General features: G+C 45.5%; 1 long non-coding RNA gene across 1 annotated transcript; it reads left to right on the top strand.

The window, feature by feature from the left end:
• Window positions 1-40567: 40567 nt before the first annotated feature.
• LOC142295008 (uncharacterized) lies at window positions 40568-52404 on the top strand. Its single transcript, XR_012751342.1, has 5 exons — window positions 40568-41053; window positions 41175-41260; window positions 49625-49852; window positions 51870-51966; window positions 52073-52404. It is a non-coding gene; the product is annotated as an uncharacterized LOC142295008 (long non-coding RNA).
• The last annotated feature ends 19685 nt before the right edge of the window (window positions 52405-72089 follow it).

The following is a 72089-nucleotide window of genomic DNA, read 5'->3' as shown; positions in this document are numbered from 1 at the left end:
AGGAAGTAACAGTTTTTTCAGGATAATCTTGTATGCGGCTTGATTCATACGTCCTTCGTAAAGTTTAATCTGCCCAATTTCTAGAGTAAGGTAATCTCTGATGAGTCTAATTTTCAACTTTGCCCAACACCTGGTCGTCTAATGGTTAGATGGAGACCTGGAGAGGCGTACAAGCCACAGTGTCTTGCACCCACTGTGAAATTTTGTAGAGGATCGGTGATGATCTGGGGATGCTTCAGCAAGGCAGGAATTGGCCAGATTAAACTTTGCAAAGGACGTATGAATCAAGCCGCATACAAGGTTATCCTGGAAAAACATTGCTTCCTTCTGCTCAGGCAATGTTCCCCAACTCTGAGGACTGGTTTTTTTTTTCCAGCAGGAGAATGCACCATGCCACACAGCAAGGTAAATCAATGTGTGGCTGAAGGACCACCACATCAAAAGCCTGTCATGGCCAGCCCAATCTCCAAACCTGAACCTCATTGAAAACCTCTGGAATGTAATCAAGAGGAAGATGGATAGTCACAAGCCATCAAACAAATAAGAACTGCTTACATTTTTGCACCAGAAGTGGCATAAGGTCACCCAAAAGCAGTGTGAAAGACTGGTGGAAAGCATGCCAAGACGCATGAAAGCTGTGATTAAAAATCATGGTTATTCCACAAAATATTGATTTCTGAACTCTTCTTGAGCTAAATCATTCGTATTATTGTTTCTAAATGATTATGAACTTGTTTTCTTTGCATCATTTGAGATCTGAAAGAAATGCATTTTTTTGTTATTTTCTCATTTTCAGAAAATAAATACCATTTTTTTTTGCTTGGAAATTCGGAGACGTCAGTAATTTATAGAATAAATAAAAATCAGAAAAACTGACAATTTTGCAGTGGTCTCTAAATTTTTCCCGGATCTGTATATATATACATATTTATTTATTATTATTTATATTTAATTATATATGCAGCCTTAATTGTGAAATCTGGTGATAGAGCTTTTTTAACACCACCAAGTGAATGTTCGGCCCTGCCATGTTCTAAGGAAACAACCTCTACTCAAAATAATATGTGTTGCAAAGTGTGCACAGTACCAACATTCCAAGCTGTACTATTCAAAAATTAGATTTTTGGCTAAAAAAAATTGCAATTTTTCGAGCTACCCCGCCATTTCACGGCAAATCTCTTTGGGGCAGTCCTACACTAAAATATTTTTATTTAAAGTGTGCCATGCGGCCTCACATATACAAAAATAGAACTGCACAGCATGTACCTGGTGCTTTTCAGTCCCGTCTCCCGCCCACAACCATGAATCAGTCATGGAGACTAAGGAAGCCTGTCCGATGTGCACTTATCCTCAGGAGTCCTGTTCACATTGCACCCTCCCTATTTTACTATTTAGGAGAATTACATTTATCCAACTCTTGTCTGCAGAGACTCAATGGTGCATCAAACAATTGGTTCTTGGGAATTATGCCCATAAATTGACCATATGTAGTCCTGAATCAGATGTTGGACACTGATGATAATACTGTTTTTTTTAGAACATCATAATAGAGTGGAATGAACATAGGTGACAAAGGTGTAAAAATGGCTGCTAAAGCCAAACCGGAATAGTAATAACTGTGCAATGAAAAACAAACAGAATTAAAAAATAAATATATGCTGCTGTAACTTTTCACTTAGTATATTTAGTGTGGGTGTAAAAACTTTCTAAGGCTTCCATCACACATCAATGTTTCTGGTATCTGTGGCATTCGCATACACTTCATAACCTATGGGGCTGCCCACATATCTGTGTTTTTACATAAACCGTGAGTCTGGGCAGCATACATGGAGGCATATATATAAATGTATATATATATGCCTCCATATATATATTTTATGTATATAAAAGTATAAATCCAGCAGCACGGATGACAAGGGTCGAAACAAGTCAATGGGTCTGTGAAAAATAAGTACGGATTTAACACTGCAAAGTATAGGAGAAGTTCTGTAATTTCATTCTTTATCTATCCCGAAAAAACACTGATGACACTGATGGTAAATCGGATACACTGGTGTTATACTGATGACACACTGATCCATAATACTGATGGCACTGATACCATGTTTTCACATATGTATTTTATACAGTCGTGTGAAGGGGACTAAAACAGATGTGTCTGAGTTTTCTGTTTTCTTTGAGGGCTTTATAGAGTGGTAGATGCTGATTTTGGGTATACATCATTTTTACACTGAAAGAGATGCAAATTCTGTCACTTGCAGAGAAAGCAGAAGGGTCCTACCCCAACCCCACATACTCTCACATAGTAATTGACTAGAAAACTCAATAAAGCAATTACTCACTCTACACGGGCAGAAGACCTGACAGATCAGCTGAAATTAAACAGATTGTATTTATTGGTCAGAATTGCTTGTAGATTCACTGTTAAAGGGAATATGTCAGCAGGTTTTTGCTATGTAAGCTGAAGCCAGCATGCTGCAAGGGTTAACACAGAGAATTCAGGGTCGTCTGTCTTGTCAAGATCCAATCTGTTATTTATTGCTATGTTTGTTTAAGTAGCAGGATCCTCATCATTACAGGACTAGAAAGTCACATGTACGGCAGTTCGGCACACCCCCTCCTCTGATTGACACCTTACTGTCAATGTACAATCTCTATAAAGAGCCAGGTGTGGCAGGACAGCTCTCAGCTCTGCTACATGACTAAATCTAAAAATGCACATTGTGTCAGAACAGCTGCACCCAGTAATCTAAATGATACATTGTTGGATTCAAGATCTCTTTGCCTACATCATGCTGCTCTCACGAGGTAGCAAAAACCTGCTGACAGATTCCCTTTAATATTGTGGGCTGATGGAGAGTAAAACATTGCTGCCAATGTGTCTTCATAACAATTGACTCAGTGCCACACACTGGCGGCTTCCCGGACAGATCCAACCAAGGTGCAGACACAGTTGTCCATGGATAAAAGAATGATCATGTTGCCACAACCGTCTCCTAAAATCACATTGTTCTTCATAACCACCATAGTGAGACATAGTAAAATGGTATTAGCCAATCTGTCTGCATGTGATCTGCTTAGAGGCAACAATGTTTCTTACTCTTTTCCAAATTGAAAAAACACGTAAAAAATGAGCACCATCTTAACTATGGGCATGTTTTTTCACGAAAATCAATAGAAGGCTTTTTAAGAGTATTATCAGTGCATTTTTGTGGACTGGGTGAACATGTCCTATCGGTAGCACTAAGAAAGTTTTCTTTATAGAGAGTAACTATTTTGGATACTTTTTCTAAGAGCGGTCTGTGTACAGAAGGAATGTACAGACCGGCCGCTGGTCTCCTGACCTGAACTAGGCCACACGCAGCCAATCCTTATACATTGACTATGAAAATCCAGTACGTGAAACCCCTAATTAAAAAAAATAGTTTTGATGTTAATTTTTTTTCTATATTTTCAATATGATGAACAAAATGTGTTAAATGACAATGTCCTCTGTATTTTCGTAGTAGAGAATAGGATTTTATATCATACAAAACAATATTGTGATGCTATTCACTTCTTATGGATAGTAAAAACGGAAGGATAGTCAGACAAGCCGGGGTCAGGAAACAAGAGGACACGACAGGACACAGGGAGAAAGCAGAAACACAGTCAAGTCACAGGCCGAGGGACAGAATTCCAGGAGAGTACGTATTAGATTCAGGGAGCAGACAGAGATGTGGTCAGGTAATGGTCTGAGGTCAGAAGCCAGGAGGTAACAACAAGAACAGGCAGTGGGCAGAGAGGAGTTAAACAACAGTCCAGGGTCAATAAACTTAGATCAGAACATAAGCACAAGCCAAGAGCACAACTGCAGGACCAGAGTATGACTGGCAAGATTCTGGGAGAGCATGCTCAGTAATGAAGCAGAGCAATTACCAGGGAGGTGGAATGCCTGAGTAAAAACACCTCCCAGAACCTGCATGGAATCCTGTGCTGTCAAACAACCTATCAGCTAGTGCTCAAAGAAACACAGCAGAGCATCTCCAAATGCAAGATGCTCTGCAAAAAGGAAACATATCAATGCCAACTCTGTAGTTCAGGAAAGCACGGCAGAGCATTACCTGTGTGCAAAATGCTCTGCACTGAGGAACCGTGACAAATTGTTAGTATTCCATTTATCACTACACAAAGAAAAAATGCAGTTTATAAGATGTAAATAGTCAAAGGAAACAGATAAGAGATGATTTTCTACTAAAACCCCTGCCCTCTCCTAAAAAAATCAGGTCCAGGCTGAGGCTGCTTAGCCAGGTTCTGTTTAAGTTATTTAGAGGCTCTTGGGCAACCGTGCGGGGCGAGGTTCATGTGCGGATGTGAATTTTTTCGAGTCAGTCATGGCTACAAATTGTGGATGTGATTGCAGTTTACTGGTATTTCCATAAACCCAAAGCCTCACAGATGAAGAATAGGAATATTGGCTCCTTGTAGTCATTGGTGATGTTTTATAATTATTATTATTATTATTGTCTACTTTTGGAACATTTCTGTAATATATTGATACAATATATCGATAAACTACAAGATCTATCATTGGGAAAGTGAAAATTTGTGTTACAATGTGTTTGGCAAGTCTAATAAGCAGGGTTTGATTTCTACGGATGCCTTTGACTGGAAATAGTTGCACTAGTTATTCAATTTCCACAAATTTGAATCCCCATTTCATTTCAGACTGTAGCTTTAAGCAGAAGTAATAGTTATTTACTGTACATAACTTTTTATTTGTATGTATGAAGTGACTCTTTTTTTTCCAATAGTTATGTGACTTGTTACACATCTCACATTGACTCAGTTATCACTTTGTAACATGGGTCAGTAACAATTTTCAGGAAGTTTTAAGTCCTTTACAGATGTAACAGAACAAATTAGCTTGTTTTAAGGGGTTATTGGATTAAAAATACATTATCGTCCACCCACAGGATAACTGGGATCCATCTCAGGGGTCCTCATTAGTGATAGGCGAGCACTAAAATGCTTGAGTGCTCGTTACTCAAGTCGAACAGGTCAGACACGCTGAAAAGGCTCAACTTGAGTAATGACTATAATGAAAGAGGAAAGATTGGGCAGTTTGGCTATTCACCCACATACAATCAGCCATATACAGAGTGTTTCTGGGCATGGAGAGCCAAGTTGCTCTCTCTGGGGTGCCTGCACATCATGCAGTGAAGCGAGCCTGGGTGTTATGTTCAATGTTTCACGGACAAGACATCCGAGCACCCTCAATACTTGGCCAAACACCGCGAGGACCCGAGCACCACGATGCTTGATCTAGTACCGAGCAGTGCCGAGTATGCTTACCCATCATTAGTCCTCACGGATTACTCCTATTTCTGGGAGTTGGTAATGCCAACTCCATCATTTTTATAAATAGTGATGAGTGAGCACTAAAATGCTAAGGTGCTCAGTCCTCGAGTCGAGCAGGTCAGACGCTCAGAAAGGGTCCTATTGGAGTAATGCGTATAATGGAAGTCACTGATTGGGAAGTCTGGCTCTCCACCCACATACAGCCAGCCATATACAGAGGATTTCCGGGGGACAAAGGGCTGTTTTTTTTGGGATACAGTACATTGAAACATTGTGTTACCCGCAATGAAAGCCATTCAGAGACTGCAAATGTCTCTCCCTGGGGGGCCTGCACACATCATGCAGTGAAACAAGTCTGTGCTTTGTGTTCATTATTTCACTGATAAAAATCTGAGGACCCGCAATACTTGGCCAAGCACCATGAGTACCCAAGCACACTCACCCATCATTAGAAACTTTGAATGGAGTGTCAGTGCTCATGTATAAAAATCACCTCAATAATACTTCAATGCAGGGGCTCTGAATCTTCATTCCAATGATTAGTGTGGATCCCAGAAATGGGACACCCAATGATCATACATAAATAACCTATTCTATAAATCAGTCACATTTGATTTTTGTGGTCTTATAAAACCATACCTGATGTAGGGGCTATAAATGGCCAGATGACCCAAATGTCCTGTTACGAGCAAAAGCCAATTTCGATTTTGCCAGTGACCCAGATATCATCAAAGCTTTTAAAAATTGCAGACTAAAACAATACAGTGAAAGCATCTGGATTCCAGAAGGAAATCAGGAGAGATATCACAATGGGTTGGATAGATGCGTGTACTAGAAGATCTTTTACTGGACGCTCACGACATGGCTTAGATGACAGTATATTATTGGCTCCGGACACAAGATTTCTGCCTACATTTTTGGTGAGGGGCAGTATATTTTAATAATACTTGAACTAGATTTTAAAGAATTACAAGGGATCTTTCTGATATACTAGTCTTGTGCCTTTTTGTGTTTGCCCCGTTATGTGTTTAATATGTGAAAATGTTTATTGTGAACTTTGTTATGTACACACACATATATACAGTGAATATTCCAGATTGTATACTTTGCTTACTTACTACTGAAATTAGCTGTTTTGTTTATTAAATCAAAACTAGATGGACACTAATCTCTTAACCAATGGCCTCCGTATTAACATTATTGTTTTTTTATTGTTTTTATTAACATTCTAAAGGCTCACTCACTAAAAGGGACATTGTCTAAAATTGCAAAGTGAATGTTATATTCAGCAACGTGGTAATATTGTGATTTAATGGACCTTGTGATTTACATGTCAAAGACATAGGAGTAACAGTTACCTATGTAATTAGGTGGTTTTTAGAATACACAATTTCATTTTACATTGGGGTAAAAATTCTATGCAATTTTGTGGCATGGTGTTTCTTCCAGTTGTAACTTTGTGCTTTCGACACAGATCCAAAGGAAAAATAAAAATATTAACACAAGTATGGATGATGATGATTATTTTATTAATATCAAATAATTATTTGAAGGACAGCAAATAGAATTATAAAAAAAAGTGGAGTTAGGCTAGTTTCACACTTGCGTTCAGCGCATTCCGTCACTATGGAGAATAGCGCAGTCCATTAACGGGCTGCGCTATTCTCCAAAGAGTTGTATGGACGACGCACTGTAACGCAAGTGTCTGCGTTGCATCCGCTGGACGACGCAGCGTCGTTATTTTGACGCTGCGTCGGGCGGATGGAACGCTGCATGTAGCGTTTTTCTGCGCTTGGCGGAGTGTCAAAAAAACGCAACCTGCCGGAATCCGTTAGGCGTCCGTTGTTTTTATAATGGACGCCTATGGTGGCGGATTCCGTTAGAATGCGTCATTTGACGGATTCCGTTAACGCAGCTGTCTTTACACAACTGCGCATGCTCAGATGTGTAAAGACAAGGAAAAAAAACTACAACGGATTGCGTTATTTTGTACGATCTGTAGCATTGCGTTGTGCCAATATATGCAACGCATCCGTTGCATGCATCACACAACGCAATGCTACGGATCCCGTCCAACGCAAGTGTGAAACTAGCCTTATAGGGATAATTTCTTACTTAGAAATATAAAAAAAGGTTCAGAGACAATAAAGGGGGCTTTACACGCTACGACATCGCTAATGCGAAGTCGTTGGGGTCACGGAATTGGTGACGCACATCCGGCCGCATTAGCGATGCCGTTGCGTGTGACACCTATGAGCGATTTTGCATCATCGCAAAAACGTGCAAAATCGCTCATCGGTGACATGGGGGTCCATTCTCAAATATCATTACTGCAGCAGTAACGAAGTTGTTCCTCGTTCCTGCGGCAGCACACATCACTCCGTGTGACACCGCAGGAACGAGGAAGCTCTCCTTACCTGCCTCCCGGCCGCTATGCGGAAGGAAGGAGGTGGGCGGGATGTTCGTCCCGCTCATCTCCGCCCCTCCGCTTCTATTGGGCGGCGGTTCAGTGATGCAGCTGTGACGTCGCTGTGATGCTGAACGAACCGCCCCCTTAGAAAGGAGGCGGTTCGCCAGTAACAGCGACGTCGCCGGGCAGGTAAGTACGTGTGACGGGTCTGGGCGATGTTGTGCGGCACGGGCAGCGATTTGCCCATGTCGCACAACAGATGGGGGCAGGTACCCATGCTAGCGATATCGGTACCAATATCGCAGCGTGTAAAGCGGCCTTTAGGCATACAATCAAGTCAATGAAAAAATGTGTTCCCTTTAACTTCTTCATGACCGATGACATACATTTACATCATCGGTCGTGTCTCCACCTTTGACGTGAGCTCACACAGAATTAGCTGCCTATGAAGGTAAGCTGCGAGTCGGCATTCATAGGAGATTGTAATTTCTGCTATATAGAGCAGGGCAGATACTGATGCACTGCTCTGAATAGCAGAAGCGATCAGACAATTGCAGCTTCAAAGTATATAATACAAAGTAAGAAAAAGTTTTAAAAATATAAAAAAATTAAAAATCAAATCACGCCCCTTTTGCCTCATAAGAAAATTAAAGAAAAACAATACACATTCTGTATCGTCGCTTTCAGAAATGTCTGATCTAGCAAAATATAAAAAAGATTAATCTAATTGGTAAATGGCATAATGAGAAAAATGCCAGAATAATGTTTTTTTTAGTCACCGCACCATTGCAATAAAATAAAATAAAAGGCGATTAAAACATTGTATCTACCTAAAAATGAAATCAGTAAAAACATCAGCCCCAGATCCTGAGAAAAGAGAATGTTACAAGTTTTGGAAAATGGAAACACAAGCTAATTATTATTATTATTATTTTTTTTTTTTTACAAATTTCAGAACTTTTTTCACCACTTAAAAATAACAGTATTTGTACTGACCTCGAAAATATATTACTTTTGACTTTCCAGAAAGTAATAAAAATGCCTTAAAACATTCTCTCTATCATTATTCTGGCCTTTGGCAAATATAAATAATTTTGGTTCCCGAATGACCTAAAATGGGAAAGATTTACCTGATTTCATGTCAGATAGTGAGAAAAACATGAAGATGTGTCTTTATAGATAGTGTATGTAAATGTCTGGTTTCAACTGTATATATATATATGCAGAATAATACAAGTACTACAAATTATACTATTATACACAGCTTCACAGTATTCTGCACACCAAGAAGGAAAAATTATGGAAGTCACAGGATCAATAGACACATTAATGATACGTGGATTATAACAAAATGGAAACAAAATTTAGAAGACATCTTCATTTTGGTTTTATAAGCATATTTATTGAGCAAATGAACAAATTACAAAATAGAAATATGTAGAATGTGTTTTACAAAATAATTGAATTTAAGACCTATAGGGTCTCATACATTATAGTTCAGAAATTCAGTTTCATTGTTAAGTGTAAAGTATCAGTAATAAAAGAAGAATAAGAACATAAATAAAAAGGGGAAGAGAAGAAGAAAGAGAGACGGTGATGGGGGGAAGGAAGAGATGAGCGCTAGAGCCCATGATACTGGAAAATAGTCTCACTTATTGAGTAAATTAATTCAGAAGAATTAATGAGAAATTATTAGATTCACTAAATATAATCCCGACATGCCAAGTTTGAAAGAAGCCATCAATCTTATTATGTGTTTAGAGCCTCTCCATTCTACACAAGGTGTCCACTTCTGATGCCGATTCCATTACAGACAGTGCTCTGTTAGTGCACCATCGTCTCGAGATGATGGCACGAGTAGCTGCCAGACAGTGTTTCAGTATTCCCTGTTTGATAGATTTATAAGAAGCTGAATTAATAGAAAGGAGTCCAACCTGAGTGGTGTTAGGAAAGTCCTTCCTTGAAATGTATTTGTATATCTCACAAATTTTATTTTATAGCCGTTGAATCGAAGAGTATTCCCACCAAATGTGGAGCTTAGTACCCTCAGTCAATTCACATCTCCAACAAAGATTGGAGACCAATATATATGTCTTTTGTAGATCAGCTGGACATTGATACCATTTAGTAATACATTTTGTAGTTTTTTTTCCTGTGCCTTACATGCCAAAAATAGTCTTTGTGTAGAAAAAGGCTCTGTTCCACTGTTCTTTAGAGAAGACCTGTCAAATCTCCCTCTCTCACTCTAACAACCCAAATTAAGGTCTCATCAGAATATGAGGAAATCATTGAGTAAATTTGGGAGATGGGGTTAGTTGATGAATCCTCCTGAATTAAGATTAATACAAAAGGTAGTTTGGTCAGATCCAAGTACTGAAACCAGCTGGAAGGTTGAGATGAATGACTGCAACTGTAGATAGAACCAGTGTAAGAAAATGTCTGGGTTAAGATTTTTCAGTTCATTTAGGGTCGACAAAGTGATTAATAATGATAGGACACGTCGAAGTCTAGAAAATTCTGGATTATCAAAAATAGGAGTCAAAGGACCAGGTTTGTTAAAGATTTTAAGCTTTAATAAAATTTGGTGCCAGGTCAAAGAATATCATGTGATTAAAAGGGTAGAGATGTCCAAGGCAAGCAAAATTCCCTGAGGACGAAGGGCAGAGAATTCAGTTATAATTTAGACTAGAAGGTGGCCCGATTCTACGCATCGGGTATTCTAGAATTTACGTATTGTGTAGTTAATGTATGATTTTTGTTATATATATAGATGTTGTTGTGTGTAGTTACCAAGTGTTTGTGTAGGGCGCTGTACATGTTCTGGCTGTTGTCTGGGCGTGGCGGGGGGTGAGAGCGGTGTTGTTTGTGTGTTGCGTTGTGTGTGTTGCATTGTTTGTGGAGCGCTGTGTGTCTGTAGCATTGTGTGTGTGTTGCGCGGTTTGTGTGGGGTGTGTGTGTGTTTTGGGGGGAGGTATGTTTTGTGAAATGTGTGTGTTGTGCGGTATGTGCGTATATTTGTGTGTGCCGCAGTGTTTGTGTGTTGGGTGTTGTGTGTGTGCGGTGTTGTCTGTGTGTGTAGGTGTATGTGTAGGCCGGTGTTTGTGGTTCCCAGTGTGTGTGTGTGGTGTGTTGTGCAGTGTGTGTGGCGGTGTGTGTGTGTGCGTTTTGGGGGTAGGTGTGCACCCCCCATCGTGCTCCATCCCCCATGCTGCGCACCCCCCATCGTGCTCCATCCCCCATGCTGCGCACCCCCCATCGTGCTCCATCCCCCATGCTGCGCACCCCCCATCATGCTCCATCCCCCATACTGCGCACCCCCCATCGTGCTCCATCCCCCATGCTGCGCACCCCCCATCGTGCTCCATCCCCCATGCTGCGCACTCCCCATTGTGCTCCATCCCCCATGCTGCGCATTCCCCATCGTGCTCCATCCCCCATGCTGCGCACTCCCAAAGTGCTCCATCCCCCATGCTGCACACTCCCCATCGTGCTCCATCCCCCATGCTGCGCACTCCCCATCGTGCTCCATCCCCCATGCTGCGCACTCCCCATCGTGCTCCATCCCCCATGCTGCGCACCCCCCATCATGCTCCATCCCCCATGCTGCGCACCCCCCATCGTGCTCCATCCCCCATGCTGCGCACTCCCCATCGTGCTCCATCCCCCATGCTGCGCACCCCCTATCGTGCTCCATCCCCCATGCTGCGCACTCCCCATCGTGCTCCATCCCCCATGCTGTGCACCCCCCATCGTGCTCCACAGTCACACATCAGACAGTATACACGCACACATCTGATCGCATACACTCACACCCCACTTCTGCCTGTGCCCTCCGGTGGACGGTCCCAGCAGCTCTGCTGCGCGCAGTGCTCCTCTGCCTTCTGCCGACACGCACACACCCGATCGCGTACACGCACACACCCGATCGCGTACACGCACACACCCGATCGCATACACCCGATTGCATACACGCACACACCCGATTGCATACACGCACACACCCGATTGCATACACGCACACACCCGATCGCATACACGCACACACACATTGACGATATCGCACATACACATTGACGATATCGCACATACACGCTCACACTCACAACATCCGGAGATACCACATGCTTCCGGCCATGTGATCCTCCGGCAGGTCCTGGAAGGTCACTGCACGCACAGTATCGCCGCCGAGAAGCAAGCGATATCACTTGATGTTGTGAGTGTGTGGATGCGATCTGATGTGTGTGTGAGGTGTGTGTGAGATTGAGTGTGATCTGATGTGTGTGTGTGTGTCTGTTCTTATGTGTGTGCGTGTGTGTGTGTTCCGCCGCTGCAGGACCTTGATGCGCTCACCTGGGAGCTGGTGTACGCTGGTAACCATGCTACACAATATTACCCGATGTGTACTATGGCTACCAGTGTACCCCGCCCCCCGCATGCACGGGAGCCCACACCAGCGTACGCCGGCAACCCCAGCAATGCGAGGGTATGTGTCGGCTGGGTTGCCGGCGTACGCTGGTGTGGGCTCCCGGGGGTACAGCACTCACCTGGGAGTCGGGGCTCCGTGTCGGTACGGGGAATGCGTGCGGGGGGCGGGGCCAGAGCGAGCGTGCCATGCGTGAGGGGGGCGGGGCGTGGCCGAGTTGCCAATGCGTGCAGGGGTCCGGGGCGAGAGCCCAATCTGTGTGGGGGTGGAGCCTGGGCGGGCGGCCAATCCGTGCAGGAGGGGCGGAGCCGAGGCGAGGCGAGCGGCCAGTGAGACGCTTGTTGCGGTAACGACAGAATTTTGGAGCAAGACAGACAGACAGACAGACAGACAGAATAAGGCAATTATATATATATAGATTATATATATATAGATAGTGAGAGTTCTAGAGACACTTACCAGTTCTGCTCGGCACCATGAAACCAATTAAACAGATGTACCAACATGGCTGCTTGGTGATGAGACCAAAACTCCTCTAGATTTAAATCTATTTAAAAATCTACATGCTGAACAAGGTCTACCAGATTTTCAAATAATGCTCTTAAATGCTGTATTTAGTTATTTTAAAAATGTACGAGGTAGAGCTATAGGGACTGCTTGAAAGTAATAAGTTTTGGAAGGATGTCCATTTTCAAGACATTAATTCTACCAAAGACAGACGTACTTTGTAGTGATGAGTGAGTGTGCTGGGCACCACTCTACTTGTTCGAATATTGGGATGCTTGAGAAGGGGGGGTATCAGAAATCAAAATTACCCTTAAAATCAATTTTTATTAGATTAATCTTAAAATCCCAACCAGGTGAATAACTTAGTGAACATTTCTAAAATATTTCCATACTCAAAGTGCACAGTAAATGGGAAAGATGATACTAACCCTGTTCAAGTCACTCCCTCCTGTGCCCTACCTGTCAGCGGAAGTCAGCACCCTATATTATGCAATGGTGTCCCTGCTCACTGTAGACTTACCCTGCCTATTACTGCCGAAAAAAAGTGCAGTGCCTAATAAAGTGCCATAGTGATGCAATAAAGTGCACAGTGCTGATGTCAATAGACAAATAGTTTGGCAGATACAGGGTGCGTAACATTAGCGGGTACTTATCACTTTCTAAATGCTTACTTCAATACTCAATCAAGTATCCTGGTACTCAGGCGCCATGCTAAAGTCCCCGCCCCACATGTTTTGTGGTTGATTTCCAGCCACTAAACATGCGTCTATTGCCTGTCAATCACGGTAATGTCCTAGCCATCTTGGCTACTGGTATTACTGTGACTGGCTGGCCACATAACATCATCGGTGCTCTGTACCCATAAACGGTGTAGGGAGAGTTTCTGCTGGAGAAGGGACAGTGTGTACTAGCGATACAGTACATGCTATTGCAACATTAAACCAATAATCCTTTTCAGGGCTAATTCAAATAGATTCTATTCTCTAATAATACAGCTCTTAGCTGCAACTAGTGTCGAGTTAGCAAGGAATAGTGCATTGGAGACTTGTAGGCAGTGATTATAGCCAAACAGACCTTGCTGCTACATAAATTTGTATTCTTTTCTATAATAATACCACTCCTAGCTGCATTAAGTTGCTGCAACCTAAAACCAAACATCCTTTTTGAGGCCATCTATTCCCTATTAATATCACTGTTAGCTGCATTAAGTGTAGGGATAGCTGCTGGAGGAGAGTTAGTTTTGAAGTAGAGGCATATAGGAGGAATATATTGCTTTACAGTCCTTCTATAAGTATACTGCTGCAACTTTAATGCGTTGTTCAGGGCAAGGGTGATGTTATGAAACACAAGGCAAGGCAGACCAGCACACAGAGAAATATAGTGGTGGCTGGGGACCACAGGAGGACCACCGCCAAGACTTTGCAAAAAGCCTCAGTGTCCACACATCTACACGTCAACATTTCCAGGGCAAGAAGGCAGGATATGCAAGCAAGTAGTACACTTTGTTGTTTTTCCATCTCCACCTGGTCGACATGCAAAGCTTCCTCTATAATTGTGAGCAACGAGCATTTAAGTAGACACAGAATCAGAATGGTTATGCTGATTATGGTTTCATCTTCGCTCCTCATCTTGGTTGACTTGTTAAAGCTTTGTAGAGCCTCACAGATAACAAACTTTCATGTCCACTCATTGGTTCTTATGTGGGGACCCTGAACAGAATATCGATGGGCATTTTGTAGCTGATATTTAACTACTGTCCTCTGCTGCTCACAAAGCCTTGCTAACTGTGTGATAGGGTCACGTTGCACATAAGTCTGTGAGCTAACACTTGCAAGTGCTGTTGCAGCACTGCCAGACAGGCGACAGCTGACTTGCGGAAATGGATGCACACGTGAATCTTTACAAGTAGCTTAGGCTTATGTGTCCGAGGCATGGTATACACATACCATACCATACATGCTTTGCAAGCTACAGAGCTGCCACCAGGTTACAGCCATTATCACACACAACCATATCTGGTTGTAGAGTAAGCGGCAAAAGTCATAGTTATGTCTGGTTCGTTATAATTTTGAACAATTCTGTGACAGTGTGCTATTTGTTACCTAAAGAAATTGGTTTCACCAGAGCCTGTTGCAGCTTCATTGAGGCCTTGCTGCAAGCTTTACAGCTAGCCACTGTTTTAGACAACATGCTCCAAGATGTCAATTGAGAGATGGAGGATGAATAGGAAGAGGGGGTTCAGCAACTGGTGTATGAGGTGGGGAAACCCTGATGGAACTAGGACTCGCAATCCCCAGTGTCAGTAGCACATGTGCCGTCCCAGAGTCTGACTCTGTCCTGGCCTTCATAAGGTTCACCTGGTGTGCCATCAGGCAAATGTAGCAACCCTGGTCACAAATACTTGTTGACGTGTTGGGTGTTAAATGGACCTTCCCAGTAACTATTGGTCAGGGCATGGGTGATGTTATGGGACACATGCTGCTGTAAGATGGGAATGGCACACCAGGAAAAATTGTGGCAGCTAGGGAATGAGTACTGAGGGATGCAAGCACGATATTTGTAAATATGTGACTACAGTGCCTGCATCCTGGACAGAGGATTGACAAGGACATACAACAAGGGAAGGGGCAGTGGTGTCATCCGAAGACACTGATTGAGGACCGAGGCGTGCAGCCCATCTAGTCAGGACCTTTGATGACTTGTGCCTGAGCATGCTGGTGGTAGTCAAGCTGATAGTGGGCAGACCCCTGCTGATCTTGGTAACACACAGATTGCAAATGACCTTTCTTTTATCATCTCCACTTTCTTTAAAAAAAAAAAAAACAAAACACCAGACTGTGGAACACCTAACCATTGGCCTTGGAACTTGCCGCATTTGGGTTCTCTGGGGGACAGTTGCCCACCTTCTTCCTCTAGTCACCACACTGTCACTGATGGCCCTCTAAAAATTGATTGGGGGCCGCCTGTTGGCCCTTCAAAAACTATGAGCGAGTACCACATGATGACTCTTTGGATATGGTGGAAGAGGACAAGAAAAAGAAGAAACCATGAACCATATACCTTTTTTTTGATGGGAAGGGGTGAATGGGAATACACCAGGAAAAAAAAGGAACATTTCAATTGGCTTTATGTTCTGCTTCAGTCATCCATTGGGGTTGAGAACTTTAGGCCAATCCAAGCCTATTTGTCAAATAGTAGCATGTCACTTCTGAATAGGCCAATCTAAGCCTTGTTCATTTGAGAACAGTCAGCCTGTCAGCATTTTCAGTTGACAGGTGAATGCACCTAGCAGCACTAAAAATCCATGCAATCAACTTAAGCAAGGAGGGAGCTGTAAATGCGGCCTGGGATACTGTGATTTGGCTCAAGTCTGTGGCGAATAGTAGCATGTCCACTTCTGAATAGCTGGTAGGGACAGCACTGGAGGGAACGAACACCACTGGTGGCATGGACAGCACTGGGGAGCACACAGCACTGGGGGGTACACAGCATCGGGATCATGTACAGCACTGGTATGCTGTTGCTCCTATGCTTCTGTGGGATGCGAGTGCATTGTGCGCTAAACCCACTCACAAAGTACATCTGTGCCAGGGTGAAGACCTAATGGTAAGCACACGCAGTGTTCAGTAGTGAATGCTGTGGGCTCGTCTTCGCTGCACAAGTGGGGGTTTAAAGGGCCGGTAAGACGCGGCTGCCAGCCCGAACACTGTGGTCTCCAAGATTCTGCCCACAGGCCGAGGTAAAGATCATTCCCACCCATGTAATAAAGTGACACTGGTCAAATTTTAAAAATTTCGCTTGATCATAAGGGTCAATATCGTCATTGAGGAGTTAAGTGTATATATATATATATATATATATATATATATATATAGTCCCTGACAGAAGTATTGTCGCTTATCCAAGTTATGTACATAAAGTCTTATAACCTGACTTTAAGTTCATCCATTGGTTTCATAAATTACATTTTTGAAAGCTGAAACCCTCCCAAATTTGGTTTAGGTTATGAAAATAAAGGTGCTGCAAAGCTGAAATATTGATCATCTAATGAACACAGAAAGGTCAGATTTTCGCAAGACAAACATTTTGTTGCCCACAGAACGTAATGTGAAATTCAAACAAATAATTAACTTCTAATACAAAGATATGTTGCATAACATTGGTGAAGTTGTGGTGCTATGAGAGCCATATTTAATATTTTGTGTGACTTCCATGAGCTTGAAGGACTGCATCCATGCTATTGAACAATGATTCATACAATTTATGGATGAAGTCATCAGGAATAGCAAAGAATGCAGTCTTACATGCCTCCTATCTAGTTCATCTAGATTATTTGGTTTTGTCTTTCATGCTACCCCAAACGTGCTCAATGATGTTCATGTCTGGTGACTGAGCTGGCCAGTTGTTGAGCACCTTGATCTTCTTTGCCAGGAGGAACTTTGTTGTAGAGATGGATTTATGAGATGGAGCACCATCCTGCTGCAAAATTTGACCCCTTTTATGATTGGGAATGTCAGAGGTAGCTAATACTTCTAGATATTTTAGGCTATTGATATTGCCTTCCACCTTGCAAATCTTTTCCACACCCCCATACTGAATATAAACCCAGACCATGATCTTTCCACTACCAAACTTAACTGTTTTCTGGATCCATACGGGCTTCAGTAGGTCTCCTGCAGTGTTTGCGGCGGCTGTGGTGTAATTCAACTGAAGATTCATCAGAGAAATCCACCTTCTGCCACTTTTCCAGCGTCCATCTATTTAGCAGGCTGTGGGACTTGGCAAATGCCACACGTTTTTTTAATTGCCTTTTGCTTAGTGCTGGCTTCTGGGCACTGAATCGACCATGGAGGCCATTTCGAGACAGAATCCTACAAACTGTTCTAGTTGATACAGGGACTTGAGGTGACCAGGCCTTTTGGAGCTCTACTGCAGTGGAAGAGGGGCTGGCTTTGGATTTTCTAACTAACAAACGTTCTTCCTGAGCAGTTGTCTTGCAGGGTCTGCAACACCTGGGCTTGTCAAAAACATCTCCAGTCTCTTCAAATCTTTTTTTAATTCTTTGTACTTGACGCTGAGACATATTAAAGGTTCCAGCCACCTCTAAAATGATTCTGGTCTTCAGCCTCTTGATAATCAAGGCTGTGGTCGCAGGGTGGATTTTTGGTATGTTGTCAGAGGTCAAGTTGCAGTTCAAGTGAAGGTCTGGGGTGCTGGGTTTCTTTTTATACACACCCACTAATTAACCAATCATTTAGTGAGCACAGGTGAGGATGTAAACTAGGATTGGGTGCATTATATGACAAGGCGACAAAACCTTTGTCTTGAAAAATCTGACCTTTCTGTGTTCATTAAATGATCAATATTTCAGCTTTGCAGCAACTTTATTTTCATAGCCTAAACCAAATTTGGGACGGTTTCAGCTTTCAAAAGAGTAATTTATGAAACCAATGGATGAATTTAAAGTCAGGTTATAAGCTTTTATTTACATAACATGGATAAGCGACAAAACTTTTGTCAGGGACTGTATATGTATACACATATACATATATATATATATATATATATATATATATACTATATATATATACTGTATATATATATAAATATATATATATATATATATATATATATAGCTCTGGCAAAAATTAAGAGACCACTTCCAAATGTTTTTCTGATTTTTCTCTTTATAGGTATATTTTTGGGTAAATTGTAAAGTGTTCTTTTAGTCTATAAACTACTGACAACATGTCTTCGAATTTGCAAGCAAAAAAATTTGTATTTATTTTCTGAAAATAAGAAATAGTCAAAATAGCAAAATAAGCATTGTTTTCAGACGTCAAATAATGCAAAGAAAACAAGTTAATTATCATTTAGAAACAACAATACTAATGTTTTAACTCAGGAAGAGTTCAGAAATCAATATTTTGTGGAATAACCATGATTTTTAATCACAGCTTTTATGCGTCTTGGCATGCTTTCCACCAGTCTTTCACACTGCTTTTGGGTGACCTTATGCCACTCCTGGCACAAAAATGTAAGCAGTTCTTCTTTGTTTGATGACTTGCGACTATCCATCAATTACATTCCAGAGGTTTTCAATGAGGTTCAGGTCTGGAGATTTCAGCTGGCCATGATAGGGTTTTGATGTGATGGTCCTTCATCCACACATTGATTGACCTAGCTGTGTGGCATGGTGCATTGTTCTGCTAGAAAAACCAGTCCTCAGAGTTGGGGAACATTGCCTGAGCAGAAGAAAGCAATTATTTTTCCAGGATAACCTGCCGAATTCTAGCCCTGCTGAAGCATCCCTAGATCATCACCGATCCTCCACCAAATTTTACAGTGGGTGCAAAACACTGTGGCTTGTACGCCTCTCCAAGTCTCCATCTAACCAAACATCTTTGCAAAGGACATATAACTCAAGCCACATACAAAGTTATCCTTGGAGAGTGAATAAGGACACAGCATCCGAAACATGTTCCAGCTTCATTTCTTACACTGGAATTTTTACATGGATTTAAATCTTGGCTAAACATATTTTTTTATATGGATTAAATAAAAGAAATTGTTTTTTATCACGACCCGAATGTGATTGCTGGATATCCTTCTAATATTTTCTGGGTGTAATTCTCAGTATCTTTATTATTCTGTATATATGCATTGTACAGTACCTCTTCTCCTGTCCTGTATGCTGAGCATAATTCTCAATATCCCTATTATTCTGTATATACAGTATATCCTGCACAGTACCACCCACATCTGTCCTATATACCAGGTGTAATTCTCAGTATATGTATTATTCTGTATATATACTCAGCACAAAAGCACTTCTCCTGTCCTATTGTCGGAGAGGTGGAATTTGATTTTGGAAGGGTCATTATTGGTTTATTCTTTTCTGGATTCCAATGGGCAAAAATAAATAAATCTTGGAAAAACTGTTTAATTAGGTTATTACAAGTTTGGAAGTCATCACCTATCTCCTGGGAACAGAACTTCACTAGTGGGCTGTTGTGCAGGAGTTGGCACTGGTCCCCAGCACCACTACGTAAATGAGCAGTGCTTGGCACCGCACGCTTGACGCCATATACTGTATACAGTCTGAGGTAAGGAGATGGAAGCAGCTCATAGTGAAAAATGTTTATGTCCTCTACTCCTAGGCAGAGGAAATAAATCTATTTTCATATTACTGTCATCACTTTTTCCTCTTTGCCACATTGTACACTTAAAGGGGTTGGTCACTACTTTACACGTCCCTTTCATTCCGCTAACTACTTTGCTCTGTCACATCCTACTGTAACCTGAGCTGTTCTTCTGGCCATATGATCTCTGGCTGACAATCTCTGGTTTGCAGTGATGTCACATCAGATTCTCCTCCACCTACAGGCTCTGGAAACTGATGGATAGGTGGGGTTTGTTCTGCTTGTTGGCGGGGCTTCTCATGTGTGTGGTAGGGGCTTGATGTGTGTGGTTGGGACTTGTCAAATGTGTGGGCAGGACTTGCCATGCATGGGATGGCGGAACTGCTTTCAGCAGTATGGGGAGATAAGGTATGCACACCAGTGACTATGTAAGGGGAATACATGAAATAGCAGAAACTGCTGTGTGAATACTGACATGAAAAATCCAATAGCTATATGCAAGAGTGAATATGTGAAAAATGGAATCTGCATTACTGCCATGAACATATGAATCAAGAGAAATTTAGCTACTGAATTGATCAATGCAATAGAGCCCCAACACTACGCCAAAGTATTTCTCTACGTTGGGGTCCCTAGCTTGTGTGTGTCCTCTCATGCAGTTAAAAAACATACCGTGTATGGGAAGCTGAGACCCAGGCAATTTATGCGTATGATATGGATTGGCAATAGGTGTGGTTGGGGAGGGTTCACAAACGAAAAACTACTAACAAATAAGGAATAACGTTTGGAACACCATTCTAAGTCCGAACTGGGTGCAAAAACCTCTGCTTTCAGCAGAGTTCACTGTATGATGAGTCACATGGCACTATAGATCGGACCACAAGGCTTCCACTAGCCGAGGCTCTTCAGACCCAAGCCTGACAGCTAAATAGAAATAAATATGTCATGATCCAGTCCAGAGAGCCGCAGCCAGTCCAAGCCTTGTGATCTGATCTATTTGGCCATACGATTCATCCATTTCTGTGAATGTCATACACAGATGACAGCTGCTTAAAGTCAATGATATACACCAAAGACTGAAGGAATCTACTTGCTATCTTTACTCCACAGTTCCTACAGATGTTTCATCGTATGGACACCTTATCTTTATTATTTAATCTGTGATACAGCCATCATTTTTCTTCTAGTTGCTTTTTAAATTTTCATTTATTGATAGCAATGTAATTGTGGTGCCCTGGACTAGCCAGGTCGTCACAGGTAGCACGCAAACACCCCCACCCCCACTAGACAGTAACATTAGCCAAACTTAAAATCCTTGTTGCCTCCCTACAGGGTCTGATGTCCACAGACAAGCGGTTGGCCCCACCCACCGAGGAGTTCACAGGCAGGAGGCAGGCAAAGTGTCAGTTCAGTTTAGGAGAACAGTGGAGCAGGTTGAAGTGAGAGGAGTAAAGTGGAGAGTGTCTGGGTTTGTGGCCCAGGCACTGACAACAAGGTTGGCAGACGGTGGTGGCCATCTGCAGGAGTGGTGAATCAACGCGGAACCGTAGGACTGGGGTCGGGCGTCGGTACCGACCGAGGAGCGAAGTGAAGCCAGCACACACAGGCAGGGCCATCGGACCCCGGCTAGGCTTGGAGTCGCCGTCAACAGTCAAATCCGAGTGTGACAGGAACCCCAGGGGTTTCCTAACAGCCAAAGACCCGTTAGAAGGCAACCGCCCACACCGTGAGGGTATACATCTACCGCCTAAGGCTAGAGACCCAAGGGCCAGCGCTTGCGGGCAAACGGGCTCCTCCGGTACCCATACACCGGGGAGTGGACTACCGTTGGGGATCCATCATAATCAAACAAGTACACAAAGGTGCAGGGAAAGACAGCCGCCATCACCTGTCCGGGGAGAGACACTGCAGCCGGCTGCAGGACCCATCCATCCAGCCGTTTGGTTTACCGAGGACTTTGTGCATCTCTTACTGAGTAAGTACACCCGTGCCATGAGGCACCGCGCCGCCCTGTCCCTGCAACCCTGCACCTCACCAACCCTGCCTCCCCGTCACACCACCGGGCCCCGGGACCACCGACCCCTACCCACGGAGGGGGAAAACAACATCCCAGCTGCTCCCTACCATTGCTCCTGGGATTCCCGTCACCAGCAGTGGTGGTGCCTATCTTCACCACAACCCGTGGGTGGCGTCACGGATTCCCCAAAACCAACCACCCTTTTCACTCACAGGCGAGGAGTGCCGCTCGAGTCCCCGGATCCAGCCCACCGCTCGAGCCACCGAGCAGCAGCCGCAGCAGCGCCGGACCCGAGTGTTAGCGAGCGCAGTGGCGGCGTACCTCTCTGCCCGCGACATAATCAGTTTGCTGCTTTTAAAAAGTTCTCTTTGGTGTATGGCAGAGGTCCCCAACCTTTCCAAGCGGGAGAGCCACATACAGCTCTGAGAGAGGGTTGCGAGCTGCATATACCTCCCCTCCCTCACAGTAGTGACATCCAGAGCCCCCATTACAGTATAATGACAGCCAGAGCATTTCCACTAAAATTACGCCGAAGCAGCATACAATGATCAAGAGGTATCTTACAGAAGTCACCATAGTTTACAAGACCTGGTGCTAATCCACCAAGCTGCCAGACAGCCATGAGCCACACATCACAGGTCCACAAGCCACATCTGGCTCTCAAGCTTCAGGTTGGGGACCCCTCATTTATGGCGCTGCATACTAAATTCCCCTCACCCCTGGGCAATGTTCCTTTTTTTGTTTCTTCCTCCCCTTTTATTGCAATTTATTGGGATAAAAAAAATCGTAATTCTGGCATTTTGATTTTTTTTCTCATTACACCAATTATTGATCACATTAATTTATTCTTTCTACGTTCTATAGAATTTCTAAATGCGGCGATACCAAACGTATGTATTTTTTTAATTGCTTTACTTTTAATGGGGCAAAAGGGGGGCAGTGATTTGAACTTTAGGTTTTTTTATATATTTAGGAACTTTTTTACTGTATTTTCTAATCTTAGGGGACTTGAAGCTGTGAACCTCAAATCGCCTGTGCTATAAAATGCAGTGCATCAGCACCAGCACAGCTCTGCATAGAAAAATTAACAATCTACTCAGAATGTTGGCTCGCAGCCAGTGTTCACAGGAGGACCGTGATGACAGACATGGGGGTTATCAGCTGACCCCAACTGTCATGACAACCCATCGGTGCCCCACGATCACGTGAACGTCGATTGGGAGGAACAGTGACGCGCTTCCTGTCAGCGCGCGTGTTAAATGCCACTATCAGTGATTGACAGCAAAATTTATGTGATTAACAGCCGTAGGTGGATCTAGGATCTAGTCACAGCTGTTAGAGGCACTTGATGGCTGATTATATCAGCCACCAAATGCAGGGAAAGATGTTGGCTCAGCATGTGAGCCTACATCAAAAGCAGGGAGGCAACCCATGACATAAATATATGTCATTGGTCATGAAGGGGTTAAACAATTGCCTTTATTATACTAACAGAGCAGCAATTCTTTACATTCAGATCTACAACATCCATCCATCCATCCATCCATCTATTAATCCATCCCATTATTCATGTCAGTGAGGGGGTAGCATTAATCTTTATTGTCAGTGCTGGTATAATGGAGCTTTGTGCATTACTTCTATTCCCTGCAGTGTCCTGTACAGGAGATGGTGCTGGGCCTCTGTGAGAGGAGGAGTAGGAAGGGCTCAGGCGGAGTTACAGGTCTGTGCTCGCTGCTTGTAGTCCAGCACAGGGAATGATGGGAAATGTAGGAAGAAGAAAGCAGAGGAATCTGAAAATGAAGTGATCGATATTAGGAATGATCGAATATCACAAATATTTGGCAATATTCGACTTTGCGAATACCTGACGAATAGTTTACTGCTATGCGAATATTCGATGCGCAATCTAAGTCTGTGGGAAGCCCGAATAGTTGCTATTCGGCAACTATTCGGGTTTCCCATACACTTACATTCTGCATCAAATATTCGCAAATCGTCGAATAGTGGCGACCTATTCGGCGAATATGGACGTTGCCGAATAATTGCGGTATTCGACCATCCCTAATCACTATGACAATAGAACTGGTGCCAGTTACAGTTGAGCGCAGTTCGCGGTTCTCCAGTTCGCGGTTCGAGTGATTTTGGGGGCTGTTCTAGATCAAACTAGAACTCGAGCTTTTTGCTAAAGCTTGATAGTTCTAGTTACGTTCAAGAATGGTTCTAGCAGCAAAAAGCAAAGCTAATTACTAGCTGGCTTTCCGCTGTAATAGTGTAAGTCACTCTGTGACTCACACTATTATGAAATTTCAGTGTATAGTGTGCGGGAACAGCGCATTCAGATCACTGCTGCTGGGATAATGGCGATCGCCATTTTTTTTTTTTTTTGTTTTCCTTCCCTAAGCGCACGCGTGTAGTGGGGCGGGCCAGCATGTCAGCCAATCCCAGACACACACACAGCTAAGTGGACTTTTAGCCAGAGAAGCAACGGCATGTGTGATAGGATGTCCATGTCACATGTCCCTGCATTATAAAAACGTTTATCTGCCCGTCAGGACGCCATTATCTGCCTTCTGCGTCTGGGTGTCAGTCACCGCTGGCGTAGCTCCTGTCTCCGATACTGCTGTGTACGCTCTATACACAGCGCTATTCAGAATAGGGATAGAAGTTTCTATTAGCCCTTGTAAGGGCTAATAACAGCAGGCTCAGAGCCATAGGTGACAGTCAGGTCCGTGGAAACAGATTTTAACAGCTACAGAAGATAACAGCGTCTGTGTAGCTAAGCTCAGGGACTTCCTCGCTGCATTTCCCCATTAGGAGGGATAGAAAGTGAGGCTTCCTTTCCTGTACAGTGACCCACAACCCTGCCACTGTACGCTCCTGTCCTTTGCACACTCAAGCTCATTGTTACTAAGCCATTATACTAGCAAACACTGAGTAAACTTAGTGGCATCCTAAAAGTGGCTGTTGGACTTACATTAGTGTCCCACTAGTGCAAATCTATTTGTAGCACCTCTGCATTGCACACTCAAACTCATTGTTACTAAACCATTATACTAGCAAACACTGAGTAAACTTAGTGGCGTCCTAAAAGTGGCTGTTGGACTTCCATTAGTGTCACACTGGTGCAAAGCTATTTGCAGCACCGCTGCATTGCACACTCAAACTCATTGTTACTAAGCCATTATACTAGCAAACACTCAGTAAACTTAGTGGCATCCTAAAAGTGGCTGGTGGACTTCCATTATTGTCCCACTGGTGCAAAGCTATTTGCAGCACCACTGCATTGCACACTCAAACTCATTGTTACTAAGCCATTATACTAGCAAACACTGAGTAAACTTAGTGGCATCCTAAAAGTGGCTGTTGGACTTCCATTATTATCCCACTGGTGCAAAGCTATTTCCAGCACCTCTGCATTGCACACTCAAACTCATTGTTACTAAGCCATTCTAATAGCAAACTATGCTGCCAGTTTAAGGGCCGTAGTTGCATTGTCAGGGATAGTTATTGTTGTTTATTCTCCTGTTAATAAAGATAGACCACCGCTGCAATCTACACCACCTCTCAATTTTTACTACCACATTTACAGCGACTGTGGCAGCACCGCCGAGCCCTGGTGCAATACGTCATGACGTATAGCCTGGGCCAACGAGATGCAGAGGTGGGGCAGATCACCCTGATGGAGTGGTCTCAGATCAAGGACCTATGCACCCTTCTGCACAGTTTCGACATGGCGACGAATATGTTTAGCGCTGACAATGCCATTATCAGTATGACAATTCCAGTCATTTACATGCTGGAGCACACGCTAAACACTATTCGGAGTCAGGGGGTGGAACAACAGGAAGGGGAGAAACTACAGGAGGATTCATATGTGCAAGACACAACAACATCACCAAGGTCCAGACGTTCATCATCACCAACGCGGCAGGCATGGGACCATGGGGGACAGGGATCAACAAGGGCACATGGTAGCAGGCGAAATGTTGAGGAAGGTGCAGGAGAACATGAAGAAATGGAGGACGAACTGTCCATGGACATGGAAGACTCAGCGGATGAGGGAGACCTTGGTCAAATTTCAGTTGAAAGAGGTTGGGGGGAGATGTCAGAGGAAGAAAGAACGGTTAGCACCTCTATGCCACAAACACAGCGTGGACTTGGTCCGCATGGCTGCGCAAGACACATGAGCGCCTTCTTGCTGCACTACCTCCAACATGACCCTCGTATTGTCAAAATTAGAAGTGATGATGACTACTGGCTTGCCACACTATTAGATCCCCGGTACAAGTCCAATTTTTGTGACATAATTCCAGCCATAGAAAGGGACGCACGTATGCAGGAGTATCAGCAAAACTGTTACTCGATCTTAGCTCGGCTTTTCCACCAAACAACCCTGGTGCAGGGAGTGAATCTCCCAGTTGTAACTTGACAAACATGGGACGGTCTCGTCATCTTCAAGAGTCTACCCGTACCAGTAGCATCGTATCTGGTTCTGGTAACAGCAATTTTATTGAATCTTTTCATAATTTTTTTAGACCATCCTTTGCAAGTCCACCAGAGACAACAAGTCTGACACATAGTCAACGGCTGGAGAGGATGATACAGGAGTATCTCCAAATGAACATCGATGCCATGACTTTGCAACTAGAGCCTTGCTCATTTTGGGCTTCAAATCTTGAAAAATGGCCTGAGCTCTCCACTTCCGCCTTGGAGATCTTGTCGTGTCCAGCTGCCAGCGTTGTCTCTGAACGTGTCTTCAATGCTGCTGGGTGTGTGCTGACAGATAAGCGCACGCGTCTGTCCAGTGACAATGTGGACAGACTAACGTATATCAAAATGAACAAGTCATGGATCCACAAGGAATTTACAACCCCTGTGTCATCCTGGGGAGAGTAAATGCTTGTGGATTTGGAATGTGCTTGATGCAAATCTAGCTGTGAAGTGTACAACTGGGGCACAAGTGCTGCCACTGAATGGGTGGGTGTGTGTGGGGCCCAATTTTTGGAAAAAAGGGAGACTCCGCTTGGAGTAACCCTTGCTTACAGTGTTTTTAAAAATGATCCAACATGAACAGAGCTGAGATCAGGAAAGACTTAGCTACCTACCCCGGTGTCATCCTGGGGACGGTTAAGGATGGCGTATTTTTGAATGTGCTTGATGCAAATCTAGCTGAGAAGTGTACAACTGGGGCACAAGTGCTGCCACTGAAGGGGTGGGTGTGTGTGTGGCCCAATTTTTGGAAAAAAGGGAGACACCGCTTGGAGTAACCCTTGCTTGCTGTGTTTTTTAAAAGGAGCCAAGATGAACAAGTCATGGTTCAGCAAAGACTTTGCTACCTACCCAGGGGTCATCCTGGGAAGGTTAAGTATGGCGCATTTTTGAATGTTCTTGATGCAAATCTAGCTGTGAAGTGTACAACTGGGGCACAAGTGCTGCCACTGAATGGGTGGGTGTGTGTGGGGCCCAAGTTTTGGAAAAAAGGGAGACTCCGCTTGGAATAACCCTTGCTTACAGTGTTTTTAAAAATGATCCAACATGAACAGAGCTGGGATCAGGAAAGACTTAGCTACCTACCCCGGTGTCATCCTGGGGACGGTTAAGGATGGCGTATTTTTGAATGTGCTTGATGCAAATCTAGCTGTGAAGTGTACAACTGGGGCACAAGTGCTGCCACTGAATGGGTGGGTGTGTGTGGGGCCCAATTTTTGGAAAAAAGGGGGACTCCGCTTGGAGTAACCCTTGCTTACAGTGTTTTTAAAAATGATCCAACATGAACAGAGCTGGGATCAGGAAAGACTTAGCTACCTACCCCGGTGTCATCCTGGGGATGGTTAAGTATGGCGCATTTTTGAATGCAGGAGAGGCTAATTGGAGTGAACCGTAAGGACCGGGGACGGCGGTGGCCCGTCGGTACCGGATCGGGGAGCAATGAGAAGCCAGCACCATTCGGCAGGGCTTACGGACCCCGACCAGGCTAGGAGTCGCTGTAAAACTGGTCAAATCCACTAGCGAAGGGAACCTCCGGGGTTTCCCAGCAGTCAAGTCCCGATTGAAGGCAACAGCTCACACCGTAAAGGGAAACACAGTCACCGCCAAGGCTACAATTCCCAGGGCCAGAGCCTGCGGGCAAAAGGGGCTCCCTCAGCATCCATCCAAGCTGGGGAGCGGGTTACCGGTGGGAAGCCATTGGAACCATAAACACAACACAGGTGCCGGGAAAGGCAGTCACCATCAACCTACCGGGAGAGCTACCGCAGCCGTCTGTGGGACCCGTCCATCCAGCCGTTTGTTTTACCGGAGACATTGCATTCATCATTGGCTGAGTGAGTACCACTGTGCCGTGCGGCACAGCGCTGCCCTCGAGACCCTGCACCTCACCAGGCCCCGTAACCCGCCTGCCATCCATCTCTACCCCTCACCGGGCCCCGGGACAACCAACCCCCCTACCAACGGAGGGGAGAACCAACATCCAAGCTGCTCCCTGTCATCACTCCCGGGATCCCCGTCCAGAGCAGCGGTGGTGTCACAACCTCACCACAACCGTGGGTGGCGTCACGGACAATATCCCTAAACCACCCTTACCACCCCCTTTCACTCACGGGCAAGGAGCGCCGCTCGAGTCCCCGGCGGAATCCGGCCCACCGCTCGAGCCACCACCGAGGAGCAGTAGCCAGACCCGAGCAGTGGGTGAGCGCAGCGTCCCCTCCTCCGCCCGCGACAACTTGGCGTCACGAACAGGATCTTACTGCTCTGCCGTCTGGTAGAGGTGCGCCTTGTGACCGCCGGAGGTGTCCGGCCGAAAATTTCGAGAAAGCGCCATTTGGGGCGCGAAAAGTCCCCGCTCGAGCGTCTTCCCGAGTAGTGGAGGCGCGAAAGCTGAAACCCCGCCCCTGTAGAGGAGGAGCCGGAAAAAGACTAAGGGGGACGGAAACAAGATGTCTGCGCCCGACGGAGCCGCTGGAGGAGTGGCGTTCGCAGCCGCAGTGGCACCCGTGGATGGGAATGGGCCCGCCCAGTTCCCGGCCGCACTGGCGGGAGGCGCCGTGGCCCCAGCTCTCGCTCAGGTGATGCCGTTCTTCTTTCGCTATGTGCCCGGAGCTACCTGGCTGCCGCAGTACGATGGGAAACCTGATGCGTTGCAGGTCTTCCGGAACAAGCTTAGCCCGCTACTAGAACTGTACCCCCTAACTGATAAGCAGCGTGCAGCGGTAGTGCTGGGGCAGCTAACCGGCGCGGCTGAGCAGAAGGCGGAGACCTGGGCCGAGGGGGACCGGTCATCTGTGGCCACCATCTTTGAGAAGCTACAGACTGCCTTCGAGACCCGTACCGAAGCCGAGCTGCGGATGCAGTTTTATCAATGCCGGCAACGGCCCGCGGATAGCATTCGGGACTACGCCTTGCGTCCGCAAACCGCCCTCCGCACACTGAAGCGGGTGGACACCATCAACGATGCGGACAGCAACAAAATGCTAGTGGAGCAGTTTGTACAGGGGATGAGGTCCTCGGAGGACCGCAAACAACTCCGGCTGTGGGCCCTAGAACACCCTGATGTGGACTTTGCCGTGTTAAAGGAACGGGCCATTAAAGCTCTGCAGCCCCCAGCATCGGAAGTCCCTGAGACAGCCCCATGGCCAGCTGAGACGGCTCCCGTCGTGGTGGCCCCTGCCCTCTCCACACCTCCGGTACCTGAAGTCCCAAGCGGAATGATGGAAGAACTGGCCGCCCAAGTCCGCCGCATGGATGAGGACCTCGCCAAGATCCTCGCCGCACTCCAGCCTCCGACCAGGTCCCAGCCCCCGGGGAAGATGCAGCTCGCCGACAGCCCTGAGGACGTCCCCTGGATACAGCGGAGAAGGGCCAATGACTCACTGTATGGACCTCTGATTTGTTACAGGTGCAGCAACCCCGGCCACTACTCACGACGGTGTCCATTAAACGAGCAACCCCTGGGGCCACGGGCCAATCCTCAGTAGTAGAACCTAGTGGCCCCCCAGACTGGCGGGACCGGAACATCGGAGCCCGGCCCATCATCCCCGTGGCAGTGGACGGGATCCCGCTGATGGCTCTCTTGGACACTGGATCGCAGGTAACCACAATACCATACACACTGTATCAGCGATATTGGGGAAAGGACGAACTAGCCCCCCCAGATGCCAGTATGACACTAATTGCCGCTGATGGACTCCCGTTGACCCAAGTAGGGTACAAACAAGTGGCCATGACTGTGGGACAAGCTGAGCTGCAAGACCAGGGTTTGATTGTGATAATGAATGAACCCAGTGATCATAACCCAAAGTTAGTGCTAGGGACTAATGTGATGAAGCACTGTATGAGTGACGTGCTGACCCTACTGCAGCAGCTGGCTGCCACAGCGGCGGGGAGCCGACAGAGAGCTGTGCAGCGTGAGATCCGGGCCCTGATGTATCGCCAGCATGTGAACTCGACAGGAGGAGAGATTGGCGGAGTGAGAGTGATGGATGCGGCCCCTTTGGTTGTGCCTCCCAGGAGCGAGATGATGATTTGGTGTAGGGCAGCGGTAGGGCCCCAAGGGCGAGACTACCCCGCCATGATAGAGCCCATGCCCTCTGAACACTGGCCCACCGTGATAGCCGCTCGAGGGGTGGTAGACGTCAAGAAAGGGAGAGTGCCCGTATGAGTGTTGAACTGTGGGGAGGAAGAGGTTAGGCTTCCCCGGTACGCTACCCTTGCCAAATTGCTCACTCTAGACCCCCACACGATCCATGAGGCCGTTCCCCTGATCCCCCCACCTACTGCAAGTTCTCCCCCATCCCTGGGGAAGTTAGACGAGTGGTGTCAAGAGCTACACGTCGGCACTGAAGATACCCCCACACACCACAAGGAAGGGGTATATCGGGTGGTGCAGGAATACGAGCGGGTTTTTAGCAAACACCCTCTAGATTTTGGGCAGATTAAAGGGGTCCAACACCACATCCCTACCGGTGCACACCCCCCTATTAAAGAAAGATACAAGCCTATTCCCCCCGCACACTACCAATGCGCCAAAGACATGTTGAGGAACATGAAGGAGGCAGGGGTTATTAGGGATAGCTGTAGTCCCTGGGCCGCCACGTTGGTGCTGGTTAAGAATAAGGATGGCACCATGCGGATGTGTGTGGATTACCGGAAGATCAACCAGATAACGCATAAGGGTGCTTACCCCCTGCCCCGCATTGAAGAGTCCCTGGCCGCGCTGAGCACCGCTAACTACTTCTCCACCCTTGACCTCACCAGTGGGTACTGGCAGGTAGCCGTGGCGCTGGAAGACCGGGAGAAAACTGCCTTCGGCACTCCTATGGGACTCTGCGAGTTCAACAGCATGCCGTTCGGGCTGTGCAATGCCCCCGGAACCTTCCAACGGCTGATGGAATGCTGTCTGGGACACCTACATTTCGAGACCGTCTTGCTGTACTTAGATGATGTGATTGTATACTCACAGACGTATGAAGCCCACCTGGAGCACCTAGCCGAGGTGTTCACGTCCCTTGCTAAGTATGGGATGAAGTTGAAACCCTCAAAGTGTCATCTGCTGAAGCCCAGAGTGCAGTACCTTGGACATGTGGTGGGTGCGGAAGGTGTCGCCCCTGACCCCGAGAAGATCACCGCAATCCAAGACTGGCCGAGACCGACCACGGTGAGGGAAGTGAGGCAGTTCCTGGGCCTGGTGGGATATTACCGTCGCTTCATTAAGGGGTACACGAAGATGGGTGCCCCCATGCAAAACCTCCTCGTGGGACAGACCAAGGGTGGTAGACCCCTAGGAGCCCCTTTGGTGTGGGAAGAAAAGCATGAGGATTCCTTCCGCCAGCTGAGAGCGGCCCTGACCAGAGAGGAAATCCTAGCGTACACTGACTACAGCCACCCATTCATCCTCTACACCGATGCCAGCAATGTGGGCTTGGGGGCTGTTCTATCCCAGATCCAAGACGAACGGGAGAAGGTGATTGCTTTTGCTAGCCGGAAACTCCGACCGACTGAGAGGAACCCTGAGAACTACAGCTCTTTCAAGCTTGAGCTCTTGGCACTGGTGTGGGCTATCACCGAGCGGTTCCGCCATTACCTGGCAGCAGCCAAGTTCACCGCCTACACGGACAATAACCCGCTGACCCATCTAGATACGGCCAAGCTGGGCGCGTTGGAGCAGCGGTGGGAGGCCAGGTTAGCCAACTACGATTTCACCATCAAGTACCGGGCCGGCCATACCAACGTTAATGCCGATGCACTCTCCCGGATGCCCCACCTGTCGGAAGAGGGGCCAGAGGATGACGACCTCGAAGAGATCGAGTTGCCTGCATTTCACTGGCCGCTAACTGAGAAGGTGCATGTCCATCAACAACGGGTGAACCTGGACCCACTGCCCAGTCAGGATTGGCAGGAAGCTCAAAACCAGGCACCTGCTGTCCGCCTAGTCAAGACCCTGGTGGAACAGGGTTCTGCTGGGATAGACCCTGCCGCCCCTGCCGAAGCCCAACGCCTGTGGCGAGAACGGACCCGGCTGTACCTACACCAGGGGAAGTTGTATCGTGAGCTGATTAATCCGAAGACCCACGAGAAGATCCGCCAGCTGGTGATTCCCCAGGCTAACGTGCCCACCGTCCTACAAGCATACCATGATGGTGCTGGGCACTTCGGGTGGAAGAAACTGAAGATGTTGTTGAGAGAGCGGTTCTATTGGAGTGGAATGCGGGAATCTGTGGAGGCCTGGTGCCGAGAATGTGGCCCCTGCGCGTTGAGAAGGAAGGACGAGGCCAGCCAGAAGGCACCCCTACACCCGATCATTACGCATCAACCGCTGGAGCTGGTTGCCCTTGACCATGTAAAGCTCACCCCCAGCCGAAGTGGGTACACCTACGCTCTGACCATTGTAGACCACTATTCAAGGTTCATGGTGGTTGTCCCAGTTAAAGACCTAACCGGTCGTACTGCCACTAGAGCGTTCCAGGCTTATTTCTGCCGACCGCATGGGTACCCTGAGAAGGTCCTTACTGACAAAGGTCCGGCCTTTGAAGCGGAGGTATTCCAAGAATTCTGCCAGTTGTACGGCTGCAAGAAAATCCGGACCACGCCTTACCATGCCCAAACCAACGGCATGTGTGAAAAGATGAATTACCTGGTCCTGGGCCTCCTCAAGACATTGCCGCTAGAAGAGCGGAACCTGTGGCCGGAGAAGCTACCTGACCTGGTCGATATGTATAACAACATCCCTTCCAGCTCAACGAAGTGTACTCCAGCATACTTGATGAGGGCTCGCCCCGGCCGGCTACCAGTGGATTTAGAAATGGGGTTTGAAGCCCCGGAAGCGCTCCCTTCGACAGCTGAATGGGACACTCGGCGGAGGGTACAGTACCGACAGGTCCAGGAATATGTTGAAAAGAACTTGTGCCGGAGTCGGGGACAACAGGAGCAGTGCTTCAACAAGAAAGCGTCTGCCGGTCCCTTCCAGCCTGGAGATGTAGTGCTGAAGCGAAAAAGAAGGACCCACAAGCTGGATGATCAATGGGAACAAACCCCATATGTAATACAGCCCACAGGATGGGAGAATAGGAAGGCTTACCAGATCAGCCGTGACCAAGGAGGGACCTTGGCCACGGTTTCCCGAGACCATCTAAAGAGGTGCCCACCAGCATTGAGGGTAGCGGATGAAGCTCTAGTTCCCAGACCAGCGGAGAAAGAAAAAGTGGTAATCCACACCATGATGGGCGATTTTCCAGCAGACTGGCCTACACAGAACAGCGCGGTGATTCTTCCAGTGATACTGTTCCCACAACCAGTGGATGAGGAAGTGATGGAAGTGGCCAACCACGAGCCAGTGCCCAAGGATGTACCTGTACCCAGCTCCCCTACGCCTTCGCCTGCCCCACACGATAGCAGGGAAGAGGAACTGATTGTTCCCTCTGCCCCACTGTCTGTCACCACTGACACTGGACCCCGGAGGTCCACTCGTCCCAACCTAGGTAGACCCCCACTTAGGTAAAGGGAAACTACACTTTAAAAGGGGGGCCTTTATGTATTGAGTGTACAGTTTGAAAGTTTTTAAATGATAAGCAAATCAACCGAAGAAGTAACCTGATTGAGATTTTGATTAAACTGGCCGTTGCCGGCAACTGTTGTCCCCGTAGGGACTGTCTGCAATCCTTGCATAAGGAACTGCTTACGGACAAGCCCGAGAACTTGCAGGGCAACCACAAACTCAGTGGAATGTAAATAAAAATGTTGTTGGCTTGATACCGTTACTGCCTCCGGAGAGGCTGATTTGGGAGGATGGGCCTGGAGGAAAGTGATGGCCCAGGCCCGCCACTACCGTAACCGGTGGCGATCCTCTGGGGGTTCAGGGGTCCTCATGGACGCGGGTCCCCTGAAAGAGACAGAACCCGCTCGGGCAGCCTGGTGATGGACTGGGGCAAGGGGTGCTGCCCACTTCTTAGGGGCAGCATCAGGGCCAGGTTGTTTAGGTGGGAGAAGAGCGGAAGCCATTACCGTTTGCAACGTTTAAGAACCGTACCTCCCGTTATGGGAAGATCCATGCAAATGCTTATGTTCCAATGTTTTATATGTTTTATATGTTTTACCCTTTTCTACAGAAACAAAAATAAAACCGGTGATGGACGGGCAGCCCGCGGACGGTCTGCATTTTACTAAGGGGGAATGTGGCACCCTGGACAAGCCAGGACGTCACATGTACTACAACAACACACCCCACACCCCGGCTAAGCACACCAAAGTCAAACACAAATCCTTGTTGCCTCCCTCCAGGGGCTGATGTCCACACCAGTGGGTGGGCCAGGCGGTTGGCCCCGCCCACTGAGGAGTTCACAGTCCTGGAGGCGGAATAAGGAGTCAGTTCAGTTTTGAGTGTTGAAGAAGGAAGTGGTAGTAGAGGAGACTGAAGGCGTCCGGGTGTGTGGCCCGGACGGAACAGCAAGGTTGGCAGACGGTGGTGACCGTCTGCAGGAGAGGCTAATTGGAGTGAACCGTAAGGACCGGGGACGGGCGGTGGCCCGACGTTACCGGATCGGGGAGCAAAGAGAAGCCAGCACCATTCGGCAGGGCTTACGGACCCCGACCAGGCTAGGAGTCGCCGTAAAACTGGTCAAATCTGTTAGCGAAGGGAACTTCCGGGGTTTCCCAGCAGTCAAGTCCCGATTGAAGGCAACAGCTCACACCGTAAAGGGAAACAGTCACCGCCAAGGCTACAGTTCCCAGGGCCAGAGCCTGCGGGCAAAAGGGGCTCCCTGAGCATCCATCCAAGCTGGGGAGCGGAGTGGGAAGCCATTGGAACCGTAAACACAACACAGGTGCAGGGAAAGGCAGTCACCATCAACCTACCAGGAGAGCTACCGCAGCCGTCTGTGGGACCCGTCCATCCAGCCGTTTGTTTTACCGGAGACATTGCATTCATCATTGGCTGAGTGAGTACCACCGTGCCGTGCGGCACAGCGCTGCCCCCGCGAGCCTGCACCTCACCAGACCCCGTAACCCGCCTGCCATCCATCCCTACCCCTCACCGGGCCCCGGGACAACCAACCTCCCTACCCACGGAGGGGAGAACCAACATCCAAGCTGCTCCCTGTCATCGCTCCCGGGATTCCCGTCCAGAGCAGCGGTGGTGTCACAACCTCACCACAACCGTGGGTGGCGTCACGGACAATATCCCTAAACCACCCTTACCACCCCCTTTAACTCACGGGCGAGGAGCGCCGCTCAAGTCCCCGGGATCTGGTCCACCGCTCGAGCCACCACCGAGCAGCACCAGTAGCCGGACCAGAGCAGTGGGTGAGCGCAGCGTCCCCTCCTCCACCCGCGACATACAACTGGGGCACAAGTGCTGCCACTGAAGGGGTGGGTGTGTGTGTGGCCCAATTTTTGGAAAAAAGGGGGACTCCGCTTGGAGTAACCCTTGCGTGCTGTGTTTTTTAAAAGGAGCCAAGATGAACAGAGCTGAGATCAGGAAAGATTTAGCTACCTACCCCGGTGTCATCCTGGGGACGGTTAAGGATGGCGTATTTTTGAATGTGCTTGATGCAAATCTAGCTGTGAAGTGTACAACTGGGGCACAAGTGCTGCCACTGAATGGGTGGGTGTGTGTGGGGCCCAATTTTTGGAAAAAAGGGGGACTCCGCTTGGAGTAACCCTTGCTTACAGTGTTTTTAAAAATGATCCAACATGAACAAAGCTGAGATCAGGAAAGACTTAGCTACCTCCCCCAGTGTCATCCTGGGGACGGTTAAGGATGGCGTATTTTTGAATGTGCTTGATGCAAATCTAGCTGTGAAGTGTACAACTGGGGCACAAGTGCTGCCACTGAAGGAGTGGGTGTGTGTGTGGCCCAATTTTTGGAAAAAAGGGAGACACCGCTTGGAGTAACCCTTGCTTGCTGTGTTTTTTAAAAGGAGCCAAGATGAACAAGTCATGGTTCGGCAAAGACTTTGCTACCTACCCCGGTGTCATCCTGGGGACAGTTAAGGATGGCGTATTTTTGAATGTGCTTGATGCAAATCTAGCTGTGAAGTGGACAACTGGGGCACAAGTGCTGCCACTGAAGGGGTGGGTGTGTGTGTGGCACAATTTTTGGAAAAAAGGGAGACACCGCTTGGAGTAACCCTTGCTTGCTGTGTTTTTTAAAAGGAGCCAAGATGAACAAGTCATGGTTCAGCAAAGACTTTGCTACCTACCCCGGGGTCATCCTGAGAAGGTTAAGTATGGCGCATTTTTGAATGTGCTTGATGCAAATCTAGCTGTGAAGTGTACAACTGGGGCACAAGTGCTGCCACTGAATGGGTGGGTGTGTGTGGGGCCCAAGTTTTGGAAAAAAAAAGGAGACTCCGCTTGGAATAACCCTTGCTTACAGTGTTTTTAAAAATGATCCAACATGAACAGAGCTGGGATCAGGAAAGACTTAGCTACCTACCCCGGTGTCATCCTGGGGATGGTTAAGGATGGCGTATTTTTGAATGTGCTTCATGCAAATCTAGCTGTGAAGTGTACAACTGGGGCACAAGTGCTGCCACTGAAGGGGTGGGTGTCTGTGTGGCCCAATTTTTGGAAAAAAGGGAGACTCCGCTTGGAGTAACCTTGCGGTGTTTTGCATGATTTTAGAAGGCCATGCCATGCCATATCTGTGTATCCTCCTCTTTTTCCTTGTCCAGCTCTTTTGTTTTCGTATGAGTATATGTCCTTGTCACTTTCCCATGTGTTTGTGTTGTCTTGTGAGTTGTTTGTCACCTTTTGGACACCTTTGAGGGTGTTTTCTAGGTGTTTTTATGTGTTTGTGATTGCCTCCCATTGTTTCCTATGTGGTTTGAGTGGTTAGAACCGAACTCGAGCCGAACCGCGACCGGTTCGCTCATCTCTACTGCCAGTGCACAGAAGGCAAAGCACAAAAGGCATAAAACAAGATGTAACTTAGCAGAAAAGATATATGGGATCTTTAGGGGCATTATAATTAGGCATTGATAACAAAATAAGTAATTGAATCAAATTATTGGGCCACCTCTTCAACCCTTAGAGCATATGTCATACATGCCACCTTGGATATTCTCATTTATAGGGTCTAACCTCTCCTTCCCCCAATGCTTTCCCATATATTTCAGTGGAGATGTTGCCACAAAAAGACACACTTTTCATCCCAATAAATTGAGAATATGGTTGGAAATTTGATTAAAAGGGTCAAGTAATAATTGTATGTAGCTGTAGAGTAGACCCCAGAATCAATCTTAATAGTGAGCCTAGAGCTGTGATGTCACATTGCACAAGGAATATTCTATAACTCTGATGTCACAATCTACTCCATGATATCACAATGGGAATAATGTCTATATAATGCCTGAGAGCAGAGCCAAGGTTGTCATTTGTATGACTTTTGATGATTTGTGTCCTTTGGATACACAAAGCTCTAGGAATACAAATAATACAAAGAAGAATATAATTCTTTAGGAATACAAAGAAAGCGACGTCATGAAGTTTCATAGGCGTCCCCATTATGGCCAGCGGCTGTTGGTCAAGGCTCTCTGCTCCTGCATGTCAATTGGTTCCAACCTTCTGACCCGATTCAGGAGATCCTTTCAGAAATGGAAACCACTGATGAAGAATGCCTTCTTGGCCACGAAATCAGCCATCATTACGCAGGGCAGGAGCTTTTTCAGGTCGACGTTTACAAAAAGACGTAAAGACCCCATCATCAGCCAAGACACAGGTAAGAGGAAACCAATCTACATAGTAAATGACAATGATAGAATAGGAGAAAGAATGTGGACTAAAGTGCATTCAATTAAAACATGATTTTTATTAGATATATTTTTAATTGGACAAAACAAACATATAAGTAAGCATTGTAGACAATAAATACACTGGGCAATAAATACAATAGGCACAACATTGTTAAAAAAAAACATATATATCTATTATATAAAGCTGAGTGTGTGTATGAATGTGTGTGTGTGTGTGTGTGTGTGTGTGTGCGTGCGTGCGTGCGTGCGTGCGTGCGTGTGTGTGTGTGTGTGTCCGCTAAAGGAATTCACACCGAATATACAATCACAAAATTTTACACAGACACTTCATTTGACTCAGGGAACGTCATAGACTATGTTTTGAGGGGAAATTGTAACCCCACGCTTTACAGTTATTTGTAAAAAACATGCCTCCATTAAAGCCAATGGAGCTGGGAGCCACAGTGCAGCCAGAACTTCATAAGAATGCATATCCACGCTCTTAAATGGAATGTTAGCGTGTCACAATGCAGCCAGGGAAACAGACAGACAGGCAAAGAGACAGACAGACAGACAGGGAAAGAGAAAGACAGACAAACACAGACAGACAAAGAGACAGGCAGACAAAGAGACAGACAGACACAAAGAAACAGATATAGACAAAGAGACAGAGAGACAGGTAGGGAAAGAGACATGAAGACAAAGAGATAAAGAGAAACAGAGAGAGACAGACAGAGAAGGAGACAGACAGAGACTGGCAGACAAACAGCGAGACAGTTACTGTCCTGAGCAACACCAGGTGCCACAGCTAGTATATATCTAAGCGTTGTAGACAATAAATACAGTGGGCAATAAACACAATAGGCACAGCAAAGTTAAAAAGACCATATAAACCAGTAATCCAAAAATTTTGTGCTGTAGAGAAGTCTCAAAAAATAGAAAAAGGTATTGCTGTATCTCATATGGATAATCCCAGTTGGAAAAAACAGAAAAAAATAAAATAAATGCATCTATCTAGCTATCCATCTATATATATATATATATATATATATATATATATATATATATATATATATATATATATATATATATATATATATATACTGTGTTTGTATATATGTATATATATATATATATAAAGATATACATACACACACAGTATATATATATATATATATATGTATATATATATTATGTAATGTATGTGTATATATATATATATATGTATATATATATATTATGGACATGTGTGTCCCTATTGATCAATATAGATTGAAGGGGTTTATAGAAAAAAGAACAGTGGGGTACTGTGTCTGCATTCAGAGCTCCCAGTACTGAAGGAAAGTGAGCAAACAGGATGCAAAACGTGCATTGGGGTATCCAGTTTGGGATCTTCTGTGGTCTCCATTCATCTCTCTAGGTAATAGCTTACTTTTTGAGTCTGGATAGCACTGGCTATTTATTTACATTGGTCATTCTTCTTGACACCCCGGATTCTTTACCTCTTTTCTTCAGTAATGAGAGCTCTGAATGCAGAGACAGTAGCCTACTGGTCTTTTTTCTGTAGGTCCATAATATATATTTTTATTTTTCTGTTTTTTTCCAACTGGGGTTTTCCATGTGAGATACAGCAATACCTTTTTCTATTTTTGTGACTTCTCCAAAGCACAAAACTTCTTTGGATTACGGGTTTATATGGTCTTTTTTAATACTTTTGCGCCTATTGTATTTATTGCCCACTGTGTTTATTGTCTACAACGCTTACTTATATATTTTTGTTTTGTTCAATTAACGCTTTTAAAAATATATATGTAATAAAAATCATGTTTTAATTGAATGCACTTTAGTCCACATTCTTTCTATTCTATCATTGATTTTTGGTGGACATGTGATCATGTAGACCACACTGAAATATGTTTTATTTTTCTCCTCTGGTTTTGACACTAACATATTATAATTTTGATGGATTTTCTTGTTCTTACAGTGGATGACACTGACTCCCCTTCCAACGTTGCAGAAAGTGGAGCTGTTCTTGCTGATCCAGAATGTGCCCAAGGAGCACAGAAGGGACTGCCACTAGAAAGTCCCCAGACCAGTAAAAAAAGAAAAGCACCAACCTCCATGGACAGTCGGCCTGGGAAGTTCGCACGGGTCAGAAGAGTTGCTGCAGGAAACATTTCTGACCGATTTGCAAAAGGAACCCCAGAGCCTGGACCCTCAAAAGTGGAGGTGCCTGATTCACAGAGTCAGGAGAATATGAACAACCTGTCTCCAGAGCACTTTACCATCCTGAAGAGCAAAGGGCAGAAAGGCTTGGTGAACGACGATATCATCAGCAAGGCCCAAGAACTGCTACAGAGTCAGTTTGAGGGATTCGATGGTCTGCAACCTCCTTGCGCCCTTCTAGTGCCTGGATACAGTGTACAAAGAAAAGCTGTACAAATTCACTTTGATGTGGAGAGGATGCACTGGATGACTACCTGCTTCACAAATGGCAACATTTTGGTGGCTGACAGCATCAATAACAGAAATCTGTCTCCATCCATGCGTGAGCAGGTTAATAATATCTACAGTAATGTTGTCCATGAGCCCCTGAAACATCTGATATATCTCAATGTGGATCAGCAGAAAAACCCTTATGACTGCGGGTTATTCGCTATAGCAAATGCCTATGAGTTTCTGGCAGATGGCGGTGAACCCAAAGCTAAATACCAGCGTACGAAGATGAGAAATCATCTAATAACCTGCCTGCAGAATGGCAGGATCACAGAATTTCCCAAAAAGGTCAGAAAGTGACTCCATGTCTATCAAAAAAGACATGTAGAGTCATTGACGGTCTAAAAGATCGTCCTGACCTTCAACTGGACATGACACAACCACCAAGACAGACCAAGATCCTACATATCACCAGAGCTGCTGTTTCTATCAGACCTGTGACTGTTACCATTGACCCCAGGTTCTGGTCCAGGGCCCACAGACCAGTTTGCTCCGGTAAGTAATCATGGATTTTCCTTAATCATCTAAACATATCAAACATGTAAGAATGATGGGGAAGGGGTGCTGCTAATGTTGGGAGATGTCTGATCTTCACTAATTTTACTTTTTATTACAGATAGAGCACGAAACAAGTAAATCTGACCATTAAATGCAGGCACAAAGATGGTTCACATCGGATGCTCTTACCAAACTGCAAATAATGTAAGTATATTGTGGCACCCCAGGGTTGCCACAGTAACAACACAAAGGGTTAACTCCCCACACACAACACCAAGACCTCCTGGCCAGAAGGGGGAGACCAAGCTGCTTCCCTGTACATTCTGCTGGGGGGGGAGGAAATGGTCAGGAGTAGTTTCAGTTTGGAAGTTCAGTGCAGAGCACTGAGAAGACAGGATCTCTGTAGGTTGGAAGCTGGCTTGAGCTCACCTCAGGATCCACTGACCAATTCCAGGCCTAGCTGAGGGTCTGAGGAAAGGAGACAGATTACACAGAGGAACATTCCTGGGAGGCAGAGCATTGCAGAGCTCATCCCCAGTGGAGCACACAGAACGGATGCTGGATCCGAGACTGCAGGTTACATGCTGCACAGTTACCACCAGATAAGTGAAGATTCCAGATCTTTCACCTGTTCCACAGACACAAGCAACAAGCGCAGAGTTCAGGAACATACTAGGAAGGACTCGAGTTGCCTGTCAGGTCGGTACCTAGGAGCAGAGCAGAGCAGAGCCAGCTGCATAGTTCACTCAGCAGCGGGGCCACAGACACACAGTGCAGGCAAGGAAGCCAAAACGGCCCGGCTGGGTGGGAGAAGCCCTGAACCCCTCACAGACTCCGTGGACAGTACTCTGCTGAATGCCATCTACAGTAAAGGACAAAGAAACTGCAAAACCGTGAGTCTGCCTGTTTATTGTGCTCGTGTCCTGCTCCCCCCCCCATAGACTAACACACTGCCCCGGGGAAAAGGCTCTACCCGTGGGGAGCCGTCCCATCTCAAGCTGCCTTCCATCACCCCGGAGGTTCTGCAGCAGCGGTGGTCATCTCTGATCACATTCCACGGGTGGCGTCACGAACATAACCCCCCTTTTTATTGTGGAACCAGGGAGCACGGACCGGGTCACGACACCGTGATCCCCTTTCCAGAAGCGACCCCTTGGCCCGGTTCTGGGTATCTCCTTAACCCCTGGCGACACAACTTTGGCGTCACGAACAGGATGCGGACTTGACCCGGCTGCAACACGGGTGACGTGTGCCTGTAAAGACTTATTGCATCGCATAAAAGACTTGCACTGTGAATTGTTGCAACAAAGAACGGACTTTAAACTTTGCAAAGATACCTGGAAAAATCCAAAAACATCATTGGTAAAATTTTCCAGGCGCCATCTTTAATCGCGCCATTAGCTGCTACGCGCGGGAAAACATCGCGCCTAAACTAAGACTCCGCCTACCGCTTGCGGAGGAGGTGCGCTCGGTGCTGCGACCCGAACGAAAACGCAGAAAAGTGTCCCAGGCTTGCTGTCAAGAAGACTGGTGAAATTAACTAAGGGGGCGCAAAGATGTCGCAGCAGGGAGACGCTGTTGTACCCGGCGGTGCAGCGGCACCTATCATGCCGTTCCTGATGCCATACACCCCGGGTGCAGTGTGGCTGCCGCAGTACTCAGGTGAGCCCAACACACTTAATGACTTTATCGGAAAGCTAAAAATCTACTACAGCATGTACCCCCTGACAGAAGCTCAGCGTGTTGGTATGCTTATGGGACAGTTAACTGGCAATGCCCAGCGGGAGGCTACATCCTGGCCGGACGATGCAAAGGACACTGTAGAGCATATAATAGCTGGACTAAAAGCAGCTTTTGAATCCACTGCTGGCAGCCGGGCTAAAATGAGGTTCTTTGGATGCAAGCAAAAACCTAGAGAGAGCGCAAGAGACTTTGCCTTAAACTTGCAGGAGGCGCTCAGAGCACTTAAATTAGCAGAACCTGCCTTAGCCCCTGGAGCAGATAAGCTGCTGATAGACCAATTCCTGGATGGACTCTCATCCCCTTCCCACCGGGGACAACTGAGCATGATGGTGATCCAGGATCCAGGACTAACATTTGCCCAGCTAAAGGATAGAGCCATCCGCCTCCAGCAGGTGGAGGAGCCGCAGGATATAGACTCTGTTCAACACCTTACAGTGGCACCCCAGCAGCCAGTAGTGCCGGTGACATCGGCCATGTCAGCGGCTGCTGCTAACCACCTGGAGCCGATCACTAATGAGGCTCTCCATCAAAAGCTTGAAGCCCTTACAGACACTGTTGCTTCCATGGCTAGAATCGTCCAGGAGCTGCGTGGATCCAAGTCTGCACCCAAGATTGAGCTGGCGACCAGCAAGGAGGATGTCCCATGGATGAGGCCTAGGAGATACCAAGCGACGAGAGGACGACCCAGCGACCGCTACCAGCCGGATGGACAGCCCATTTGCCGCCGTTGCAATGAGCCAGGTCACTTTGCCCGTGAATGTGCTTTAAATGGGGATCCCCTGGGGAGGCGGGCCGCTCCTCAGGAATGAACTCTCAAGGCCCTTCACCCTGGCACGACAAGTATGTGGGGGGACGTCCAGTCATCCCCATCGTGCTGGATGGCATTCCGCTCAACGCCTTGCTGGACACTGGTTCCCAAATATCATCAATTCCGCATGTCCTTTATAAGAGGTACTGGGCTGATTCAGACGTTAGCAGTGGTCCATCTAATGTTGCATTGAATATATGGGCTAGCAATGGTGAATTAGTACCACAGGTTGGTTTCAGAGAAATGACCATTAAGATTGGGAGAGTAGAATTGCAGAATCAGGGTATTATCATTGTTGATGTTGACCGACGAGAACGTGAACCAACTATGCTGCTAGGAATGAATGTAATTGAAAATTGTTTTGCAGAGGTAATTACAGTCTTGCAGCAGATCGTCGAGACTTCCAAACCTGGGCAACAGAGACTCCTGCAGAAGGAAATTAAAGCCTTGATGCTGAAGCAGCAGGTAGAAATGTCAGGAGGTGAAATTGGCAGTGCAAGGGTAAGTGACCCAATACCTATTGTAATTCCTCCCAAAACAGAAATGCTGGTCTGGTGTAGAGCCGCAATAGGCATCAGAGGGCGAGACTATCAGGCCCTGGTAGAACCCGTGTACTCAGACAGTAGGCCCACTGTACTGACGGCCAGAGGAATAGTTGAGGTACACAGGGGGAGAGTGCCAATACGCCTTCTAAATTGTGGGGAAGATGAGGTCACCCTACCAAAGTATGCTACCATGGCTAAGCTATATACGGTTGATAACAACGCCATCACCACCGTTGAGCCCTTGAAGCCGTCAAATCAGGCGGAGGACAATGGCTCAGAGGGAAAGCTGGAGGATTGGTGCCAAAAGCTACATGTAGGTACCGATTCTACACCCTCCCATCAAAAGCATGGAGTATACAGGGTAGTGAAAGAATATGAACAAATATTCAGCAAACACCCATTAGACTTTGGGCAGATCAAAGGGGTAGAGCACACTATACCCACAGGTCACCATCCACCCATAAAGGAGAGGTATAGACCAGTACCACCGGCTCACTACCAATGCGCCAAAGACATGCTCAAAGAAATGAAAGAAGCAGGGGTAATAAGAGACAGTTGTAGCCCCTGGGCAGCCCCACTAGTGCTAGTTAAGAAAAAAGATGGGACCATGAGGATGTGCGTAGACTACAGACGTATCAACCGCATTACACACAAGGATGCATACCCATTACCTAGGATAGAAGAGTCATTGGCTGCATTAAAATCCGCTACTTACTTTTCCACCCTAGATCTGACTAGTGGGTATTGGCAAGTTCCTGTGGCAGAGGCTGATAAGGAGAAGACAGCATTCACCACGCCGATGGGCCTCTGTGAGTTCAATTGTATGCCGTTTGGACTCTGCAACGCACCTGGAACCTTCCAGCGACTGATGGAGTGCTGCCTAGGACATAAGAACTTTGAAACTGTCCTCCTGTACCTGGATGACGTCATAGTCTACTCCAAGACCTATGAACAGCATCTACAAGACCTGGCAGAAGTGTTTGAAGCCTTATCCGGATACGGCATGAAAATCAAGCCATCCAAGTGTCACCTTCTAAAGCCAAGGGTACAGTACCTGGGACATGTCGTGAGCTCAGAAGGGGTAGCACCAGATCCTGAAAAAGTTACCGTGATCAGAGATTGGCCGAGACCCACCAGCGTGAAAGAGGTGAGGCAATTCCTGGGACTGGTGGGCTACTATAGAAGATTTATAAAAGGGTTCACGAAGCTAGCAGCTCCCCTTCAAGACATCCTGGTAGGACAGTCAAAAAAGTCTGCAGCCCGAAATCCTCCTTTCCAGTGGAGTGATGAGAGAGAAGAGTCCTTTAAGAAGTTGAAGTGGGCACTGACAGGAGAAGAGATCCTGGCATATCCAGATTACCATCAACCCTTCATTTTGTACACGGATGCCAGCAACGTAGGACTGGGAGCAGTATTGTCTCAAAAGCAGGAAGGCAAGGAGAAAGTTATTGCCTTTGCAAGCAGGAAGCTCCGGCCTACAGAAAGAAACCCAGAGAATTACAGCTCCTTCAAGTTAGAACTACTGGCAGTAGTTTGGGCTGTAACAGAGCGTTTCAAACACTACCTGGCAGCTGCAGAATTTACCATCTTTACTGACAACAATCCGTTGACCCACCTGGACTCTGCAAAATTAGGTGCGCTGGAACAGCGATGGATAGCCCGACTGTCAAACTACAACTTTGTCATCAAGTACAGGGCAGGCCACAAGAATGGGAATGCAGATGCCTTATCCCGGATGCCACACTCGGGGAACGTGGAAGAGGAACCGGAGGGACTGGAAGAAATTGAGCTGCCGGCCTTTCACCGTCCTAAGGTGGGACAGTATCAACCGAGTGTCTACCAAAAACAACAGCAGGCAACTCTCAACCCATTGGCACACCACGGATGGGCTGACACACAAGACAGCGATCCAGCTGTGAAGCTAGTGAAAGAACTGCTTACACAACAAGGTGCATACCCTAATCAGAATGCCCCAGCTGAGACACAACATCTCTGGAAAGAGAGAGGTAAATTGTTCCTGTACCAAGGGAAGCTCTGTAGAAGGCACACCAATCCAAAAACACATGAGTTGGTCTGGCAGATCATCGTGCCCAAGAGAGACGTCAAGATGGTTCTGGAAGCTTACCACGACGGTGCTGGTCATTTTGGTTGGAAAAAGTTGGAAGTGCTCTTAAGAGAAAGATTCTACTGGGTTGGCATGAGAAAATCAATTGAAGATTGGTGTAGAAAATGCGGACCGTGCAACCTCAGAAGAAAGGATCAACAGAACCAGAGAGCTCCACTCCAGTCCATAGTAACCAAGCAACCACTCGAGCTAGTCGCATTAGACCACGTCAAGTTGTCACCAAGCCGGTCCGGCTATGTTTATGCCTTAACCATCGTGGACCATTACTCACGCTTCTTAGTGGTGGTACCCGTGAAAGACCTTACAGCTAGAACAGCAGCTAAAGCATTCCAGACGTACTTTTGCAGACCCCATGGTTACCCAGAACAAGTCCTTGCAGATCAAGGTCCAGCTTTCGAATCACAGATCTTCCAAGAATTCTGCAACATGTATGGCTGTAAAAAGATCCGCACAACAGCATACCATCCCCAAACAAATGGCTTATGTGAGAAGATGAACCATATTGTGATTGACCTGTTGAAGACCTTACCAGAGTCAGAAAGAAATCAATGGCCAGAGAAATTGCCAGACTTGGTGGACTTGTACAATCATGTCCCGGTGAGTTCTACAAACTGCACCCCCGCTTACCTTATGCGTGCAAGGCCCGGTAAACTGCCAATTGATTTAGATATGGGAATTCTGAAGCCAGATGCAGAAATTCAAGAATCCAATTGGGATACCCTACGTCAGCAACAGTATCGCCAAGTACAAGAGTGCGTAGAGAAAAGTCTCCAACAAGCTAGGGGAAGACAAGAGAGAAACTTCAACCAGCATGCTCTAGCAACCCCATTGCAACCTGGTGACCAAGTTCTCAAGAGGAAACGGCGCACAAACAAATTGGATAATCAGTGGGAAACCACCCCATATACAGTCTTACCATCCAGTATGGATAATCCCAAAGTGTGTCTCATCAGTAAGGATGAAGGAAGGACATCAGCTGTCGTGTCAAGAGATCAACTCAAACCGTGTCCTGAAACCCTGAAGACACCAGAAGTCACCTTACCCATACAGGTACAACCTGTCAAGGAGGAAGAAGATGTGTTCCATACAGTCTTAGGAGATTTCCCAAAAACATGGCCAAATTACTATGGAGCAGTAGTAGTCCCAATGATCGCCTTCCCTCAAGTGGCGGAACCAACATCAGAATCCATACCACAAGAAGTCCCAAGACATGAAGAACTGGAAGTTGAAACCGTAGAGGAAGAACAGATTCCTGGTCCCAGTGAGCTTGCCAGTCCTACAGTCAGTCCACCATCCTCACAAGTACCAGAAACACCAAATAGGTACACTTCCACCCACACTATTATGCTAAGTACACCCAGTACACCAGCAGTACGCAGGTCACAGCGTAGTACTCAGGGTCAGATACCAGCAAGATATAAGGACTAATGTGAAATTGCATATAAAATGTACATATGTTATAATGTTTATATGAAAAACCGTAACAGTTTAGTGTACAGAAAAGGTGAGAGAAGAGTGGTGTAAGGTGGCAGCACGGAGAGTTACAACTTGATCACATTGTTGGTGGCCCGAGGGCCGTGAGGCCTACTGCACTTATGACCAGAGTAGAGACACCTTTAAGAAGTGTTTGTTGATTGAAATGTTTATTTAATTGCAACGTTAAGACCAAAAGCCCAGTACCTACAGAGACTATACTGTATGAACACTTATATATTTTTGAACATTTTGGACTCTTTTTGAACTTTAAGGTTTTTGTATTTTTTCCTTTTGAGACTCTGTATATATATATAATTGTTGTGATAACTTGTTTGTTTGTTTCACAGTCCCGGAGTACTGTTCTTCACTAAGGGGGAATGTGGCACCCCAGGGTTGCCACAGTAACAACACAAAGGGTTAACTCCCCACACACAACACCAAGACCTCCTGGCCAGAAGGGGGAGACCAAGCTGCTTCCCTGTACATTCTGCTGGGGGGGGAGGAAATGGTCAGGAGTAGTTTCAGTTTGGAAGTTCAGTGCAGAGCACTGAGAAGACAGGATCTCTGTAGGTTGGAAGCTGGCTTGAGCTCACCTCAGGATCCACTGACCAATTCCAGGCCTAGCTGAGGGTCTGAGGAAAGGAGACAGATTACACAGAGGAACATTCCTGGGAGGCAGAGCATTGCAGAGCTCATCCCCAGTGGAGCACACAGAACGGATGCTGGATCCGAGACTGCAGGTTACATGCTGCACAGTTACCACCAGATAAGTGAAGATTCCAGATCTTTCACCTGTTCCACAGACACAAGCAACAAGCGCAGAGTTCAGGAACATACTAGGAAGGACTCGAGTTGCCTGTCAGGTCGGTACCTAGGAGCAGAGCAGAGCAGAGCCAGCTGCATAGTTCACTCAGCAGCGGGGCCACAGACACACAGTGCAGGCAAGGAAGCCAAAACGGCCCGGCTGGGTGGGAGAAGCCCTGAACCCCTCACAGACTCCGTGGACAGTACTCTGCTGAATGCCATCTACAGTAAAGGACAAAGAAACTGCAAAACCGTGAGTCTGCCTGTTTATTGTGCTCGTGTCCTGCTCCCCCCCCCATAGACTAACACACTGCCCCGGGGAAAAGGCTCTACCCGTGGGGAGCCGTCCCATCTCAAGCTGCCTTCCATCACCCCGGAGGTTCTGCAGCAGCGGTGGTCATCTCTGATCACATTCCACGGGTGGCGTCACGAACATAACCCCCCTTTTTATTGTGGAACCAGGGAGCACGGACCGGGTCACGACACCGTGATCCCCTTTCCAGAAGCGACCCCTTGGCCCGGTTCTGGGTATCTCCTTAACCCCTGGCGACACAATATTGTTACAGGGTTAATAAAATGTCTTCACGTGATAATATGTATATGTGTAACAAAAGCCACAACGAATGGTTCTAGTTATTCACATACCACAAAAAGTGGCCTCAGCCCCCGGGCACCTTATCTTTGGTTTATCTATAGTTCCATCTATCACAGGGGATTTTCATCCATTATTTTCACTCATTCCCCAATTTCTTTGCCAGGAACATGTGAGGATCGGGACCACATCCATGAGAAGGTCATAGGCCTCATTTATCACAACAGTTTTTTGTTGACCATGGCTACGAATCAGAGCTCAGCTTGCATTTCTTAGGCTGCTTTGGTAGAGTGAATGCTGTGCTTTGATTGGCTGCTGTGGGCAACAAAACAGATATCCTATCAGAGAGTATTAATAAGTCTGATTTATTGTATCTTCCTTGTATAGTGATGTTCTGTCATTTTTATGTTTCACAATATTTATTGCGTTTCCTGCGTCTCTCTGATATATTTCCTTTTGCTCTACTTCACCGCAGGGTCGCTGTCTGTACCATGGACCCAATACAGCAGAACGGATCCTCCATGTCACCAGAGGTCTGTAATGGACAAACTGAAGCGCAGAATCCAACCATCCCATGATCTCACCATTGACAGCTAGAAATATAATACTCTGTCCTCAGAGAGAGGGAAGAGATTGAATCGGCTGTCTGACCCCGTACCAGAGAAACGTCACATCGCGTGCATCTACTAAATCCCTAAATACGGTACGATCATCATCATAGGAGTGCTAGCATGTAAAGTTATTAATGGCAGGAGCTCATAATAATAATGGCTGCGAGATGTGGTGAAATATGCCACTGACCGTCACCCGCCATTAACCATTTGCAGTATACTAACATTCTATTTACAGCTGCTGTTCTGTTACAATAGCAATGTATATGGCATTGCACTGCATGGACATTGAGAACACTAGTTGCCTGCAGTACTCACCACCGGCCCCAGGAGGCCACTACCTTCCCCGTTACTCCTCTGTGGGTACTCTTGTTGAGACTTTGCTGTCTGATTGATATATATACACTGTATATATATAAATATAGATATAGATATATATATATATATATATATATATATATATATATATATATATATACAGTGCCTACAAGTAATATTCAACCCCCTGCAGATTTAGCAGGTTTGATGAGATGCAAATAAGTTAGAGCCTGCAAACTTCAAACAAGAGCAGGATTTATTAACAGATGCATAAATCTTACAAACCAACAAGTTATGTTGCTCAGTTAAATTTTAATAAATTTTCAACATAAAAGTGTGGGTCAATTATTATTCAACCCCTAGGTTTAATATTTTGTGGAATAACCCTTGTTTGCAATTACAGCTAATAATCGTCTTTTATAAGACCTGATCAGGCCGGCACAGGTCTCTGGAGTTATCTTGGCCCACTCCTCCATGCAGATCTTCTCCAAGTTATCAAGGTTCTTTGGGTGTCTCATGTGGACTTTAATCTTGAGCTCCTTCCTCAAGTTTTCAATTGGGTTAAGGTCAGGAGACTGACTAGGCCACTGCAACACCTTGATTTTTTCCCTCTTGAACCAGGCCTTGGTTTTCTTGGCTGTGTGCTTTGGGTCGTTGTCTTGTTGGAAGATGAAATGACGACCCATCTTAAGATCCTTGATGGAGGAGCGGAGGTTCTTGGCCAAAATCTCCAGGTAGGCTGTGCTATCCATCTTCCCATGGATGTGGACCAGATGGCCAGGCCCCTTGGCTGAGAAACAGCCCCACAGCATGATGCTGCCACCACCATGCTTGACTGTAGGGATGGTATTCTTGGGGTGCCATCCAGTCTCCAAACGTCACGTGTGTGGTTGGCACCAAAGATCTCGATCTTGGTCTCATCAGACCAGAGAACCTTGAACCAGTCTGTCTCAGAGTCCTCCAAGTGATCATGAGCAAACTGTAGACGAGCCTTGACATGACGCTTTGAAAGTAAAGGTACCTTACGGGCTCGTCTGGAACTTAGACCATTGCGGTGGAGTACGTTACTTATGGTATTGACTGAAACCAATGTCCCCACTGCCATGAGATACAAGCCTGGCCTCGGCACGGGTGGAAACTTTCAAAGGCTGTCCAGACCGTGGAAGGCTAACAGTAGTTCCATAAGCCTTCCACTTCCGGATGATGCTCCCAACAGTGGAGACAGGTAGGGCCAACTCCTTGGAAAGGGTTTTGTACGCCTTGCCAGCCTTGTGACCCTCCACGATCTTGTCTCTGATGGCCTTGGAATGCTCCTTTGTCTTTCCCATGTTGACCAAGTATGAGTGCTGTTCACAAGTTTGGGGAGGGTCTTAATTAGTCAGATAAGGCTGGAAAAAGAGATAATTAATCCAAACATGTGACGCTCATTGTTCTTTGTGCCTGAAATACTTCTTAATACTTTAGGGGAACCAAACAGAATTCTGGTGGTTTGAGGGGTTGAATAATAAATGACCCTCTGAATAAACTTTTCAAAATTTAAAAAAAAAAAAAGAAATAACATTCTTTTTTGCTGCAGTGCATTTCACACTTCCAGGCTGATCTACAGTCCAAATGTCACAATGCCAAGTTAATTCCGAATGTGTAAACCTGCTAAATCTGCAGGGGGTTGAATACTACTTGTAGGCACTGTATATCAGACAGCAAAGTATTAGTAGTTCCTGACCCTAAAGAGATATATTATGAATTTTATCAGTTCAGGATTATAAAGTTGTTTTCTGTTTTTTGATCCAGCGATGTGTCCCAGAACAAGAAGAACCCCTGAGTCTCCGCTATAAAAAGTGTCGGTGCCTCTGTCATCACCATCGTCATGGACCCAAATATAATCCAGGTAAGGGGAATATAATGAGCATTAGTGTCCAGGAGTAAATTGTGTATACGTGCCTTTTATGTCATATTTGGCTGCTCTATGACCAGTCTATTTTCTGTATCTGCAGAGCACTGTTCCAGAGCGGGGGTTACGCTGTTGTTCACACAATGAAGATGGGGTACAGTGGCAGGTAATGATTATGACAAGTCAATGATATGGTGGCCACCATGTCAGGATCAGATGATCTGCGTTTCAGTACAAGGCAGATTCCGGGCTCGGATTCTGTTCTCAATACCGGACTTTCCGCAGTCAGATGACATCACAGAATAAGTGAGTCTTCTGCTGCAAACGGCGGCACATGGTGCCATTTTCCAACACTGCCCAAGGGAAGGGCCGTCTGTCAGCCATGGTTCCCTAGAGGTTTCCTCCACCGGAGGTTTTTCCTCTCCTGAGCGCTGAAGGCTGACTCTTCATGAGTCCCAGGGCACATTATCTGTGCTACCTGACTGTTGCCTCACATTGCCAGTGGGAGCTTTTATATGTAACACCTTGAAAGAAGGTAATAAAAAAATCAAAGACCTTCAAGCTGCCGTGTATCTGAGTCTCCTTATTTATTATCGCAGGGCTTAGCACAGAGGATGGAGAACCCCAGGAGAAAATATATAAAATATATAAGTATTAATTATTGTAATAGTGTTATAATACTGTCACTTATGTATCATCATTCATTAAAATGGTTATAACCAATGGAAATCAGGCATGGACTCGTCTGTAATTAAGTGTTCTGTCAGATGCATACGTTCTTCCTTACTGATGGGATAGTGGATACACATGACCAATGAATCCCCGACCAATCTTGAGATCTGCGGAGCTCCACCGCCGATCCATTCATTCTCTATAGACTGCCACTAAATTGGACATTATTCAACAATTTTCTGCAGTACCATAGAGCATGGGAATTTGAGCGGAGGTTCACATGCTGCTCAACCACCAGTTAATTCAGACAGAGCCCTATTGCTGGGATTGATGGAGGTCCCAGTAGTCAGTCCACCCACTGATTAACAAATTATTACTCATCCTATTGATAGGTTCCTTTAACTCCTTCCCACCATGCCTAATACTATGAAAAAAAGAGTACATCCCACTCTTGCCAACCAAACAGAAAACTGTCTCTTAATGACATGAGTGGCAATCTACAGTTCGAAACTCAGTCCAATGTCAGGCCATATCTCAGTAATGGTAGAAGATCTCAGAATCCGAGCAGCCCAAGGGGGAGAAAAGCTGTAGCCAGTAATTAGGACAAGCAATAGTCATCAAATCAACCAGTAAACCTATATACCACAATATCTTTCATGTTTTATCTCAGAGTATACAGAGTAACCCTAGCAAGAGAACCACAGACAGCCCATCCCATTCTGCGGGTAACAATAACTAACTCGAAGTTAGGACACGGTCCCATTTTTGAAACCTGACGTGTCACTTGACGTAACAATGACTTTTGAAAAACATAGTTTTTCCCTTGAAACAGATATTAAAAAAGTTAATAATATTGTATACAGCAAAAAAATTGTATGACTAATACGATCAGCTCGTCACACAAATAAAAGGATCTCGGAATATGGCAACACAAATGAAAAAGATTTTTTTTTTTTCAAAATTTCAGATTTTTTATTTTATTTTATTTTTAATTGAAGTTTGGTTTCTCCATAATCGTACGTATCTGAAAAATTATGATTTAGAGCAATTTTACCGCAGAATGTACCTGTGAAAGCAAATCACCCCAAACATGGCAGAATTTGATCGCACTTGGGATTTTTTTACGTTTCTCGGTACATTTATAGTAAAATGTGGTTGGATAAATACAAAAGTTATAGCTCTTGGAAAAATTGGAGGGAAAAAAAAGTGCAGAATCAAAAATTGGCTGAAGAGGAAAAGGCTTAAAGGCATTGTTCATTTTTGACATTTTTCTTCTAAAAGCATAGAATACTGTAAAATAAGTAATTGAGTGATTAATGAGGGAGCGGTATTGAATTCAGTTTGTTATTTTATACTTTTTTAACATTTGTATTGTCCTTTTGTCACAATGGACTCAAAACGCATTTGAATTGTTATTCAGCTTCTAGGGGCTGGATAACAATTTGCACACATCTGTCAAAAATGGTATAAATTTTGAGGATTTCTCTTGGATATACAGTATGCTGTATACGTCACTGGCAGACACAGACAGAAAAGGTTACCTGTGGAATAAAAGTATATGTCCCCTTATAGTTCATCATAATGAACAACTCCTCCTGCTTTAAGGGGGCTTTACACGCAGTGTCATCACTAGCGAAAACACCCGCCCCCGTCGGTTGTGAGTCACGGGCAAATTGCTGCCCGTGGCACACAACATCATTAGTCTCCGTCACACGGACTTACCTGCCTAGCGACGTAGCTGTGGCCGCCGAACTGCCTCCTTTCTAAGGGGGCGGTTCTTGCGGCGTCACAGAGATGTCACACGGCAGGCAGCCAATAGAAGCAGAGGGGCGGAGAGCAGCTGCAGGAAAGGTACGCCCACCTTGCCTCGTTGCCGGAGGACACAGGTAAGCTGTTGTTCGTAGTTCCCGGGGTGTCACACGTAGCGATGTGTGCTGCCTCAGGAACAAAGAACAACCTGCGTCCACAATGACCAACGAGATTTTGAAAATGAACGACGTGTCAACGATCAACGATAAGGTGAGTATGCTTGATCGTTAACACTCGCTCGGAGCTGTTACATGTAACGACGTCGCTAACGACGCCGGATGTGCGCCACGATTTCCGTGACCCTGACGACATATCGTTAGATATGTCGTTGCGTGTAACAGGGCCTTTAGATGTGGAAATGACTTCCATTACTTCTTTGGCCCCTGTACGGCTTCACAAGTTGCACCTAAAATATGTCCGTCCCTGGTAGAGCAACGTTCACTATGTGAGGCACACACGGAGGCACGTAACACTTGTCAGCCACTCCTGATTCATCTCGAGAAGCGTGAATGAATCAGGAGGACATGACTCTAGCAGGCCTCCTCCTCAAGACCAGCCGGAACATAAACAGTCTTGAGGAATGAAGGCCTATGACTCCAAATTAGAATCAACTCTGCCTACACATTTTTATCAACCCTGGACCCTTGAGATACTTGGACAATTCCACATTTTACTATACATCTATATTTATGATGATGCTAAAAATGAAAGTTTTGACACTTTTTAGACTTTGAGGTGTGTCAAGTTTAATGCAGCTATCCTATGAACAAAGTTCATGTTAATCAATAGATCTTGGAATAATATTAATTTCCACAACTGGATGTGATAAAATAGATTCTGTGCTGAGATAATCTTATAGATGTGTCCCTGCTATGTACTGTGTAATGGTGTAATGGCTGTGTCTGATCATACCACATCTCCTGGGTAGGGGAGGAATTAAAAGAGAATATACAGAGAGGACAGCATAAAATCACAGCTGCTTCTCTCTGTGAGGTAAAACATTTCCCCTGCCTGTTTTTAAAGAATGTTTTACGTCAAAGAAAAAATCAGCTGCAATCCCACATTGTCCTGTCTGTATACTTTCTTTTGTTTCATCCTCAGCCCAGGAGATGTGGTACGATCAGACGATGTCCCTGTACGCCTGACAAATTGTTTGCAGCACCTCAGGTGACGTCCTTAACAAGGAAAGGGAACACAAGTCAAAATCCAAGGGATCCTCTTGGTTACCATATCACAGTAGAGAAATAGACAGCGTCCCAGGGGTATTCTCCGTATTTTTTTATTCCATCAAAACAGACAAGCAACGTTTCACCCTAAATTTTGGCTTTAACAAGCAAAAGAGAAAACTCTGCCACAACCCAGTTGATATACACCAAAACACCAAATCTTCACCCCCTACATGTACAACCAATCACAATAGTGTCTCACAAAGTGATATATAAACATCCAATAATACATGATCACACTAGCAATTTCAACTAAACCACAGCATTAAAAGATAACAATTAATATACTCCACTGTACATCCAATATAAACAGTAACACAAATACCATGTGCAGAGTAATCCTTCATGAGATGTATCCCAGCGAGCGGCGTCCACGTAACCATGGTAACTGCCAACAAATAGTACAGCCTCAAAGAAGGATGTGATTCAACAGTCCTATTGGCATATGAGCGCTACTGAGCATGCTCCGGCGTCTTCTTCCCATTGGACAATGTCCCAGGTCCTTGCAGGTAAACGTGCATACAATTCAGTGATCCACTTAACATGGAGGCGCTCTTTCACATGCTCCTGTGTCGCCCTGGGCAAGCCAGGGGACACAGGTCACAACACCACCACACCCCACACTCCAGGTAGGCACACCTGCTAACCAGAAATCCTTGTTGCCTTCCTCCAAGAGTCTGTTGATGCACACCAGGGGGTGGGCCAGGCGGTTGGCTCCGCCCACCTAGGAGCTCACAACTCTGGAGGCAGGAAGTAACCAGGCAGTTCTGTCAGGGAGGAGGAAGTGGAAGGAGTGAAGCCCAGGCAGGGCAAGGAAAAAAGAGGAGCTAAAGTGGAGGAGTTAAGGGAGGAAAGTAGAAAAGACGGAAAGCTAGTAAAGTGACAGAAGGAAAGAAAGCCTGAGAGCCCAGCTTTGTGTAGGGCCAGAACAGCAAGGTCAGCGACGGCAGTGACTGTCCGGAGGGGGACCGTTTGGAAGTTCCTGGAAGGACCCCGTTGGCTGTGTGCCCGGTGGTCTGGAGCAGTGTTCCGAAGGACAGTCAGCACCAGGGCAGGGGCCTCTCGGACCCCGGCAAGGCTAGGAGTCGCCAAATTTGCCAAATCCGTCAGTGACGGGGACGCAGATCCCCCAACAACCAAGTCCCGATTGACGGCAACAGCCCGACCATTACCGGGGAGACACCGCCACCGCCAGGGCACAAGTTTCCCCAGGGCCAGCGCCTGCGGGCAAAGTGTAGAGCTCCTCCGGCCCAGATTGCAGTCGGGGAGCGGGTAACCGGAGGGAATCCACCGCTACCATCAGACAACACAGGTGCAAGGAAGAGAGACGTCACCTACCGGGAGTGCAGGTGCAGCCGTCTGTGGGACCGTCCTACCAGCCGTTGGTTTACCGTACAAACTGTGTCCGTGTGTCAGGCTGAGTGAGTACCATAGTGCCGCAAGGCACAGCGCTGCCCCCGCGTCCCTGCGCCCTCCAGGCCCTACACTTCACATCTCATCACCGGGCCCCGGGATCACCAACCCCTACCCACGGGGCCGCAGTGTCTGTGAGTGATGGGCTGTGGGCGGCGTTTCACCGCTCATCACAGCCCAATCTCCTGGTTGCAGCGCTCTGCTGTGAGGGAGGAAAGAGCAGATGGGCTGTGATGAGCGGTGAAACTCCGCCCACAGCCCATCACTCATAGACACTGCAGCCGGCCTCAGTCTTCCTGACTCACTGAGCTGTGGGCGGAGTTTCACCGCTCATCACAGCCCATCTGCTCCCTACTCCCGCACAGCAGAGCGCTGCAAGCAGGAGACATGCTGAGCTGTGATGAGCAATGAAACACCGCTCACCGCTCAGTGAGTCAGGAAGACTGGTACCACCACGGGGATGTGACGTATCCGAAACTTGACGTCACCGGATCGGGGAACAGCAGTCTGCAATAGCGCCGCTCACAGGCACTATTGCCAACATAAGGTATTTGAGAGAAACATTGTTTCTCAATATAATATCAATATAGACAAAAAAAATATGGGTGAACCACCCCTTTAATACTAATAAACATCAATGAGCTGTAGGCCGACCCTTCCACCATCCAGGGTCAGAACATGGTCAAACCCATCATATACAAAGATATTTAAAAAAAAAATTGACAAAGTATATCCTAAACAATGGACTCCAAAATGTGTAGTGATTAACATATATTATAAAAACCACATTTAGGGAATATAAATGTACCCGCACAAAAATATAATCAACCAGAAAAAAAAAACAATACACATAAGATGATAGTAGCAACAAAAATACAGTACTGTGCTTGGATAATTAATCAAACAAAATCTCAATAGTTATTTAAAAATGTATGCATAACAAGAACCCTTAATAACACAGGGAACATAAACATAAAACAAAAATCCTATGGCTGTAGAAACACATCGCCACCTCACATTCCACATAAGGAGCAAAACACCTAAATATAGGACATAAGAAAGTTATCCTCACAGTTATGGATCATCACTACATAGGACCCTTTGGCCTCCTGATGAACCTTTGAAACGGGAAAGGGGAAACGCGTTGAGTCCAAAGAGGGTTTGGAGAACTGCATCTTTACAGGGAAGTGATGATTTATTCTCATTACTGTCTCTTTTATTTCTTGCATTGCATTTTGGGGCTTATTAAGAATTTACTTTTATCCCAATTTCCTATTCTTTGGTTTACATTTTGTTAGGTGGTAGTGCTTTTTATATTCCTGCAGGGTGATATTATTTTAATTTCTGCTGGGTATTGTGGTGCAACCCACTCATACAGGAGGTATTTCTTTCTTCCATTTGATCCATTGAAAATGTGTGTACTAACGGTGCTTCTTCATTCACAGTGCAGGGTCATGTAGCAATTTCATCCTCCTATAATGTTTGTATATCCTACGTGGCAATGTATTTTTTCTATCAGCTGGGTCAGGAATAGCTTTAGTCGATATCAATTAGGGGCATTCTGATATTTTCTGGACGGAGCCCATATCTATTATCAATTTGTAAATGTAGAGAAAATAATTTTTTGGGGATTGTCCCTAACCCTATTTTGGTGTCTTTTCATCTCTTTCCTTATTAGGGTTGTTTTTTTGCATAGGGCTAGGAAAAGGGATAGCCGACATGGAACGGGGCCGCTCGAAAACTAAAGGGTGCTTTACACGAGACGATCTATCGTGCGATAGATCGTCGGGGTCACGGTTATTGTGACGCACATGCGGCGTCGCTTGCGACGTCGGGTTGTGTGACACCTCCTAGCGACGCAGTATCGCTCACAAATCGTGCGTCGTGTACTCGTCGCTAGGTTTCATAAAATCATTTATGAAACATGGCGCCGGTTGTTCATCGTACCCGTGGCAGCACACGTCGCTCCATGTGACACCACGGGAACGATGAACACAGCTTACCTGCGTCCCGCGGCTCCCGGCCGGTTATGTGGAAGGAAGGAGGTGGGCGGGATGTTTACATCACGCTCATCTCCGCCCCTCCGCTTCTATTGGCCGGCGGCCATGTGACGTCGCTGTGACGCTGAACATCCCTCCCGCTTCAAGAAGTGGATGTTCACCGCCATCAGCGACGTCACCCAGGAGGTAAGTACGTGTGACGGGGGTTAACGAGTTTTTGCGCCATGGGCAATCAATTGCCCATGGCGCGCAAACGACGGGGCGGGTACGATCGATCGTGAAATCGCACGATCGGTCATCCTGTGTAAAGCAGGCTTTAGGGTGTCATACCCACCATGGTCAGGTAGGGGAAAGTCCCCTTAGAGTCAATTAGGGTCCCCCTTTATATTCCCTCCTCTTTTGTCATCCTGACCTTTTACTGATTTTTACATCTATAATTTTTGGGGTGTTTTGTGTATTTTGGGTTTATTTTAATAACTTAGTAATAAAGTATTTTTTATTGGGGATTTGAGTTTTTTTGTTAATGTTATTTATTACTCTGCCCGTTTCTACCTTTTTTGGTAATAAATTTATCGTCACATCCAAGCACAACCCACCAAAGCCGTGGCCGAAAATTGAAAAAAACCCCCACATATATCCTCAATCCATTATATACCATAAGTATAAAGGAGGAGGGAAGGGGAGAGAGACAAGGGAGTATGATACATTACCAACCACCTCATCGCTGTCCCGTTCCATCTTCCCAGACACAATCGTGGTAATCTCACATCTGTGACATAACCGAAAAGTAAAAGAAAAAAAGATGAACATGGACAATAGTAATTAAAAACAACATCTGACATTACCAGAAATTCAACTATAGAGAAAACCATGTTGATCATATTCAATATTCAATCCTTTTGGTTGAAGGCAATCCAGCTGAAATATCCAACTGAGTTCATTTCTTTTCAGAATACCCAGTCTGTCTCCTCCTGAGTGGTGAGAACCCATTGATGACAGGAAACCTCAACTGACTGACATTAATTTATGACCCTTATCCTTGAAATGTTTGGAAATAGGAAGCGCCATCATTCCCATCCTAATAGTACTCTTATGCTTAGCAATACGAGCATTGATCTCCATAGTAGTCTCACCCACGTACAGCAACCCACAAAGCCAGAAGACAACATACACCACAAAGGAGCTGGTGCACGTATATCTCCCACCAATGTGGCAACATTTGGTAATATGTGGGTGAGAAAAGAAAAAATGGAGCCCCTGATCATATTCTCACAACAGGCACACCCGAGACAGAGAAAATTTCCCGTTCTCGGTTATCCAAAGACATCATCTATATAACGCCACCAGCTCTGAACCTGTTGCCAAAAAATGGAAGTGTATACAAACCTGTCTTCGAAGACAGCCATGTACGTGTTAGCATAATTTGGGGCCACATTGGACCCCATGGCTGTCCCCCGACGCTGCAGGAAGTAATCATCCCAAAGAGGAAAAAATTCCTCCTGAGGATGAACTCCAGCAGCGCCGGGACAAGCTTTGCACACTCTGATGACATGTCGGAGCCGGTAAGCATAGTTGCAACCGCCTCCAACCCCTTCTGATGTTCTATAGATGTATAGAGCAACATGAAGTCAAAAGACGCCAAAATGGTGGAGCCCGTTACTGTCACATTAGAAAGTTTACCAATAAAATCACCTGTATCTCAAATGTATGATGGAGCGCCTGCTGCAAATTTGCACAAACTGCGATCCAGAAAAATGGCAACCTTAAGAAAAAGGAACCCACGCCCGAAACAATGGGCACCCCGGGGAGTTTTTTCAAACTCTTGTTTATTTTCGGAACAGTATACAGAATAAGTGCAACAGGATGTCTAATGGTCAGACGTTTATCCATTTATCAATATTCTTATGTGAAATAGGCCTAAGAACCAATTAAATCACTGTATTATATAATAATGGGCTCATGGATTTCTTTGAGTTCATGTTATTATGACATATAATGGAAATATTTTCACTGTGGCAGCATTTGTTTGTAGATGGAGGGCCTTTCCGCTTTTTGCTCCATGGACCAGCCAGTTATTTTCTCCTGCAGAACCACTATAAATAGTGTATTGCACAGGTTAGATTAGCAGGACATCTGCATCTTTGTTTCTTTTTTCATTTTAACTGTTCACAAGAGGTTTCCTTCTGCGACCTGTACATCAAACACAATGACAATGCATAAACACAAACATAAAAGCATTGGACTTATTTGTTGGAGCCATCAACATATTATATTGTTTCTGCTGTCTTCTACACAAGTGTCCTTCAGCTGATGTGGCCTTATTACGTGAATACAAAAGGAACACTTCAAGGAAGTTTTATCTATACAAAGCTCTTCATTTAAACAACAATTGAACAAATGTTCTTCCTTTTTGTTTGGCATGGAAACAGATATTTATTTTCTTGTCATTTGCTTCAGATTTCACTTCAAATTATTTTAAGGGTTTTTTTTGTATCTCAAAGTGCAGGACCTGAAGGGCCATGCATGAGTTGTATATTTAGTGTTCCCTGAATCGCTAAGTTATATATTACCCCTAATGCCCTGCACTAGGTAAATTATATAGTAGCTGTACAAGATTTAGAAAACAAATCACCAGTAGTGTGTTAAAGAGAGCCAACCACCAGGATTTTGCTACATAAACTAAAGCCAGTGCTATACTGGTGCTATCATGCTGATTCTATACATACCTTTAGTTGTGAGATCGGATGTATAAATTCTGAAATACAGGCAAGTAAAGTTTGTGAAGTGCACTGTTATTTGAGTGATAGCAACTACAGAATATCTCATAGGTGGGTCAGGTTTTGCTGGCTGTCCCCTTCCCTGTCTGCCTGCCTGTCCCTTCTCCTCCCTTCTTTCCTCCCACCTCCCCCTGCTATAACAGAGAAAGGGGGAGGAAGGACAGGCAGGTAGACAGGGGCGGGAATAACTAGCAAAACCCAACCCACCTATTAGATATTCTGTAGCTGCTATTAATCAAATAACAATGCAATTCACAAACTTTACTTGCCTTTAATTCAGAAATTATACATCCAATCGCACAAGTAAAGGTACAGTTAGGTCCAGAAATATTTGGACAGTGACACAATTTTCGCGAGTTGGGCTCTGCATGCCACCACATTGGATTTGAAATGAAATCTCTACAACAGAATTCAAGTGCAGATTGTAACGTTTAATTTGAAGGTTTGAACAAAAATATCTGATAGAAATTGTAGGAATTGTACACATTTCTTTACAAACTCTCCACATTTTAGGAGGTCAAAAGTAATTGGACAAATAAACCAAACCCAAACAAAATATTTTTATTTTCAATATTTTGTTGCGAATCCTTTGGAGGCAATCACTGCCTTAAGTCTGGAACCCATGGACATCACCAAACGCTGGGTTTCCTCCTTCTTAATGCTTTGCCAGGCCTTTACAGCCGCAGCCTTCAGGTCTTGCTTGTTTGTGGGTCTTTCCGTCTTAAGTCTGGATTTGAGCAAGTGAAATGCATGCTCAATTGGGTTAAGATCTGGTGATTGACTTGGCCATTGCAGAATGTTCCACTTTTTTGCACTCATGAACTCCTGGGTAGCTTTGGCTGTATGCTTGGGGTCATTGTCCATCTGTACTATGAAGCGCCGTCCGATCAACTTTGCGGCATTTGGCTGAATCTGGGCTGAAAGTATATCCCGGTACACTTCAGAATTCATCCGGCTACTCTTGTCTGCTGTTATGTCATCAATAAACACAAGTGACCCAGTGCCATTGAAAGCCATGCATGCCCATGCCATCACGTTGCCTCCACCATGTTTTACAGAGGATGTGGTGTGCCTTGGATCATGTGCCGTTCCCTTTCTTCTCCAAACTTTTTTCTTCCCATCATTCTGGTACAGGTTGATCTTGGTCTCATCTGTCCATAGAATACTTTTCCAGAACTGAGCTGGCTATATGAGGTGTTTTTCAGCAAATTTAACTCTGGCCTGTCTGTTTTTGGAATTTATGAATGGTTTGCATCTAGATGTGAACCCTTTGTATTTACTTTCATGGAGTCTTCTCTTTACTGTTGACTTAGAGACAGATACACCTACTTCACTGAGAGTGTTCTGGACTTCAGTTGATGTTGTGAACGGGTTCTTCTTCACCAAAGAAAGTATGCGGCGATCATCCACCACTGTTGTCATCTGTGGACGCCCAGGCCTTTTTGAGTTCCCAAGCTCACCAGTCAATTCCTTTTTTCTCAGAATGTACCCGACTGTTGATTTTGCTACTCCAAGCATGTCTGCTATCTCTCTGATGGTTTTTATCTTTTTTTTCAGCCTCAGGATGTTCTGCTTCACCTCAATTGAGAGTTCCTTAGACCGCATGTTGTCTGGTCACAGCAACAGCTTCCAAATGCAAAACCACACACCTGTAATCAACCCCAGACCTTTTAACTACTTCATTGATTACAGGTTAACGAGGGAGACGCCTTCAGAGTTAATTGCAGCCCTTAGAGTCCCTTGTCCAATTACTTTTGGTCCCTTGAAAAAGAGGAGGCTATGCATTACAGAGCTATGATTCCTAAACCCTTTCTCCGATTTGGATGTGAAAACTCTCATATTGCAGCTGGGAGTGTGCACTTTCAGCCCATATTATATATATAATTGTATTTCTGAACATGTTTTTGTAAACAGCTAAAATAACAAAACTTGTGTCACTGTCCAAATATTTCTGGACCGAACTGTATGTGCAGAAGCAGCGTGTAAATAGATTTTGGAGACATGACAGGTTTTCTTGAAAACTTTTCATCATTGCTTTGCTTAGATCTTCTGTACCTGTAGTAGCACTCATGTAGCAGGAGAAACCAAGATATACTGTTCAGATCGGGGCTACACAATGCAACACATGGCAACAAAAATGACTAATAGTCTTGTCCTTGACAGCCAGGATGAAAAAATATTCTCGGTGGCAATATTCTGGGTAGCCACAGTCAATAGTAGCTGGTGTCATTAGCACTAGAAGTCCCAGAGAGGGTTTATTTGACATTTCTACCACTGGAACCCTATGGAGCTCGAAATTCCTGGGACTTCTAGTGTAATGTTAGTGTTTTATCTTGATAGGTCCCAATGTTAGGAAAGGCTGAGCACACTTAATCACTTTGTCATACTGTATATACACGGCAGGATTGTGCATTATTCTTTGCTTCTTTCAATGCTAATTCCACCATTTTGACCATTGTGAGTCATGGTGACTCAGATCCTCATTTACAAATGTCAAAATCTCAGGTCACCTCTCCTTGAGCTTTAATATCTCCTGTTATCATATTACAGTCTCATAATAATTAACCATATCAAGTATGTATAAATAGGCTCTATTAACATTTTATGCTTCATGCCAGAGATTCTTGAAGATGTCTTTTGAGAGCAACAATCAAATACAAGGACGGATTTAGTAGAATTTGATTGTGAGCACCTGGGATTCAATTAAACTACCTAATTACTAGGTCTAATGAATTATTTATTTCATGGCAGCAGCACGATATTCATAGATGAAGCTCTGGTGGGTGAGAGTATATAGGATATTTGACATAGTGTTTTAATAGACCTTTGCCCCATAGATCACAAACAGTATTTTTTTTAGTTTTCTCAAGTTGTCTCTTGAGCAGCTCAGAGCAGCTCAGAGCTATGCAGCCTCTCCTCACTTGTTGCTTGGGGGGCAGGCACTCCTAGTTGAGTGACAGATTAGGAGCTCTATAATACTTACATTTAGAGAAAACTGGGCCTTTGAACAAGCACACAGCTCAGGAAAGTGAGAGCTGTGATTAGAAAAGCTCTGATGTACAATAAAAATTATCTTGTAGTACAATCCGTACAATTACGTGTTAGCCAATCCAGATCAGATACCCATACTTTGCACTGACGAAAGGCAATCACCCCAAAACACTGTGTCTTCAAATTGGGGTTCTGATCTGGCATAAATCCTTATATATGAAAAGGCTTGTTAAAAAGCCACTTTTGACTTTTAGGATTGCTACTTCCAATAGGTGGCGCTAGAGTTTGTCTCCTTCCTGGAGAGACAATTTGAATATTTCTCAGAGGCACATTGCAGCTATAAGTCCCCTCACTGACAGCCAGACTTGTTTGTCAGGTCTCCACAAGGAGAATAGTCTTTCCCGTGGTAACCAATATGAAAGACACACCATAGAAGAAAATAGATGACAAACTAAATCCCACAAACTTGGCACAACCAAACTCGGGTCTATAAAAAAGTAAAATCTGACATTTTGACAGACACCATAAAGTATCAAATAATCTCAGTTTGGAAAAAAGGAAAGCGCCATACAATCCCTAAAATCTGACAATATGATCATTAAGCAGAAGAAAAATGGTGGAGCAGTAGTTCCTCTAAAAATGTCAGATTATATCCATGAAGCACACAGACAAATTTCAGACAGAATATATTACACAATGCTAAAGGAAGACCCCATAAAAAAAAATACACAGAGGATCTAACACGTAAAGTAGGTATTGAGGTATTAGGCTACTTTTACACATCCGGCTGTAGCAGTGCGGCACAATCCGGCGCTCTGCTGAAAAAACTAAACCGTTTTTTTTGCCGCCGGTTTCGTTTTTTCCAGCATTGGCTTGCATTGGCGCCGCATTGTGCCGCATGGGCTTGCGTTCAGTCCGGGTTTTGCCGCATGCGGCAGATTTAGCCAATGCGGCGGCCGGATGGAATGTTCCCTGGCACGTTCTTTGCTCCGGCAAAAAAACCACATCGCGCCGCATCCGGCTGCTGCGGCGCATTTTTCAATGCATGCCTATGGACGCTGGATGCGGCGCGATGCGGCAAAAAACGCATCCGGCCGCCGCATGCGGTTTCTTCCACTGCGCATGCTCAGTAGCGTGCCGCAACCGGAAAAAAACGGACGGGCCGCATGTAAAAACTTATGCAAAGGATGCGGTGTTTTCGCAGCATCCGTTGCATAGGTTTCACAGTCGGATTGAGCCGCAGTGCTCAAACCGGATGTGTGAAAGTAGCCTTAAAGGAAACCTGTCACCACGAAAATGCAGTCCAATCTACAAGCATCAGGATACATAGCAGATGGAGCTGAGTAGATAGATATATTGTTTAATGAGTGAGGATTCAGCATAATGTGTTTTAGTCATGTAAACTTCTCTTATCTTTGGGATTTTTGATCCAGTGGTCAGTTCTATCAGGGACTGACAACTTTCTTTATATGATGTCCGGCATCTCTTAGATATCAGCTTTCATCTGAGTCACAATAAAAATCCATCTATAGTCAAGCTCTGAGGTGCATTATGTTCAGAAAATGAAGATAGAACTACACCTGCTATCATTGAGGAATACACTGATGCGCAAAAGGGTAACAATATTTTGAACTTTTGACTTTCAGGCTCAATATCTTACCATCCACTACAGCTTTGAACTTGACACTACCTTCCTTTTATACACAATTATCTTTACAATCATATACACAAATTTGACTTGCAACTATTTAGCATACGGTTAGTTATGCAGATTCTTGTAATGTCACTACATTGTTACTGTTTTACTCCTAGTGGTGGAAAAATCTTTTTCTTCCTGTTTACAACAAATTACAACCTGTTCTTACATTCCCTAATAGCTCAGTGTGTTACTTGATTGAATCCAAAGCGAAAGGTCACTGGTTCAAATTTGAGGAGCAGCCAAGATTTCCCAGCTAAAGAGAAACCGCATCACCATCCAGCTCATTGATACCGGTCTCTTGGCCAAGAAAATTGTCAACTACATTATGTGAGGTCATGACAGTTGGAGGAATATGAAATGAGGTCCGTCCATCCATTCAAAAGCTAAGAGGTGACATGCAGGGAAAATATCGGAATCAACAAGTCAGCTCAGCACAAGGTCTATCAGTTCTGGCACAACAAACACAGCAGTGGAGGTGCCTCGTATGCATCATAATAGTGAGATCACAGACGTCCATGGAAGCACCGTGCGATGCACCTTACACAAGTCTGGAATGGGAGCCCAAAAAAAGTTGAAGAAACTTTCGCTTTAATATTGTCATAAGTAGTGTTGGCTCTAGTTTGCAAAAAAAGTATTAAAAGTGGACACTAGAAGATTAGAAATGAGTGATTTAGAGCGATGATATGAAAGTCAATAGCTTAGGCTCTGACGGGTGCAAATGGTTCTGGAAGAAACAAGTTAAAAATGGTCTAGGAGACATTTTATATCCGATTTCAGCAAAAAGCAAGAAAAATCTAAAACCCAAGGAGTAATGTACAGTATATCCATAGATGTCGGTGTCATGAATGTATCACTCACAGTGTTCTAGGCACGCGGTGAGTGACAGCTGAGTCATCCTATAGAATCAGGGGCATGTCAGGCTGTCAGTATTGTTAGTGACAGCTCATTCGCCCAATCAGATGGACGTGCTGGACTGCCAGTACTTTGAGTTTCTGGCAAGCTGCCCAATCTGGACAGAACTGCTGGGTTTATTCCGGGCGTCGCAAGTTCAGGATAATTATATGGCTGTTTAGCTGGCTGACAATGGTCAGACCATTATCAGTCATAGCTTTCTCTGTGGAATTTTGACTTCTCTATTGTCCAGTTCCTTTGAGTGTACATAGTGTTTGGATCTCACCACAGACTTTGACCTGTTTACTCTTTTGCCTTTCCCCTTTTGCCTTGACGTGCTCTCCTAGTATTTGACACTGGACTTCTTGACTCCGCTATCTCATGGTTGGCCATGAGAAGTGATAATAGCCAGTGTCGTAATAGTTAATTATCTTGAAGGGCCTTCTATCCCACATGGGGTCAATTAAAAGGTGTCTTTATGATCTGACACCAGAGAGCCTCTGCAAGGACAATATGGTGCTTAATCAGCAAAGTTATCCTTGGGCCAAGTTGAACAGCTTTTGTTTGTTTGTTTGTATACATGGTTTGAGAAAGGTCTGAAATACGTGACCGAAACGCGTCACTGTACTATATTAATATCTTGGAAAATGGATTGAATGAACATTAGTGATGAGTGAATCTTAATATCTTGGAAAAAGGATCATAAAAAGAACGAAGCAAGTTTGATGTGAGTGTTGATCTTTATTCATTTCTACTGTGGAATCCATCCTGGGATTCGAGCACCACAAGACGAGAGTGCCCACCTGTTTTTGATTATATACGAGTATAATACTTATTGAAGACATTTTACGTATTGAACAACCACTTTGAGGCCAAGATTTCATGCAGGGGAAGTGGTTAAATATAACATCTTACAATTAAACACTATCTAATGTAAATCTATAAAAAAAAAAAAAAACTGCGTGCATTTAAGAAAAAGCAACCTAAGAGATTCTGTATATCAGAGAATCAGAAATATTAAGTAGTGTCTAAAGGTTAAATCTTGGTATTTTTAGAAATGTATTGTTCTTATTTTAGACTTTGCAATTTACTCACGATAGACCCATGGAGTATTGCAAATGCCATTTTCCTTGGCTGATACACAATACATTTTTTTTTCAGGAAATTGCAACCTAGAGATGGCAAGTTGGCAACATTTATAAATCAGACCTTACATAGGAGTCCCCTTACACCCATAATTTATAACCTGAGGGGTGTTAGCTTTATAATGTGGAAAAAGACATAACGTTTATATGAACATGGATCAGTGGTGAAGTGAGGCTCATAGGCATTATATAATAGCTGTCAAATCTAAACCCACACTCATACGTCTTAAAGAGATGGTCCTTATTGAATAATTCCTTTTTGATAAAAGGTGTCCTACTGTTACAAAATCTATCAATCAACTATAATTTTATGGGGGGGGTGTCTCAGCATCAGGTTTTCTCATTATCCTGCAGCCCAATAACAGGGTAGATGAAGCATTGCACAGTTTCTCTTAAGGAGGGATGCTGGTTCTTATTGAAGAGACCCATCTTGGCATGGAGACTTAATTTCAAACTAATGCTCCATGGGAAAATATGTAGAATAGCTTATGTCAGCCTAGTCATAGACCACTCTGTGGACAGCTGTCACAGGGATGTACAGATGGAACAGGGGCTCCTAGGTTGACCCTAAAGGCGGCGTTGCACGCTACGATTTATCTGACGATATGTCGGCGGGGTCACGGTTTCCGTGACGCATATCCGGAATCGTTAGCGACGTCGTGGCGTGTGACACCTACGTGCGACTCCGAACAATCGTAAATAGGTTGAAAACCGTTGATTGCTGACACGTCGTTCACTTTCAAAATATTGTTCATCGTTTGGAACGCAGCAGACATATTGGTACGTTTGACACCCTGCAAATGACGAACAACATCCACACGACCGCCTTGGTCAAACAATATATCGTTGAACGATTTAGCGTCGCTTGTGAGATTGTTATGTGTGACCGCTAATAAACGACCTATGTGCGATCTCGGCAAATCGTAACTACGATCTGGGCGTGTCACATCGCTAATGAGATCGTCAGATAAATCGTAGCGTGTAACGGGGCCTTAAGACTGGGGCCCCTGCGTTGTCCTTTATCTTGAAGACTTGATGGTAGCTAGGTTTGAGCCTCCAACATGGCCCTGTCTGATGTCTAAAACATGATACTACTTCCCCCCACCCAGGGAGCAGGCCAGAAACCCAGTAACCAAAACCCCCACACTAAGCACAGACAAGGGTAAATGAAAACACTGCACTCAAACACAAAGTATGGACAGTATGTGCACTGGGGAGTAACATCAAAGGGGTAAGAAATAAATGAATAACTGGAAGACTCACACACCACGCAGAACCTGTAGATCACCATACAACTGGATAACCACAAGAATTGAGGAAGCCAAAAGCTATATCCGGCACTCAGCCCCAGAATCGAGAGCCTTAGAAAGGGTAGAGGCAGCTGGTGATCATCGGCCTGAGCTCTTAGCAGATGAATTAACTCCTACTGTACTGGAGAGCAGTCAAACCAGAACCAGCCGACACCCATGACAGACTGTGCAACTAACGGATACCAGGCTGTTTGTCGGACTCTGCAGTGTGTGACTCTGCAGAATCCGATGCCGCCATGACACCCAGCATGTGCATCGCTGAACAGCACACGACAATAGCACTATTTTGGATTTTTCAATTTTTTGCCCTTCGTCAGAACTAAGCAATATACTGGATGGCTGAATGAGAGCTGAATTTAATGCAGCTCAGGGGAAATACTGCCGGCCACTGAAAAGACTCTTTGAAAGCCGATATTGCCGCCTATGAAAAGCCATCTCATTCAGCCAAACAGTAGCCTGCACTGTACTGATGAGGAGGAAACCAACGAAACAGTTCTACTTACAGATGAAGATTTGGTTTGGGTGGCATGAGCTACTTTGCATATTTTTCCCCATGGAGCATTCATTGCCTTGAAAATAAGTCTCCATAATGAGCTGGGTCTCTTTATTGAGAGAAAGTATCCCACCTGAGTTACAAGTTCAGAAAACCCTGTTCAGCACTGATGAGGTGCAAGAAAACCCAAACCGTGATGTGTATGTAGCACCCCGAGGTCGAGGGCTTTTCACCCGACACGTCGCCGGGCCGGGGGTGCAGATCCTCTACGTCATCATGGGCTGGCCTGACCTGGTTCCGTGACCCCGAGATGTACAGGAAGGATGGAAGGCGGTGAAAGGGAGGAAGGATGGAGGATGGGGGTGGTAGTGACGGTGAGGAAAGTCTTTTCAGACCAGGGCTGATGGTGAAGGTCACAGCTGGGATGGTGTTGCTCCCCACAGGCGGAACGGGGTTACCCCGGGTAGGATGACTGAGGAAGGACGGGGGTGGTGGTAGTCCCCTTTGGCGCCGCAGCGCTGAGCGATGGCGACGGTAAAGGACAGGCAGAGACAGGGGCTGCGGTTACAGGTCTTTTACTCACTGGTAGTTCAGGCACTGCCCCAGTGTACCGGTCTCCCCCACGATGGCTCCAGCCGATTCTGAATCCGTGGAAGGTCAGATCCGGTGTGTATCAGTCTATGGGCTCTTCCTCCTTTGATGCACTAAGGATCCCCGTGGTGTGAACCACTTGGGCATCCCAGTGTCTGTAAAGTTTCACCTTCTGTATGCTGATAGCGCGGTTCCGATGTGGGTCTGGTCCAAGACCTCAGCCCCGGATCCTATATGCTATTTGGCTCCAGACTCAGTGGGACAGGTCCGGTGACTTTTCTAGCCTTTCCCGTGACCCTTGCAGAGTTTGTAGACGTGAAGTATGCCTGCTCTAGGGTTCTGTACCCCAACAGTGCCGGTCCTGTGGAAGCAGCCTCCTGCTTCTCCCCTGCGACTGTGTTGAAAAACGCCTTGGCCCACAGAGCTGCCTTGTGGCACATCCACTCTGCTCTGTGTCAGTAGCTGTTCTCCTAATTTTTGTAGTTGTGTTGTGTGTTGGAAGCATCGTGGGTGCACGACTGTCACGCTCAAATCCCCGCTCTGCATGTGTTGTGGCTTTTAGACAGCCAATCAACATGTGGGGATTGACTGCCGTACACAGTAATGCTGTAGCCATGTTGGCCACTGACATTACTGTGATTGGCCTGCCACATCACGTCACCGGGTCTTATGTAAGACGTGGTCTTGCGATGCTTGGCCCACTGTCATCTGGAATCAGTTCAGGGAGAGTTGTTGTAGAAGAGAGAGCTGATTTTAGAACAGACATATAGGCAGAGTTGACAGAGTTCAATTGGTATTGCAGTATTTGTATACCGCTGCTGTACCATTAAAACAAAAGTCCTTTGGCAACGTACTATCCTTTCTTTTGTGAAATTGCTGTAAACTGCATTCAATGTAGGGACAGTCTCGGATTAGGGGAATATAGGCAAGGTTTATTGCCTTACAGTCTTTTTACAGTTATACTGTTGCTGCAACCTAAAAACAAAAGGCATTTTCACCACTTCATGCTGTCTTTTCTTTAGTAAAACTACTGCTACCTGTATTCAGTGTGGGGATAGCTGGTGGAGGAGGGATAGTTTAGGATTAAAGGCAAATAGGCAAGG

Source organism: Anomaloglossus baeobatrachus, chromosome 3, assembly GCF_048569485.1.
Source record: "Anomaloglossus baeobatrachus isolate aAnoBae1 chromosome 3, aAnoBae1.hap1, whole genome shotgun sequence".
NCBI lineage: Eukaryota > Metazoa > Chordata > Amphibia > Anura > Aromobatidae > Anomaloglossus > Anomaloglossus baeobatrachus.
Note: the sequence above shows the minus strand (reverse complement) of the source record. Positions and strands in the feature narration are given on the sequence as shown.